Source organism: Mytilus trossulus, chromosome 3 (assembly GCF_036588685.1).
Source record: "Mytilus trossulus isolate FHL-02 chromosome 3, PNRI_Mtr1.1.1.hap1, whole genome shotgun sequence".
In the NCBI taxonomy this organism is placed as follows: domain Eukaryota; kingdom Metazoa; phylum Mollusca; class Bivalvia; order Mytilida; family Mytilidae; genus Mytilus; species Mytilus trossulus.
Genome location: NC_086375.1, coordinates 71,539,775 through 71,601,342, shown reverse-complemented (window position 1 = coordinate 71,601,342; position 61,568 = coordinate 71,539,775). Strand labels below are relative to the sequence as shown.

Sequence of the window (61,568 nt, the reverse complement as noted above, 5' to 3'; positions counted from 1 at the left end):
TTGAAATAATTAGAGTTCTCCAAGATTAAGAGCAGCAGGATAAAGTCAAGAAATTGAATTCACGGTGTTTTTGTACTATTGTTTGTCTGTGAGTGTTTTTTCTTTTTTCTTTGGCCATGTTTTGTCAGTTTTCGACTTATGGGGTTTAATGCCCCTCTGGTATCTTTCGACTCTCTTCGATATGCTTATTTTAATTGTAATTAAATAAAACGGCAAACAAGCCAAGGAATAACACTCTAAAAACAGCTCATCGGAGTAAAGGCCTTACCTGAATTCAAACTTTTTTCATGAATTACACGGACATTTAAAGAAGCAAGTTTTTTTAAACATCATCATTGCGATATAAATGATAATCCTAGTTCAGATATCAAATCAATTATTTAGTCCAGACTGTATGACAGCGAGATCACAACAATCGGAAAAATTCCACACAAACTAGTCATGTGATCATGACAAGTGTTTACTGTCGATCATAGATAGCTTTTCTACCTTTGTTTAGAGATGTGCAATCAGCAGGAAAAAACTTTCCTTTCCAGACAAGGTTAATTTGACATTTGTCCTATAGGTGCACAAATGTAACAGTTGTTTTGTGTCCCCTATTTTTAGATTGATATACGGCCAAAGCGCATTTTGCAATGACAATTTATTTTTAATTTAATGTCCATTGGTGCTTGATAAAAATGATATTGTACACAAACATTTTACTAACACTCTACTCCAAGGCACAGCATTGTTGCATGTCCGAAGTTTAGCATTCAGATTCGCAATATTATTATAGGATTTGTGGTTTAAGAATTATCCCGTGTTCTTGAAACACTTAGGACCAATACTGACTCGAGATTTGCTAAACCTTCCATGTACGAACATATGTATTCCAGCCAAGGGTCAGAACATCGTTATATCGTTCCTACATTACAAAAACCATTTGTGGTCTGACCTACTGATTAGATAACCGAAACTTTCTCAATTTCTAAAAGAATAAAAGGCGGTTCTCACATTCAACATGTCAAAGTTGTTTTCCTATTTTACAAACTTTTTGTAGGTAAGGTCGCAGTTGGATATGAATGACTTCGGATAGCTGATTTAAGACATGTTTACATTTTTCTCATATTATAAAAAGCCATTTAGAAGTGTTATATCTTTTAATAGTGAAGGCAAACAGTCTTGATATGGGCTGAGCAGCTGCATGGGACATTTCTATCTTCCAAATGTCAACGCTACTAACAATTCTTTTTCCGATCAGAATGAAAACAATATATGGCGCCTTTTTTTCGTCAAAAGTAAACAATACGTTTGCAAAAATTATCACATTTAACTTACTTATTATTCTGCTATGTGATTTCAAAGACGCGCACGATACAAAATTGCAACAGTGGAAACCCTTACATTTATCATATGCCTTTGAAACTAATTATGTATTGACAAGAGCTCATCTGAATTCAAAATTCCAGTATATTTAATATATTTTTACAGGAATTAAATGGTCAATATTTGATAATTCGAACAGTTCTCATTTCGATAATAGTTTTTAGTTTTCTCAAACAAAATTTATTGAATAAATGAATGGTAAAATATCATTGATATGTAAAACTACCGATATAAATTACATTCTCAACAAAGCTCTTTTGTGTACCACACTTGATAGGTTATTCAGCCTAGTAAAATAATTTTTACATTTGAAGTGTTTGGGAAAACTGATTCAATCCACCCTTTTCTACATTTGATAACGTCTATACCAAGTCATTTATCATTTGTTTTTGCTATTTGATAAAGGACCTCCCGTTTTTAATTTTCATCGGATTTCAGTATTTTTGTGATTTTACTTTTTATAAGAAGGAGATGGACGATATCTAAATGAAATGGTTATATACCTCCATTACGAAAGCCGAGAAGGATCATTCAAAATTCAAAATTCAAAATTCAAAATTTAAAATTCAAAATTCAAAATTCAAAACACAAAACAAAATATTTTGCGAAAACATAACACGTGTTTCTAGTATGAAGAACTGTCATCACCTTTTAGAGGGGGCAAGGGGTTAAATTGTTATTCTGTTATGGGGCATTTTAATTCTTTGTTATCTGTTATTCTGAAAATATATTTACTGTTAGCTGTTATTGTCTAATTCTTTGTTAGATGATATCGGACTATTTTCTATTTTGTTATCTGTTATTGTGAGAATATATTTGCTGTTAACTGTTATTGAAAAATTGAATGTTACCATTTTGACAGCCAATCTTCCGTAGAAATTGAAGATAATTGAAAATTGTGATTTGAATGGATAATAGTTTCATTGGCACGCTTACCACATCTTCTTATAATGTTTATCGATTGGGGTCTTTCTACTGGTGATATCGGGTGGCCCTGTATTTGCAGGAGACTTTTAGTAACATACATCACATAGACATATAAAATCAATTGGACCCAGGACCATTCCAGTATATATTATTATTATCCTTTGTAATAAATTCCATTGTCTGTAAACATGTAGCATTTTTACACATTATAATTCACTTATTACTTGTACAATAACTTATAGTAATACAAAAAACAATATGCCCGTTTTTTATTCATCATGTTCATTTAATGCTAGAAATGTTTGTTTCTAATAGCCAAGAAAAACAACAACAAAAACGGACAAGATTATTGTTTTTATTGCAGATATGAACAGCCAGAATTTTTGTTTAAGGCAAAACACAGACTGTCTCTTTATATCAAATGGGTTTTACCTTAGTATCAAAATCTATCTAGAGCTTACTGACTGGGGATCATTATTCAGCTATATACCGGGCGTATGGGGTTAAACATTGCTTTCGTGGGTTAATAATATTGATGTGGGAAAAAAAAATTCACGAGAGTGTACTAATATAGTATTTCTTTCTGTTTAGTGAAATTGTGAAATAAAAGTCAATATATCCTTACTAAACCCTTTGTCGCTTTGATGGTGTCATGCTTTTCAACTCAGCCTAAGCAATGTGTTACTTACATTAATTTGATGCCTGCTGTATAGTCGGGTTGTTGTCGCTTTGACACATTATCTATTTTGAATTTTAAAATGACTTGAGTAACGCTTTTTCGACGCACGGGTCAACTCCATCGTGGCGAATCACATGACTTTGACATTATCAATAAAATATTACAGTAAATGCGAGCGAAAAATATCTTTATAAGTAAAGAATCGTCGATTAAAATTAAATGAACGGGAAATAGCAAAGTCCACAGACTAGTTTGATTAATCATTTTGACGTAACGCAAGATATTGCGTCCCAATTGGTAACGTCAAAATTTGACGTTTTACGTCGGTAATCGAGTATACTTTGTTCGTTTTGATTGTAATCATTTTTGATCGATATGGATACTTCAAAGTCTTGAATATGTATGAAATATTTGCTACTGGTAGATACGCAAGCAAATGAACTTTTCGGACTCCTGATTCGGCTTGTGTTGTATTTTTCTTTATATTTATTGTAACTTTTATTTTTTTGCTCTTTTCTTTTTAGTTTCTTTATCTCTTTACAATATTAATTCTCTCTGTCTCGGATATGAAATTCTTTTGTTCTGTTATAAATATTTTACCTATTTATTGACAAATTACCATATGTTTTTTATGATTTTAGAAAACTTTTCATTTTCTATTTGATTATAACTAACTTTATATATTGCAGTTCTTATCGTGGTTTCTATGATTCTTTCTATTTTCGAAATTTGTAATTTGGTTATTTTGTTTTGTCCTCTGAACTTAACACATAAAATCGAACCGTACTTGTTATTTAAAAACAATTAAATAGCGTTCATATATCATATGATAATACGAACTGCTTTCAAATTCGATGGCCTAGGAGGATGATTGGCCTAATGAGTTCATATAAAGTGATAAAAAGCATGGTAATTTTAAGATACGCTCGTGGCGAGATTTGTTCGACTCTGATCCTAATCGACAGTTATTGCAAATATTTTAACTTAAGGTCGCCTGATGTCCGGCTTTTCCTACCTTTGATGACATTTCTATAAAATACAAAAAAAGTAAAAACACAAAAATACTGAACTCCGTGGAAAATTCAAAAAGGAAAATTTCGCAAATGTCGCTTATACATGATGTGCTGTTTAACACCAAAACAAAGAACAAACTTTTAGAAATAAATTGAAAACACATATATGTATATTTTTACATGTTCAATATATGCATATATAAATATCTGTGGTTTTAATTTTACTTTTGAGCTCATTTTCTTTATTCTATATTTTGTCATTTGCATATCATTAAGAATTAATAATAATCATTGTAACAAATTGCTTGTAATTATACTGCTCGTTTAGGGCGTCCTTGATTGACAATAAAAATATTGTATTGTATTGTATTGTATGGCGTCCCGAATTGAAAACGTTCAAAACGTAGGAAAATTGCTCAGTGGACAAAATTTGTAGGAATAATTTATAAAAACAAAATTTTATATCATCTAATATTTTAAAAAGCTATAAATTTTGAAAACTTACCATTTTCAGAAACCTGACCATGGCGAGGATTATTCATTTTTGAGAAGAAAAAAAAATTTTACCCTTCGATCAACACTAAAAACAGCAATGGCTTCACAAATTATATTAGACGTTTATCATTCATGCGAATTTTCGCGGATTTTAAACTTTTTATTACCGCAAAAGTTATTTTGCGAATAATTTGTTACGTCTGACACGCATTTTTTTGACGTTTTTGGTAATATTTGTATCATTATTTGAAACTATTATGAACAGTTAAAGAATATTTTTAATATTTTTGGAAACAGTAATACCTGCCTAATCTATAGATATAAATTTCATATACCTGAACTAGTTAGTTTTCATAGAAGAGCTATTTATCAAATTGCTCTGTCGCATTTCACGGCATTGACGCAATAACGTGCTTAAGGATGTCTGCTTGTCATGTTTTGGAATTTTTGTCAGATTTTTCGGAATCCTCTGGTTTTATCCATTTAAATGCCTTAAAAAATTTTGCCCATGAACCCCCATTTTTCTTTTTATAAATCTTTTACATGTATAATTAAAAGCCATTTGTAAAAGTCTTATAAAATCTTATTTATTTTTTCATAGTATTTGAGGACTTTCACTGGTCAATGATAAAGCTATGAAAAGTCAAGAGAGAACATTTTCCCGCCAAATTTCTAATGGCTAATATCTCGCAAACAAACACATTGACCCCTATATTTTTTTTGCTTTTTTTATTCCTCAATTAATCCACTATCAATATATACTAGTTTTATAAAAAGTTATTTATTTTGAAACTGAGCAGCGAACATCCTTAACGTCTTTACACCCCAAAAAAGTGCAAACAAAAAAGGGACTCTAGGCCCCCCTCTGGATCCGCCACTGCAAGCACAAATTTATAGGAAAAAAAGGCTGTAACAGAAAGAAGATATCATGAGAAATGACCTTGCAATAACCTATTGAAACCAAGATAATTACAAAGCAGAAATATTGTAACGTGATCGAGGGGAGGAGCAACACCGACACAAACGGACGGACATAACCATACTATGACACGACAATACGACAATGTATCCTATTACAAATGTAGCTAGAAATGCCTGCTTTATAGTCGGGTAGTTGTCGCTTTGACACATAATCCATTTCTATTCTCAATGTTATGGTAATTCCCATGAACTAAATAATATATTATCTATTTACAAGACTTTTTTTTTAGTTTATTCACAAATTTACATTTCTTCAGATGCATTGACAACGTTAGTAGGTTAGCTTCAAAGTTTAAACATATAAACTTTAAAAACTAAGTCCTTCCGTATCTTTACTGATTAAAACAAGGCATAATGTATTGTATGGAGTGGAGTGTTGGAGTGGAGTATTGGAGTGGAGTGTTGGAGTGAACTTTTGGAGTGAGATTTTGGAGTGAAATTTTTGGAGTGAGATTTTGGAGTGAAATTTTTGGAGTGAGATTTTGGAGTGAAATTTGATGAAAAATTTTGTAGTGAATAATTTAAAAACAAACTATACTGAAATAGAAATAATAAAATGCATGCAGTGAAGTATTCGAATAATAATGTTTCGAATAATAATGTGAACGACCTCATATCAACAGTCCTTTATAAACAATTTCAAATTCTCCTGATCTACTGATGCATAACTAAGAGTTATATAATTATTTAGCATTGTGATTTCCCAATCTCTTAAGAATCTGGCAGAATCCTCATTAAGAGAATTTTACATGCTCGTGTATTAAGTTTAGTCCCCATTTCCATTCTTTATTATCCACCCCACCCACAGATTATCTAATAAGATGTAAGCCTCTCTGTCTCATATCTGAGGGTTGTTAACCCTGAAGATATGAGAGGTTTACATGTACATCGGATTAAAATGAAAGTAACAAAAAAAAGTTTATCTTTCTCTTGTTATAAAAACAGCAAAATGGGGAAAGTGTCATTATCTCATATTTTACAATAATCAACTTATCAGATTTGGTTATTTGTTAATAAAATAACATAACAAGTGATCTCTTCTCAACATATCAGCCAACAACATTTTGACTGTCGAACAAAACAAAAAGTTTGTTTTCTATTGTCCCTCTTTTTTCATAGCAGTTCAGAAGATAATGGGCAAAGTATCTGTTACTAGATGATGTAATCATATATCATGGTAGACTTTATTGAACAAATTTAGTTAATTGCAGACCCTGCCTCATTTTCAAGGCAATGTTTGACTACGGGAAACGAAATAAAAAAATTAAAATATGGCACCAACCATTTCATTATCTGGGGCTTTTTGGAAAATGTGTTTTAACTCCTCACTGGCCAAAAATAAATATTGATCCTATTATTTCCAACCCTTTTTTTTTACCAGGTAGTTCAGACAGAGCTGGCGGATAACCAAAAATATGACTAATAAGCAGGACGACGACACAGAAAATGGCGCAAGATAACTTTTAGTCATATGTCGACCCTGCTACAACCAGACACCCTGTAACTCTGTTTAAAACAAAGATCCTTAGATTTTTGTTAAACTGGGTTAACAAAAATATGTTAAAATTTGCACCACAATCATAAAATTTAAATTAACTGTCATTTGTTACTTTTCATACCACTGCACAATTTTCATGGTTTAAAACGAATGACAGTGTGAAAAAGTATAGCTTTTTTTTTGGGTTAGCAGCAAAAAAAGCTATATACTCTAAAATTTCACCAAAAAAAATCACTCCAAAATCTCACACCAAAAATTTCACTCCAAAATCTCACTCCAAAAATTTCACTCCAAAATCTCACTCCAACACTCAACTCCAATACTCCACTCCATAAAATACATTATGCCTTAAAACAATCAAGGAAAATTCTTGCAGTCATGAAAGTACCAAAGCTTCTAGTATCTTGACCAACTGACCTTTTACCTAACATCGTTACTTGTCTTAATTATTCTGACAGTTCGACTTTAACTGCAGATAATAAAACTAGTCATTTGTCAAATAAGCCTTGCGTCATTAATTTTCTATGTACACAAATAAACAGTAAAATATTTCTATATGAAAAAAAGTATTGGTTAATTATATATTGCAAAAAATGCTCCTGTTTCTTTTATTTAAACTTATCAAAGTAGTGTTGAGTGGAAACCGGTTTTCAAAGAGTCCTATTCATCCTATTTTTTTGGTAATAGTTGGCTACTTTTGTTTAGCCTTTTCCTAATTATTATTCATTACTTCAATTAATAAATTAGCATACATTTCTTAACATTATAATAAACTATGTAACATCTAAACCAGCAGCCATTCTGCACAGAGGTAAGTTGAGGCGCAGAGACCACGTGACAAAGAAACGGCGGAAATCGAAATCGGAATTTTTTATGAGAGAATTTTGAGTTTTGAATTATGAATTATGAATTTTGAATTTTGAATGATCCTTCTCGGCTTTCGTACTCCATACATGCAGGTTCCTGTAAATAATCAGTTAATCAATTATAATATAAATAATTTTTTATGTCTATATATTTAGATAGCGAATTTGAGATGAGACAGAACACAGATAGTTTGGCTTAAATTTTTTCACAACTTTTGATAACTACTACCGACTCAAACAGTTAAAGCTTAACATATTTTATATACAAATTGTATTCTATTTTTAATTCTTTATTTCAATATCAATCTTCGATTTAATTTCCTCATGATTTCAGTGTCAAGTCATTGTATCATCTATATATGTATACATACAAAAAAACAGATATTGGTTTTGATGTTTTACTTGTTATTCTCGTGGGATTTTGTCTGATGCTTGGTTCGTTTCTGTGTGTGTTACATTTCAGTGTTGTGTCGTTGTTCACCTCTTATATTTAATGCGTTTCCCTCGGTTTTAGTTTGTTACCCCGATTTTGTTTTTTGTCTATGGATTTATGAGTTTTGAACAGCGGTATACTACTGTTGACTTTATATATTGTTTTGATTGGGGTGGGATCACATAAATCGTTTGATATTTGATCCTCCAAATTTACTTTATTGAGCTTCTTCAATTCATTTACTTCGTAGAAAGCATTTAAAAGTGTGATTCATCAATGTTATAGGCATTATTTATTCTTTCCAAGAATATGAAATAAAATGTAAGAAATGTGCATTTCATCAGTATTTTGTTAATCTTTAACTTTTGTATATTAGATCCTCCAAATTGACATTCTTGAGCCTCTCCCATGTATTAACTTCGTCGAAAAATATTACAAACGTGTGGTTAATCAATGTTGTTGTATCATTGTTCTTTTTCGAGAAAATAGAATAAACCGTTCAATGTGTATTTCATCAGTTCTGAATAACGTTAGCTAAAACTATTGATACTTCTAACCTTTTTTCAAATACATTAATTAATATTTGCATAAAAATTATCAAGAGAATTTTGTCAAACTAAAACAGCTTATGTATAAGAAAACCCTTATTATAAACTATCCTGTTGTATTACAATTTGTGTTTCTTCTAAATCTAATAAAAATGATAGACCAACATAATATTATGTTGGTTTATTACAATATTTTCTGTATGAAACAGTAAACAGAGGGGGTAATCTCAGTGATTATAGTATAATTTAAATAAATTCCTCTACACTGTAAAATTACGTGAAATTCTCTCAAACATCACATTGGTTGTCCTATTCTAATAACTACTTCGCAACTGAATGACATGGGTTGGACCAGGTTAAATATAACAAAAACTTCCAGAACTTAAGTAGGCAGGACGAAGTTTTTTTTGGGTTCAATATGGTATGTGTAGAGTCTGACTTTATGTCAAACCATGAACGTGGCTTGAAATTGGTATATTGAATTTATATTTGAATGAGTGCGGCTTAGTTCGTAGTGAACTTTAAATTCTGAGATTCTACTATAATATTATGTTGTCATTTCAATGTTATATTTAACATTGCCATTAAAGTGCGAGGTTTGGCATGCCACAAAACCATGTTCAACCCACCATTTTATTCCTTTAAAAATGTCCTGTACCAAGTTAGGAAGATGGCGATTGTTATATAATTGTTCGTTTCTGTGTATGTTACATTTTAACGTTGCGTCGTTTGTTTTCTCTTATTTTTTAGTGTAAATTCACATTGCGATAAGACGTGTCACGGTACTTGTCTATCCCAAATTCATGTATTTGGTTATGATGTTATATTTGTTATTCTCTTGGGATTTTGTCTCATGCTTGGTCCGTTTCTGTGTGTGTTACATTTCAGTGTTGTGTCGTTGTTCTCCTCTTATATTAAATGCGTTTCCCTCGGTTTAAGTTTGTTACCCCGATTTTGTTTTTTGTCCATGGATTTATGAGTTTTGAACAGCGATATACTACTGTGCCTTAATAGATCTTCAACATTTATTAATCTGTCATTTTAACATGATTGAATAAATCTTGGACCATCATTATATATATACAAACTGTTCAGTAAAATTAGTACACTAATCGTCATTGGGATGTGTGTATTATCAATGTATTTTCAACTGATCGGGCAGAGCTTACGTTCAAATTTGCATGCGGACAGTGAGTGATAAGGATGATTGCCGTTATACTTATTTCTGATTTCTGATCACCTAATAATGCTACCTAAACATTATAGAATAACGACAAATGCAGATTTTGCAACTGATGTCATTCATGTCCACTAATTCCAACATGGGATCGTTTTTACATGTTTTTAAACTCATCTTTACAAAATTTCAACGGCTGTGTCTCGTGATATACGTTGAGAATACACATATAATTTTTACAATTTTTAACCAGATCAATAACATGACACTTCATAGATGAGTTTATCCCAAATCACCTGTCTATAGATGGACTGGCATATAATGAGCAAACGTGTTAAACTCCACCCAGTCTAATGAAACAAATAAAGGAGTTTTTCAGGTGAATGGTTTCAAACTATCGCAAACATATAATCGTCATAATCTATTCAAGTACAACCCTGATCCTGAACGTTGGATGATTTATGACTATACAATAGATAAAGGAATATTAGTGTCAATGACACAACTCTACATCCAAGTCACAATTTTTAAAAGTAAACCATTAAACGATCTTCAACACGGAGTCTAGGCTCACACTGAACAGCAAGCTATAAAGGGCCCAAAACATAACTTGTGTAAAACCATTTAAACAGGAAAAACCAACAGTCTAATCTATATAAAAATACATGACTATATCAGTAATGAGCCGTAAAAATATTTAATTATGATTCAATGTCTACTTTGATGTCTGTGTTGGTGATCAAGCAAATAGTACCTTAAACATGAGGCAGATGATCGGTTTATCAAGCAAACAAAACAAATCGTACAAAGATAACATCGTATATTTTTTTCTCATCTTTGCATAGAATAAAAGGGATTCTTGTCTCTAACGAATCGGTGAATAGAATGACAAGTGTGTTATTGTGTAAGTCCAGTTGAAGATAAATGAATGAAAAGGTTGGTTGTTATTAAATTGAAATTTAAAAAAAAGTACTTAAGTATTATTATGTGTACCAGTGGTTGAAGTCGGAAGCTCTATGAATTGAAGAACGTATATCCTTATTTACTTGTAAATCCGGACACACAAAGGATGTAACAAATATGTTTTGTACTAAATGATCAAGGACGAAAGTTCTATTCATAAATGACCTATATTAATTTGTATTGTTTAATTTGATTTCTAATTTGAGAATCATGATAATGAAGGTAGTATTCACACTTTATACGAATTTTTAATCTGTCCTTTACACGTCTATTTTAAGTGATTAAGAGGTTTATCAAAGAAAACGTCCGTGTTGTTTTGGTTTTTTTTTATACGAGAGTAGTTACATTTTTAAAAATAATAGAAAGGAAGGATAACGTGGAATTCAGTATCATCAATATATTTATTTTCAATAGTCAAAATTGTGAAATATGGTCTTTTTTGCTGATCGATGGCAACATTCTGCATCTTTTTGTCAAAAATATTGCTAAGAGAGGCTTAAAAATGTCAGACGAGTCCTTACATTTTAATCAAAAGTAGAAGTTCGATCCCTTTTAGCGATAATATTTTCGAAACCATTGACATATGTCTTTCAAATAATCAAACACCATACAACTGCTCCACGAAATGCATGAAATAAAAACGAAAAACACCACTCCTTGTTAAGCCCATTTAAAGTATGGATTTAAAGAAAAATGACTGAGAAACAGAAAACAGCCATTACAATATATAACATAACATTGATAATAATATATAAACCCTTGATACTACTCATCAGTTACCTTGTTTTAAAATAAACATTCGTATTTGAAAAAATCATCGAAGTCAACATGGTCAAAGTGAAAAACTACTTGTGACTGCGGAATTGTACATTCAAAATTAAAAAAATTTAAAGACACTACATCCTAAATACACATAATTAATGGTCTCAATCTTAATTAATCAACGGTTTTGCATGAACCAAGAGGACTAAAATCTTTATCATAGGTTTTTTTATTACTTGAATTCCTCTGAAACTCAAAAGATACATACAAAAGTAAGAATTGCTGACAGGCTTATAAAAGAGGGACAAAAGATACCAAAGGGACAGTCAAACTCCTAAATCTAAAACAAACTGACAACGCCATGGCTAAAAATGAAAAAGACAAACAGAAAAAACAATAGCACACATGACACAACATAGAAAACTAAAGAATAAACAACACGAGTCCCACCAAAAACTAGGGGTGATCCCAGGTGCTCCGGAAGGGTAAGCAGATCCTGCTCCACATGCGGCACCCGTCGTGTTGCTTATGTGATTACAAATCCGGTAAATAGTCTAATTCGGTAGGTCAAATTCATGAAAGGGAAGGGGATTGTAGTAAGGAACATATCCGATATCATTTGTGAAACGGTTATTCCATAACGGTCAACCAACTCGTGATGGCGTCCGTAAAATTTACGAAGGGATGATTTCAACTTCACCATTTGGAACTCTTGGTTTAATAGTTTCCTTGTGAGCAGTAACCATCTATCATAATGATAGGAAATGCAAGCACGGAAATATCGTATCAATTGGGAGATATATACCCCGAATGCAGGTGCTGCTGGAATGTTGCTACTTAGAAATGGAAAGTTCACAATTGGAAAGCTGAAATCATCTCTTTTGTCGTAAAGTTTTGTCTCCAACTGACCCTCATTGTCAACTTCTAGATGTAAGTCAAGATATGAAGCCGACTTAACTGTATCTGTAGTATCCTTTATCTCCAATTCGATGGGATAGATGCGTTCCACATAGTCTTATAAACGACTATCATCTTTTAAAACTTGGACGAAAGTTTGTTAGTGAGAGGTGCTGGTGTGTTTTCTGTTTTATATGGCATGTGAGAGAGCCACGTGTATTATGTGCCTAAAAGAAAAATGTTAACCGACGACAACAATGAAGAAAATGTGTAATTTGGAACTAAAAATAGACTGAACAATAGACACTTTTTGTCTATTTTGATATGAAAAACAAAACTTTGTTAACATCTTACTATTTCATAATCCCTTTTACCTCTAAACAACTAGCGATCAAATGAAAGGTTTTGCTTACTTTTAAACCAGGTTTAACCACACATTTCGGTTCACTTCTTCCACTCTTTGATAGCGTTTGAATTTGACAGAATTTATGGACTACCCCTTTTTGAATTTGTCGGGAAGTTCGGAATGTTTATAATACTTTTTTCTTCCCGCTTTGAGCCTCTCCCATCTTTTAAATTTGTACAATATTTAAGTGTGTGATTCATACATATAGTTGTATTATTCTTCCTTTCCTTGAAATACAAAAATAAATGTTTAAAATGTGTACTTCATACGTATTCTAAAAGGTAAGCTAACTTATCTAGTACTCTTGTTTTTCTAGTAACAAACACAATATTTTCCATCATCAAATATTTTAGTAAATTTAATTTTATTATTATATTCTAAAATTAGCAATACATGTAGAACTTAAGTAGAGGTGGTATAATTATGAATGGGAAAACTTTCCACTGAACTCATGAGGATGATGAGTTGGTGATATAAACAAATAAACATTGTATCGAGCTTGATGCAACTACTTATTGAAAAAAACGTGCCATGTGGCCTGAAATCTATTTCATATTGTCATTTTTTACTGGAATGATGATAACAAATATTGATAACAGCAAAAAACACCTTTCCTAGACTGCATAATTGTTTGGACTACATAATGACATATTCGCAGCAAAAGAAAATTAAATAGACTCAGAAATGCAAAAAGGTATAAAAAATACCCAAAATTTAAATAATTATCTTATCTTATTTATTTATTGGATACATAGTTGTGGTGTTATCTGATATTACAAAAAGAACCTATAAACAAACGCATCATTTTTATTTAGTCTAGAATGCTGAAAACAGACATCGATGATACATTTCAATTTTTTTGGAACTGAATCACCTTTGTAATCTATGTATTTAGGGGAAATTTCTTAAAAACTCTGAAACACTATTTTATCATTATAATCTACCATATGAGGAAAACAATTACATTAAAAACACCAAGCATATTGGTATCAGTCTAACTGTATGATAAAAGAGGGACGAAAGACACCAAATATGCATGTAAATAAACTAAATAGATAGATGCCAGTATTAAAATTTTATATTTACGCCAGACGCGCGTTTCGTCTACAAAAGACTCGTCAGTGACGCTCGAATAAAAGAATGTTCAAAAGGTCAAAATATAGTACGAGGTTGAAGAGCATTGAACACCATCATACACTTCAACAAACTTCATACACTATGCTACAAGAGATAGTTCTAAATATTTTGGGGAGGGGTGTATATAAATCTTTTTTTACCCGAACAAGAATTTATCGTTAATGATGATGTGATATTGATATTTGATTTTAGGAACGAAAATATGTTAAAATTATTTGAATAAGACCCCTACTTTATATTCACTAACATGTTGAATCGGAATTTGAACATTTCTTTTTCACAAGATAAACAGGCACATTCATTGTTTTCATTTCTAGACAAGTAGTTTTTGCTTTCTTTTACCACACTGACATGTGATTAACGGAAAACCAGCAAATTTTAATTGTTAAAGAATAGAAAGATGCTAATTGAATTGATCCTTCTCCACAGAAAAGCACAATAATTGCATAGCTCTTGCCCTGTTTTGTTACGGATTGCTTAGATCTGTACGTATGACAACACATTGTGTTTTAATTACAGATAAATTCAGATTTAAATCTAATCAATTTATGAAATAAAAGGTGTGTTCAGATTTTGTTTCTTATATTTTATATGACATACAATACATTTGTGTGAATAACAATGTGACTTTTTGAAAGATACATATTTTTTTATGGAATATGAATAGTTAAGAAGAGAAGAGAAGAGAATTAAGATTACAATACTGTATTAATCCAATTATGGACCCTTGCGGGTTTTAAATTTCATACAATGATATCAATAATTTCTTTATACACTTTTTTGAATTCTTTGACATTTTACTTAAAATGTCTAGGTCACTTTTTTAGATGGTAAATATAAATTAATTTTCATGTTCACATTTTTTTATCAGCTCGTCGAAGTTTGTTGTAAGTGTAAGACTTTAATATATGAAAAGCACCACTGAAGAAACATTTTTGTCGAAAACCAAATCCAGTGTAGTAAAACTGATACCATTAATATTATCCAAGTTGTATGGCGAAATATAGTGAAAGGTTTCATGAAAAACGTGTAATCGGATACTATATTGCAGATGAACTGAAATAAAAATGCAACAAAACAGTTTATCTAAAGCGACAGGGAAAGTTGGTTTAACAATAGGACGTTCCTTAACCGTTTCCAACCTTCACCAAAAGAGAGAACATGGACATCGTACTCGTTGCAAATCCTATCATGATGAATCAAAGACTCTTCATCAAGTACAGAGTACAAGGCATAAAAAGAAATCAAGCAGGTAAGCATGCATGTTTATACGGTTGGATATTTTTCACTTTTTTCATTATGCAGGTCTATATTTTTATATTATACGTTGTAAATAAACGTCCTCTTCATAAAATTAAGAAGATGAGATAATATTGCCAAAGAAACAACTTTCCATCTGAAACCAAATGAAAAGAATATAAAACAGTTTATCTAAAGCGACAGGGAAAGTTGGTTTAACAATAGGACGTTCTCTAACCGTTTCCAACCCTTCACCGAAAAAGAGTACATGGGCATCGTACTCGTTGCAAATCCGATCATGACAAATCAAAGACTTTTTAATGAAATATGAATAGTTAAGAAGAGAGAAGAGAATTAAGAATACAATATTTTATTAATCCAATTATGGACCCTTAATTGCGGGTTTTAAATTTCATTAAATGGTATCAATGATTTTTGTTATAATAATGAAATAATAATTTTTTTATACACTTTAATCTCTTTAAGATTTTACTTAAATCCACATGTTTTAAAAGTAATTAGACCCCTTGTTTGGTGGCAAAGAGGTACTGAAATATATAGACTCCAGAGCTGCCTCAGTGATCCTCATATAGGGAACCTCCCGTAGATCCTCCAATTCTAGAATCCCCTTATCCTGATAATAACTTAACCTTACTGATTATTTATTTATTCTATGTTGGCTTTACATTTTCATTTGGTGGAACTTTATAAAAATTCTTCTTTGAATAGAATAACTAATCGGAAATGTAACTCATTCGACTGACAGTTTAATTTCCTGTTTTCAATTTCAGAAGTTCAAAAGTTATGTATCCGGTAAGTTTTTATGTCCTTTCTTTGTATTTCAATTATAGAAATTTGTACTTTTTTATAAAGCTAACCAGGCATATTATAACGTTTATATCTGTAGATTTTTATAGGTTTCATAACTTGCAAGACTGGAGTATCGCTTGAACGTGCATCTGTCGTATTAAATTATAATCCTGGTACCTTTGATAACTATTTACACAAATGGGTCGAAGCTACTGCTGGTGTACGTTTCGTCACCGAGGGTATCACATACCAGCCCAGTAATCAGCATATCGGTGTTGACAAAAATATTAAGTATATGGTCATTTTAGTAAATTTCCTGTTGACAAAACAATACATTTTTCGTAAAACAAAGGATTTTCTTATCCCAAGAATAAATTACCTTGGCCGTATTTGGCACAACTTTTTGGAATTTTTTACCCTCAATGCTCTTTACTTTTTACTTATTTGGCTTTGTTACTATTTTCATCTGAGCGTCACTGATGAGTCTTATGAAGACGAAAAGCGTGTCTGGAGTAGAAAATCAAAACTCTGGTAGATTTGAGAACTATTATATCGACTCGAGTTAATCAATTTCAATTAAAAAAAAAGAGCCTTCTTGGTTATCTTCTATAAATGAAAAGATCTCATTGTGTACGTCGCTTCTCTTTTTTCCACAATAAAATTATCCCCATGCCTGTGTGTCCTATAGGTACTATGCATAGTCGAAAATAAAGGTGTACGCATATTGTTTCCGTCATCAGACAGACTTTTAAGCAAGACTTTCGTTTAGGACTCTTTAAAATTACACATAATTTTCAAAAGTACTATGGGACAGGACAATTACTCGTGTTGTTTTTGGTTGTTTTGCATACTATGATTATACATACACTATAAATGAAGTGTGTTTGCTATTTACTATCAATACCAAGTTTACTATCCGTGGCTGTCACTGATATGTTTTATAGAAAGTCTATATAATGACTATATCGCATAGGACAGTGAAATACAAATTATTTATAGTATTTGTATGTTCATAGTATAGAATTAACAGAAAGAAAAAACGTACTTTGGAGAAGGGGGGCTGAACAAATTGTCCTGTCACCTTGTGATGCCTTTCCTGAAATTTTCCAGTCATAAAATCTTTAACAAACTTCATCCTACAATAGTGATATATTTTTAACAACACTCTTAATGACCTCGATTTTGAGGGTGTGTTCTAGTTACTATTCAAATTAAATAACTAGAGTTGATATCAAGCGATATCCCATTCTCACAAGTTGTTAACCGATTTCGTTCATTGTCAACACTGTAAGTGTGTTGAATTAAAAATGCTGTGAGTTATTAATCTGGTCTTTAGCCCATTCCAGTATAGTCTTGTATGCCCTTTTCCGCTGTCAAACTTTCACCTCGGACAATTTCAAAAGACTTTTTGTACGCTTCAGAACGAAATAATTATAACAAAACGATGACTGCCAGTTGAAAATTGTTAGTGTTTTGTACAATATTGAGGAAATCACATACGTCCGTTGTCATGGACGAAATGTGCATCATCGTAACCTTTGAAAGTAACCAATGACTTTACGAATAACCAATGGGAATACTGTAATATCGTACATGATGTTTGATAAACCAATCAGATTAACGCATACATTCGTACCACTTTTTCGTACACACTCCGTGCAGTATGATACGATAAATATCTATTCGTGCAAGAAATAGATTAAAGGCCACAACCATATCATTAGCTTCGAGATATAGAAAAACATTACTTTTTTTTCTTTCATCAATCATTATATTTATGCAACTGAAATAGTGATATAATAATTCACTTTGAACAGCCACTTTGGTTCAGTTTTCTTAGCATTTCTAATGTATTTACTTGCAAGTGAATAAATCAAACTCATAAAATCAGTTTTCATGTAAACTTCAATTGAACTGCTTAGGCAGAGATGGATAACGTATGAAAAAGGCGTTTTCAGCTGTTAAAACCGATTATTAATAATGTGTTTAGAATCTATTATTTGAAATCAAACAGACCTATAAAATCCAATAGCAAGAGTGCGCTTTCTCTTTGTATTTATATGTTAATATCGGGTTATATGATTGTCGGCGGTCTTCATATGTCATCTCGATAGATAATTATAAGGCGTCTAGTCTTAAATTCACAAAAATTGCAACGAGTCCGTGCATCTTAAACTATTTTTTTAGACAATTTGTAATTTGGATATACATTTTTGTATGTTTTAAAACAAACAGGAGAATTTGACAGCTAATGCCCCTTTAAATGAAAATATGCAAAATGTCATTACCACGATTTAACACCAAAACAAAATATCAATATGCATACATTTTTTTGTAATTATCATGTCTGCTTTTCATCTAAACAACACTAGATTTTAAAGAGCGGGGAATAAACAAAAAACTAATTAGGAAGTGTGAATTAGTAATTATTTTATATCATATTCTATTCCATTTTTAGAAATATGAACACAAGAATAATAAGCATATGATATGCTGTTTTTTTTAAAGAATAGTCGAAGAAATTCAACAATTGTGTAGATTATGACTTTGATTTGTTAAATATTATTCTTGATTCTTTTTAATAACTTAAAAAACAGAACCCTCGTGAAATATGAATATTCCTGGGTGAACAAATCTTCATATCTCCCTCAGGCACGGAAAATGAATGTTTAATTCCACTGCTTAAGCTTTGTGTATACTATCTGAAATTTAGATATTAGTTTGCATGACGGAATATGTTCTTATCCGCTTTGTTTTTATTACTAATCACGAAATACATATTAATAAACAATACGGATAAACATTAATTAATAAATTTGTCTTTTTGTTTTAAAGTCTGAAAAAAATTGAACACGAAAATGATATTTGCTAAAGCTATTTCAAAAATAAGAATGTCAAAACGTTATTTACAACCGCGCGTAACGTTGCACGATTTAGTCCCGAAATTTCAGAGGGGAATCTGATACTCAGTGGTGAATATGAAGTTTTATTCGACGTCACCTTTGAAAGTTTCAACCAATCAATGTTGATTTCGCTATCAAAATCACCATGCAGTGGAATAATATTCTTTATTCTTTTTAATAATTTGAAGTTCTTTCTTTTTTAAAATATTCCGCTGCACACAATCCGACCTTTGGGCTTTACATCATTTAAGATATTGAAGGTGTAAAAAACTGTTTCCCAAAATATTACCTTTTTTGTAAATGTCTTTTTGGTTTTTTTAGGCTAAATGCATGTCAATTATGAAGCTGACAGCCATTGCTTATGGAGGTAAGTTTAGTCAAATGTTGAACATTGTAAGGCTTGTTTTAACAAATACACCAATAGCTTATGTTCTGTGGTTGTTGTTTGTTGAGAAGGTTCATAGGTGTTTTTCGTTTCTAGTTTTTATATAGAGACTAGCGTTTTCATTCCTTTTCAAATGGTTTTACACTAGTCATTTCTGGGACCCTTTATAGCTTGTTGATCGGTGTGAGCCTGTACATTGACCTATAATGGTTTACTTTTAGAAATTGTGACTTGGATAAAGTTTTGTCTCATTCACACTCAAACCACATCTGTGTAGATATCAATCGTCAAATATGAAGAATAAAAATATTTCAATATTTCAAGGCAATATAGAATAATTGCGTGAATATCACCAAGTATTTAGATGGGAAATATTTAGCCTACAGAGCATTGATATGTGAATAAAACATTCATGTTAACACATGGCGCACAATTTCGTCGCTAAGATCTATAGTGTTGAAAATAGATCTTTGTAATAAACAGTTTAAATATCTAGTCGAAAGTATATTTGTTAATTAAAAATTGAAAAAAAACACATTTCGTTCCGAAAATGTGCCAGGAAACAGCAAAACTGTCGACGCACTTATTTTCGCGACGGATTTATGATACCCCATTCATAGAGCTGTACTAAATTCCAGTCACCATATTGTTCTTTCGTCTGCCAGCTCACTCAGCAGCGCAGCAGTGATTATTTGTAACGTATGATCAATTGTCAGGAAGTAATAATATTGAGAAATTAATAAGACAAAATGAAAATAGAAGATTACAATGGTTTAATACTACTATTTAAATATCCAATATATAAAAATATAACAAAAGTGAAAATATGTACCTAAACCTGTATATTCAGGTATTATTGCCAAAGAAAATGAGCAAGAGATGAAAAGGGTTCCGAGTATATCCGAATTGAACGAGTTTAGCAAGAAAATGAAAAGATCAAGTAAAACGGTAAGATTTATGTTTGTTTGCTATCAATCTATTTATGACCTTTGAACAGTGGTATCCTACTGTTGCCTTTATCTATGCGTATAACCAAATACTAGTTGCAAAGCTTCGTTTGTAAAATGTGTTTAAATATCGATTACTAGTAAGTAGTAAAAATTTTGAAAATAGAAAACAAAATTAGTTAATAAAACATGCAAAGGCAACTATATCAACTACATCTTTAAATGTTTGTCATCAAGTTTACTGAAATAAATAATAATTGTTTTATTATAGAAACAAAATGAAAAGCTAAATAAAAGGAAAAACAATACATGTAAAGCATTTAAGAGTGAAAGTTTGTGAATGTCCCTCTGGTATCTTTTACTTCTCTGTTTCGAAACATGACATATTCTGTTTTTTTAAATTCATATTCTTTAACATCGAGTTTTACTTTTTTTCTTCAGATTCACCCTCAATCATCTGAGCCACAACTGTAAGTATATTATTTACTGTCAATGTACAGTGCTTAGATATAACTGCTTTTTTTTTTATTCTAAATGCTTTCAACGAAAATGAAATATTTTGACCTGACGCTCATGAAATGTAATAACTCTACGTACTACTGATTTATATAGATCAGTCTTGAATTTTCCTCGGAGTTCAGTATTTTTGTGATTTTACTTTTTCCAAGTACTCCGTAGAGTGTTATAACCAAGAGCCCAGACAACCAACAGGTCTTCAATGTAGCGGGAAACTCCCGCACCCGGAGGCGTCCTTCAGCTGGCCTCTAAACAAAAATGTATACTAGTTCAGTGATATTGGTCGTCCTAATAAACTCCGAATTATACACAAGAAACTGAAATTAAAATCATACAAGATTAACAAAGGTCAGAGGCTACTGACTTGGGACAGGCGCAAAATTGCAGCAGAGTTAAACATGTTTTTTTATATCTCCCCCTCCACCTATACATCTAGCCAATGTAGAAAAAACAAACGCACAACAATACGCACAGTAAAACTCATTTCAAAAGACGTCCGAGTCCGATATCAGAATATAAAACAAAAGAAATTAAAGAATATGACAATAATACATAAATAACAGACTACTAGCAGTTACTGACATGTCATCTCCAGACCTCAATTAAACTGATTGAAAGATTATGTCTTCATCATATGAATGTCAGACCCAAACCCTCCTCTTAGGGCTTTAGTATTATACCATGATGAAGTATATGAGAAGAACATAACCCATGTCATGTCAACTGGTTTCAGAATAAATGTGGCTTATTCCGATACAAAGACCCTATAAGTGAATAAATATTAAAGCCAAAATATGCAATCTTTAATGACCTGAAAACAGTATAGTAACTATATCCCTTCTTAATATGTCTGTAAAAAGGTTTTGTTAGCTTTTGAGGTGAATACTAAAGAATATTACCATAAAAGAATGGATAATACATGAGCGTATAAAATATCTGCATGTTGGGTTAGATTTACGAATGATTGCCTTATACCGATGATAAAATTTAGCAAATGTTTTGACTAGTTTGTGATATTAAAAACCCTGGTGTTATAATTTTTCAGTAAGACATAAATGTTTTACTGAATTTTGCAAATTGTGTTAGATGTTCCGAATCCTTGGTTTTTTTTACCATACGACACAAGGTAAAATATTTTGCCCCATAACACCCATTTATCTTTTTATATACATGTATAAGACTTAATAGCTCATAAAAGGTCATTTGTCAAAATTTAAGTATTTGTTTTTCAGATCCAAATTATACCAATGCAAATATAAGGTAAAAGTCCGAGTCAGCCCTTTCCAGCCGTATTTCAAAAATCAAATATATCGAAAAGGAGCCCCATGACTTTTATCTTTAGCTTAAAATGCTTCTTAACTATTGCATTCCGACTTAAAGTATCAATTATAAATTCTAGGTTTTTTTTTAATTTTCACCAGTACATCCTTAAGAATGTTTTGAATGTCTCTTAAACAACTGCTGTACTAAATCTCAACAAAAGTAATTACCTTTATTACAGACATCTAAGAGACACTTTATGTTACAATTTTTTTAAATAGCAACAAAGAATCAGCAGCTTTGGTAATATCAAAATAGTTACTAAATCGGTAAACTCACTTTAATCTTTTTTATTTATTATTCCAGGGAATTTCCAGATTTAAGAACATTTGACGACAATAAAGGATTTTTGTGTGACCAAGAACAAGCGTTTCAAGAGAAACGAAAAAAGGAAATACGTAGTTCATTAGATAAACTACTGAAAACAGAGTTAAATATAGATAGTGTAAGCATATCTGTAGCATTGATGATGGCTTGTAGTATAAAAAATTATTCAACTGTGTAAAACTCATGTCTGCCCCTACTACATCACATGTTTCACCTTTATCTGGAACGCGCAAGTCTGATTATTTGAGAGTCAATTTGTATAAGATTATACACAGTTTGGAGGGGGGGCTATTTGACAAGTATTTACCTAAAAATAGTCAAATCAATCTTAGGTCAACTTTGTCTGAGAGAGTTGGAACCTTAGTTTCTTATGATTTGATTTGATTAACGGACAATTTTTACAATAGGAAATCTTTCAATCACAGTAATCACATACATGTTCCCTTATCTTACAGGTTCCACATATAGCCCTGATGGGGTCAGGTGGAGGATATAGAGCTATGGTAGCCATGTCCGGGATAATGAATGCCCTGTATGATACAAACATTCTTGATTGTATCTTGTATACTGCAGCGCTGTCTGGTTCGTCGTGGTAAGCATTAATTCAAACATAAATATAGTGGTCTAAAATTATGGATGATTTGCATTTTCTCTGTAAAGAATTGCAATAAAGACCAAAATGCTATAGTTTCAATATGTTAAAAAATGAAAATTAACAATAGCTCTTACGATGAATGTTTTATATAGATGATGTATAATATTCCGTTTGGTACTCATTTTCCCTTTTAAGATTATTAAAGTTTTATTGTTTTATATTTGATTAAATTATTTGAGATGGCGGTTTATGAATCAATAAAGCAAATAGTTATTGAAACTAATAGATTCATGTCAATAACTCAAACGCAAAATTAATTTTAAAATCATTTATATATTAAAAAAAAAAATCATTTATATGTTTTACCCTAATGACATTTGAACGCAGTTCATGGTATATGTCTTTCACTCCATGAAGAGATATGTTTTAAAAGTCTAGCAAAGGAGATAAAAAGACAAAAGACAAACAATTAAGGTAAACTCGAGTTCCAGCTGTCGATAAAATAACACACACATACACACACATACAAATATATTTTTCATACTTTCGTGCCATTGTTCATTATCTTTCATCAGCAGAGGTGGCTTTTTTCAGACATATAAACATATATTCATTCCGTAGGTATATTGCAACACTGTACTCTGATCCTGATTGGCCAAATATTAATCCAAAGAAAATTCAAGAGAAGATGAAGACTGCTATTAGTGTAAATCCTACAAACATTCCCGCAATACTATTCCATGGTCTGAAACTGTTTTCAAAGAAACTGAAAGGAAAAGAATGGAACCTAACAACAGATGTATTTGCACCGACTTTGGGAAAGGTGCTGATACCAAAGGTATTATTAATAATAATAATAATAATAATAATAATAATAATAATAATAATAATAATAATAATAATAATAATAATAATAATAATAATAATAATAATAATAATAATAATAATAATAATAATAGTATTAATAGTATTAATAATAATAATAATAATAATAATAATAATAATAATAATAATAATAATAATAATAATAATAATAATAATAATAATAATAATAATAATAAAAATAATAATAATAATAATAATAATAATAATAATAATAATAATAACCTCAAAATAGATAAACAAATATCATTGATTGTAATCTTTTAAAAACATAGCTGTATCAAATATGTAACCAGTGCTTTTTGATAATTTGTATCGATTTGCTTTCTTGTATAATGGTTTCACGAATTGTAATCAGAATTGTTCACTTTCTGGACTTCTTTTATAGAGGTTAAAATGTAAATGGAGCGATCAGGCAGACAAATTGTCAGAAGGAAAAGTTCCATTACCACTGTTAGCAGCTATTCATGCCAAAGACCAACAGAGTGCACAAACATTTCATGGTGTGTGTTCAAATGATAATCGATATCTTTATATATATTTTTTTATATTCCTTTAAATGTTCGGTTGGTAATCAGTAAAGAAAATCTGCGCTGTTACGACGGCTTCAAACCTCAAAAGTCTATGTGTTCAAGTTTTGCAAATCTTTCTTGAAAGAAAATATGACGAATTATTTACAATCGTCCCATATTATAACCAGCAAAGGTTGTATACTCAGCAATGGTTTTTTCTAAATGTTTCTCCATGAATTTTAATTCAATGAACATATGTTTACTTGATCGTATTAGAAAATCTAGAAAAAAACATTTTGTATTGGTTATTTTTTTATGTAGACTTGATCACCGATACTAACTACGGTACGCTATTTTGTTTTAGACACAATTGTGTGTAATATTTAGATTATACAAGTAAACAGCATGAGTCTATCCAAAATTCCATGATTCATACACGAAAATACAATAGTAGCATTTAAGCTCTGCAATAACATCAGGGTAAACATGATGAAAACCAAAACATAATATGTTATACCATTTATCAAACAGAATGGGTAGAATTTTCTCCTTACGAAGTGATCATTCCAAAGTATGGAGCAGCAATAAACATGAGAAATTTTGGTAGCGAATTTGATAAAGGAGTTCTAACAAAACAGAACAAAGAGATCCCTCTTTATGGAATAATGGGTGAGTAAGATTCGAACAGTTTCAAATTATTTTTATTCTATCAAACTATAAACTTAACAAAAAGCTGGTCTTACAATTGTTTCTTGTTTGTCGTTAAGAGGTCAAATGCTAAAGAAAGACTTTACCATAGATATCATGTTTTCATACAAAATCTGAAGTTAAAAAAAAATATACTTGTGTAAAAACACAGCTTAGGTAAAGAAGATTTACATTTGAATGTCTAATAGAAAAGATTTCTTAAAATAATAGGTACATGTAATTACACAAGGAACTGATAATTTATATATTGTTCACAGTAAATAATGGGTAATAGAAAAATACCGAAAAAAAAAATGACATATAGATTATCTTTGAAAAAGTCAGAAATTTGACCAATAATTAGTCCCCATCATTCAACATCAAACGAATTTGTGGTAAGATTTCATCAACAGTCCAGAAAAGGATTGAACTCGCGAAATGAAAAATCATAGGAATCGACAGATTGTGGTACCGTGAATAAATATGTAGGTCCCTTAAGTACGACGGAGGCGCTAAAATGCGATGGTCCCTCTAAAGTGCGATGGTCTGCTCTAAAGTGCGGTGGTTTGATACGCTGAAGTGCGATGGTTTGTTCTATTAAGTCACTGTACGGCTGCAACAACGAGCAAACCCAATACCGCATAGTCAGCTATAAAAGGCTCCGAAATGACAATGTGAAACAATTCAAACGAGAATACTAACGACCTTATGTACGTACATGTACAACAAATGAAAGATAACAAATATGTACCACATAAACAAACGACAACCACTGGATTACAGGTTCCTGACTTGAGACAGGCGCAGTGATACAGAATGTTGGGTAGGGACAAACACATTCGCAGGATCCCAACCCTCCCCTAACCTGGGACAGTGGTATAACAGTACAACATAAGAACGAAATACCAAAATAAGTTTAAATAAGCATATTTGTAAAACGATCATATTTAGTAAGTAATTTTAAAATTTACTAATTACAAAATCAACATGTTCACTAAAAACAAATAACATTCAATGGTAGTATATCAATGTTGAATTGATATCCTTTCAATTAACATACGCTTATAATAGGAATGTTAAGTTTACCTGTATCGTATCTTAGTTTTTGGGCTCGGTAAACAACATCACCAGAAAAAATGGGATGCATGTTTTATTTTGACCTTTTAGTTGTGTCTTTTGTCTGATATCCCTTGTTTATTGCCTGGTTCATTTCTCAATACTTTTAGGTATATGTGGAAGTGCTTATACGCAGAATCTTGAAGAGATGGAACACAAAGGTAGGCAATCTAGTATGTTCAAATCAGTAAATGAGTACAGTGCGTGTAAGGTCTACTCTACTGCAAAGATAACGCATGCATTATATTTCTATCATTACAGTTTAACCGTCCCTTTTGCATACTAGTATATACTAGTAATCTACATGTATGACAAACAACAAGGATCATCATCGCATGCCATATGTTCACATTGATACAAAAGTAAATAAGTGTCAAGGGTGCAATCCATAGTTTTTTCTATGACGTCATATATTTTAAGGGACAATGCCTAGGTGACCCTTGGTGGTGAAATGGTTTATAAAGATACTTGTATAAAACTAGCTATTACTGGAATCAGAATTGACTCTAGTTTATAATTAATGAAAAATATAGTGTACTTTTTATGAAATAAATATTTCTATCCAGAGAAGATTGGGAATAAATTGCCTAATATGAACATGAAAAACCAGAACCCACTGGGCCAGGTCATGTGCATCCCCATGTAGACCTGATACAGGCACATTTCTAATAATCAAAATACTTTTTGCAAACTGTTTTACTATACCTGAATCTTGGCATTGCACAATGTCATGTTTTTCTCGGATTATTTATGACGTCTTTACACGCAATCAATCGAATTTTGGATGTGTACGGATGGATAATTTAGACTTAGATGAATGTTGTTTTTATATTAGTTGTAAGCGGCTTTGAACTAGCTGTCAGTTAATTGCGAGACCTCTCAGATCTGTAACTAGTGTCTTATTTGTTGTTAGGATGTACCCGTCCATGTCCACTTGTATTTTTGTCCATCTGATGAGTTAAGCCTTTTTCAACTGACTTTATAGGTCTTTCTTATGTTGTACTGTTATACCACTGTCCCAGGTTAGCGGAGGTTTGGGATCCCAGCCACATTCTGTATGTATGTGCCTGTCCCAAGCCAGGAGCCTGTAATTCAGTGGTTGTCGATTGTATTATGTGTTATATATTTGTATTTCGTTCAATTTTTGTACATAAATTAGGTCGTTAGTTTTCTCGTTTGAATTGTTTTACACTGTCATTTCGGAGTCTTTATATAGCTGGCTATGCAGTATGGGCTTTGCTCATTGTGGAAGACCGTACGATGACCTATAGTTGTTAATTTCTGTGTCATTTTTGGTCTCTTGTGGAGAGTTGTCTCATTGACAATCATACCACATCTTGGTTTTTTTCATATTTATCATTCAACCTGTTTCACCAATTATATAAATGAACGGGATTCCGTCCACTTTATACAAACTGTTAATAGCACCTCAATCGCTTTTTCAAAACATAATTAGCTGTAAATAATACTCAGATAACTCAAGGGGTGAACTCAGAATACAAACACCATTTCATAGAAGACTCTTGGTACATTCGATTGATGTACACTTAATTTGTATATATTTTATATATATTTGTATATATTTTATATATTTTTGTATATATTTTATATATATTTGTATATATTTTATATATATTTGTATATATTTTATATATATTTTATATATATTTGTATATATTTTATATATATTTGTATATATTTTATATATATTTGTATATATTTTATATATATTTGTATATATTTTATATATAATTGTATATTTGTATGTCGAACTAGCTTAAGAACGTCTGTAGTCAATGGCAACACTTGAAAATCACAGTCGCCTACTAATCTTTCATATTGTTAACAATTTCTGAAAAAAACCAGACATAATAGCTAAACATATCGGATATTGGGGTACAGCAGTCAGTGTGTGAACAAATTTGATTTGTTGACTTTCAATTTCAATCTTAGGGCTAGCTGATATTTCCTCTTGAATTGCTTGTTTGTTGCAGGTTCCTGTTTCTTTATGAAAAAAAAGAATAAGTTAAAATCCAAAAAGCAGAATGTTGCTACCCAAATCAAAATGAGAGACCAACTGGATACACAAGGATCTGAAGGTTTTGATGAATTGGACGGTCCCTGCAGAAATCATAATGATACCGACATCGATTCATACCAGCCTGACAACTCCATCAAATCATCAGATTATGATGGTCAAGAAGGTAAAGAAACAAATGTGTTTCTACTTTCTGACAGTAACGATTCATCAGATGAAGAAGACGAAGATTATTGGATACATCAATCAGTTCAATCAGAACTAAGTATGGAGGAAAAGGAAGAACTGGAAGACTTGTTCAACACAGCATGTCAGATTCAAGAAGAAGAGAGCGATCCAAAACTAATTGAAAAGATTAGAAGTGAGAGTGTTTTCGATGAAGATGAGGTAACAGAGAAAAATGAGGAACGATATCAAATGCAGAACGATTCAGTAAATACGGCCGATGAAATTGATGGGTATTTTGTTGACACATATATGAAGCAACCTCTGAAGGAATTGTAAGTATTAAGTGGTTTTCTTTATGCTTGATCAAACTCAGTTTGACGCTGTTGTTTTCCATTTTTGTTAAAGATATGTCACTTTGTTTATTTACCTTTTCAATGTACAACAATCAGTAAATAGCAAATAAACTGTATAACCATACTAGGCTTTGCGTTATGTCTCCAGGGTTTGCTGGGTAGTTAATTTATGGAATATTCATCTTCCAAAAGAGTCCATATTTGTATCAGGACCGGAGTCTTTCACAGGAGGCTCAATTTAGGTTAATTCATTGAGACTGCTGTTCCCTTATCTAACTTTGCTATTATTTGCCTTAAAAGTTTAAAACATAATTACAATGAATAACCTATGCATCTTGAAAATGACTCTTAATTCCATATCATAAACTCTTTTTTTTTTATTTAAAAGGTTTAATGACCACAAAAGTTATGTTAAATTATCGTTATTGTCAGGTCAAATATTTTACCTTTATCCGGGATTCCACCATTTGTCATGTTGTCATCTCGTCATTATGTCATTCCACAACACATATTCAGCTGGCTTTTAGTGTGTGAGTCTACTATGATGACTTATCGAAAAAACGAGTTATGGACTTTGAAAAGTTCAGGAAAATCACAATTATGCAGACTTTTTTTTCTTTTTAAAGACCTTCAAATATCAGGCTGATTTTTTTTTACTTTGATGAGTTACCGACCAACTTTACATTTGGTTTTCACTCTGTTGACTCTTTGCCGAAATTATGGGCTGCTTTCCAACAAATCTGATTTAGTATGATTTGATATATCAATATTAAATGAAGAAAGTTATTTATGTTGTTTCTATCAGTATCTTACATCTTGAAATATGTCTTCCTATATTATGAAGTGTGTATTAATATGCAAACTAGGCATAAACTTAAAATAAACAAATGATCAATATATACGGTTATTAAATACGATGACCCTTTAAGGAAAGAGAACAATATTATAGAGAAATAATCTATGAAAGAAATAAAATCTTTAGTTTCCGAACTTTTACATCGATCAAAAACTTATTTTCTATGATTAATATTTGTGTTGTTTTATTTGCGTAGGTTCTTAAAGAGTAGACGTCATAGAGCAGCGGAAATTAATAACTTTTTGCGAAAAATTTCTTTTGATGAAACTGACAGTTGGTATCCGTTAAGAGATAGAATACGTAAGTATGATAACCTATTAAGTGTTTTTACAAATTTTCCGTTTAATAGAGAATGTATAAACAAAGAGTGTAAAGAATGCTTCAATTTGATGAAAGTGTGAAGTAAGATTAAATATTGCATTGGTTGTAGATGATGTAACAGGAATTCCAGACAAAGGAAGATAACTCCAATGAGTTTTAAAGATGACTTTAGCAATGATATCATTTATAATTTTAGAATACATATTAGATTCCTGCACTTTACAAAAGTTATGTAATTTTCGTTTCAAGTGTAACATCATTTTGTGCCTTGAATATCTGAGAATATATCACATCAATAAATATCTGGAAATGTTCAAGGACAGGATGTATAGAATGTTATGACCAATGCACTATATTTGTGTATCAAATAAGGTATAGTGATAAGTCTTGGAAGATTTAGATATCAAGTCAGTCTCATAAGGTTTTGATTGCATTTCATGCAATCTTTATCTAAAAATAATATTTGAAATAGTGAATTACATCATCACGGTACTTCTGTTGAACAAAAACATGGCGGAGTAATTTCAATGTTAAGTATACACTGATATGTTTAAGGAAATCCTGCATTTAAACCAATCTATACAACAGAAATGAATTTCGTCTACAAAAGACTCATCTGTGATGGTCGAATCACAAACGTTTAAAATGTCAAATACAGTACGAAGTTGAAGACCTTCGAAGATCCAAATATCAAAAGATTTTTTTCATATACATCTAAGCAATTTTGACCGATTATTTGTGGAAGTTCAGCAATAATTCGGGATGACCTGACATATTTCTTGAGGTTTTAAATGATATATGGATTTCCTGAATTTGAACTGATATGAATGTCTTGAATCATTTCTGGAGCTCCTCAAATACAACAATTTTTACTAAATTCGCGACTCTTCAATGACTCTGTTATAAAGTTGATATGCACTTTTGAGTTTTATTGTTTTAGCTTTATTTGAGAACTACTTGAAGAATGACCTTGAGAAGTTATGTTTAATCGATGCTGGTTTAGCGTTTAACTCTCCGTATCCACTTCTCTTCCAACCCGGTAGAGACGTAGACCTCATCTTGTCGTTTGATTTTACAGACAGAAAAAAAGATTCCAATGACCCTTTCAAGGTAAAAGTGTGAATTGTATACATTTTACAAGAATTTATGATATATATATATACACCGAAAGCTCTATATTCTAACCTTATTCTTACATATGGATAAATATCTCGAAATTTGAAAATCCAAATCAATCTGCATTTTGGTAAATTGAAATAAAGATTCATCTCGAATCATTGATACAAATGTCAATAACGGACTCTTTTAAACATTATGAGTCAACTTGCATAATTTGTCTACAATATATAACTGCGATATCTGCAAAATGCATTGAGATTAACTAATACAAAACAAATATGTATTTCTATTGTAGACAATACTAAAAGCGGAAGCTTGGGCAAGAAAACATGATATCAAATTTCCACACATCAATGTTGAAAAGTATAAAGGAAACAAAGTACAAGAACTGTACATTTTTGAAGATGAAAAAGATCCTAAATGTCCTATTATCATGCATTTTGTACTGGTGAACAATGAATTCCGCACGTTTAAAAGTCCAAGTGAGTAGTTCGTTTTCTTTCTGACAATTGACATATTTAATACCAAGACAGGTCTACCTGATTTCTAAAATGTAATTTACATTCATAACGTATCCCTCAATGTACCGTTCATTGACTATTGACTAGAAACTAGAAAAGTGTAGAGACTTACAAATCACCGGCATCAGTCAATAATGGTTTTTGTACCTATTTCTTGAATTTAAACTATGATATAGATCAAAAATGCATTAAGGATTTTAAATTTATGAGTTAAGACGTTATTTTTCTATTACCTTATCATGTAACCTCGAGACAATATCGAGGACAAGATATGAATTTGTAACAATTGGGGAACTGTGCTCTGGTTGTTAGAGTAGTCAAATACACATAACGTCCTTCCCCAACGGTAATGCATCAACATTTGACAATTATACAATTCAAGTGGTAATGATCTGGTCTGTCCAGAAATGTAGAGATAAAATTTGCCTATTAAAAGTCTAATTGACATAACAAAAAACTGATTGGAAAGTAGCTGATTTGAAACAAGCATTTGTTATGCGTCTTTTGATTGATTTCATATCGGTATGTTTAACATTAATGAACATAAATTTATTACTTTTTAGGAGTAGAACGAAGTGACATTGAAAAGGAATTTGCTAATTTCACAATTTTTGATGATCAGTCAACATTCCACTGCACCAACTTCCAGTACAGCGCGGAAAATTTTGAAAGATTGTCACAACTTTCCGAGTTCATAGTTCTTAATAATATTGAAGATATAAAGGCTTGTATCTCAAAATGCATCAATAACAAACAAGAACGGAAACCGACTGGCCGGCAAAGACATAAGACGGCGCCTTTGTAATATTATTCTACTATTGTGTAATCGGATATCCGCAAAAATCTCTTTGAGCTTCTGTTTTTTTATTGACAGATTATTTTGATCTTTATTTATTCTATTTATGTAAAAGATTTTTCACATTGTATGCTTTAGCTACTTTTTTTTTTCTTTATATTATTCATCAATATTAGATATTTCCGTCTTTATAAACTTCGTATAAAAAATGGGTTTGAAGGTGGGTTTGGTTTGTTCTCTCATAAAAACTAGTAATTAAGATTCTAATTTTGTTCTAGATATTCCCGTATGGCGATAATTATATATTCACACTTATTTTCAGTTTCAAATTGTGTCCACACTCATTTCGAAGTGAACTGTTTATCATGTCAATAAGTTTGAAATATTTGACTATCCCTCCTTCCTTTGTATATTTCGTTGCTTGATATCTTTATACATTTTATTATTAGTTGTTTGTGTATTGAGTCTTTGTATAATTTTAATCACATGTAAATTAAATTGTTGAATGTTTTCGACCAAATAAATATGAATTATTACATTATTTTAATCGATCCAAATAAATTTTAATAAATATGTAGTACTTCGTTATCAATCATTTGGTAATAAAAGAGGACAAATGTGTTCAAACCAATGTACAACTGTGTTGATATTCCGATTATGATTAAAGTAAGAAATATTTTCAAAGTTATGCCATTTATCGTGATTCAAAATACATCAGGGAAAAAAAATAAAAAAAGCAATTCAAAACGTTGCATATATTTTTTAGTAAATTTAGTTACACTTAACCACTATTAAAGCATATATACGCTAATAATGCTATACGTTTATCAATATTGGCCATAATAAAAGTAGAATGCGTTTGCATCTCATACAAACTAAGTTTTCCCGTTTAAATGGTTTGACACTAGAGTAATTTTGGGGCCATGTATAGCTTGTTGTTCGGTGTGAGCCAAGGTTCCGTGTTGAAGACCGTACATTGACCTATAATGGTTTACGTTTTTTATTGTTATTTGGATGGAGAGTTGTCTCATTGGCACTTACACCACATCTTCATATATCTATGTCATAGAAAATAATGCATGCAAGTTTTTCTGTGAGCATATACGTTTGGGGGTAGTGAATGATTTCAAATAGCTTGGCCTTGAACCTCACTGAAGAGAAATTAATTGTTAAATTGCGCATTTTGATACAATTAAAATTGCACCGTTCACTTCATATCAGTAATTTAAAGAAAATATGTGTTTTTGAAATAGGAAACTTTGTATCTATCATATCATTGCAAATAAAATCATAGTAATATCTTATTAAAACACAAATTGAACAATAAAATTGAGAATGGAAATTGGGGATGTGTCAAAGAGACAACAACCCGACCATAGAACAGACAAGAGCAGAAGGTGAACAATAGGTCTGCATTGCAGCGAGAAATTCCTGCACCCGGAAGCGTCCTTCAGATAAGCAAATATATACTAGTTCATAGATAATACTAAACTCCAAATTATACACAAGAAACTAAAATTAAAAATCATACAAGACTAACAAAGGCCAGAGGCTCCTGACTTGGTGCAGGTGCAAAAATGCAGCGGGGTAAAACATGTTTTTTAGATCTCAAACCTCCCCCTATACCTCTAGCCAATGTAGAAAAGTCAATGCATAACAATACGCACAGTAAAATTTAGTTCAAGAAAAGTCCGCGTCTGATGTCAAAAGAGGTAACAAAAGAAAATAAACAAAATGACAATAATACATAAATAACAAAAGACTACTAGCAGTTACTGACATGCCAGCTCCGGACCTCAATTAAACTTATTGAAGGATTATGTCTTCATCATAGGAACATCAGGTACAATCCCTCCCGTTAGGTATTAAGAGGCAATTTTCAATGACCTGAGAACATTATCGTAACGCTATCCCTTCTTAATAAGTATGTTTACATGTTTTGTTAGTTTCTAAGGTGAATACTGACATTTTTGTGCTTTGTAAAAAAAATAATACCATTAAAGATTTGATGTGAAATACCTGACCGTATAAGAAGTTTCCATGTTGAGTTATATTTACGAATGATGTCCTTGTTCCGATGATAACATTTAGTAAATGACTACTTTACCCCTATTTTTGACATTTTACCTATTATGCCTGTTTGGTGTGTTCACATCTCGTTCTCAATTTTCGTCGGAGTTTAGTATTTTTGTGATTTTACTTTTTCATATAATGAAGATGGAAATGACAGACATGCCTGGACACAATTTTCATGTTTTAAGAATAAAGCATCTACCATCATATAGGCAATAGACTTACTGCCTTGTCGTTAATGCCTGAGATGATTTAAGCTTAATGCCACTTTTCATTTATTGATAAATTCATGATTATTAATGATTCTGTAGGGATTGTTATTGGCGTTGGATTAGCTGTGAGTAACTGCGAATTCTCCGATATTTTTTTTTTATCTTGTGTCCTTTTTTACCTGTTTACATACCCTGCCGCGTCAGGTTTGGTTCTTATTGTAAGAAGTTATTTCTGCTTTTATCGACATGATTAATTATTCAACTTTTTCACCTGATTATCATAGTTTGTTCTTATGTTGTACTGTTACAAGGGATTGACGCCAACAAACTAGTTTAACCACACCTCATTATATATATATATACCTGTCCCAAGTCAGAAGTCTATCATTCAATGGTTGTCATTTGTTGATGTTTGTCATATTTGTTTTTCGTTCATTTTTTGTACATAAATCAGGATGTGAGTTTTCTCGTTTGGTCCTTGATAAAAAACCGTGCAATGACTTAAAGTTCTTTACTGATATGTCATTTCGTGTCTGGTCGAGAGTTGAATCATTGGCATTCATTCCATACCTTATCATTCTTATATAGAAAATATTATTCTTTACCATGAGCTCCATGTCCAAAAAAAATATAAAAAACACAATTAGTCATTTCCATAAACATTTTAAAGTTGGCAAAGTTAACAAAAACGTCAGTCATAAGAAAATGATAAAATTATGGAAAACATTCAATCATGCATTTGACAGTCGTCGCATCGGCAATCATACCACATCTTCTTTTTTATATTTGATACCTATAACACAATTAAATACATTATAGTACTAACAGCTGGACCGAAGTCATAGAAGATGAATCATATGGCAGAAAATAATCAATGGTAGCTCAACATAAAACAAATGTGAAACCATCATTCTTCAAAGTAAATGTAAACATGGTAAATGAATAACGTTGAAAATATATAATAAATCTAAATGCAACACACAAAAACAAAAAATGAAAAGCGAAAATCACGGAGACACTAAGTAGTGTGCCGGTGTTCAAATCTCGAATATTGAATAACAAGAGACAAATCAAGGTAATGTATTAAGTTCCAGTATATGGGTTAGTCTGGATTTTTTGGTAGGTAACTACAGGTGTTAAAAAAAACTAACTAACGAATGATAAGAAAATCTTGGAGACGTTTAATATCCCACAGGTAATAATTGTGTTGTATTGTATTTATTGATAAGGACAATAGATATATGAACAACAAAAAATTATATTAACGGTGTAATTGAGAGTAGAGTATCAAAAGAAAATTTATTCATTTGTTTACCTTTGATAATATCTGTAGGGATGAAAACATAAAAATCCAGAATTTTTTGATTTTCTGAGATTCAACACTCTTTTATTCTCATATAATCATTAAATATTGGATAAAACAGGTCTTCTGATCGGCTGAAAGTCTTTTGTCTACCAGCTCATGAAAATGGAGGAAAATCTCATATTTGGCATTAAAATTAGAAAGAGCATATCACAGGACACATGTGTACTAAGTTTCAAGTTTTTCTAACTTCAATTTCAACAAATACAACCTTGACCAACAGCTTTAACCTAAATCAGGACAAACGGACGAACACACAGTTGGACGTATAAACGGACGAATAGGGAATAAAAATAATAGACATTTCTAAACTACACAAGAATAGGTCTTGTCAGAATTTAGAATTTTCAAGGTTCACAATAGTGTTAATACAACCATTAATGCACAAAGGACAAGACACATATTCCAAGATAATAAATTGAAACTTCATCAATTGCATTGCAAACTGTAATTGGAATGTATATCATTTTCAAAAAAGGAGGCTACCAGGATGTCAACGAGGCTATGTCTGAGGAAGCCTATGCGTCTAGAAAATAGGCTATAATAATGATTTTATGAAACCTATAATGATGTTTTGGGAAAGCCTGGTATGTGGATATGAGGGAGCCTATAATGATGCTATGAGAAAGCCTGGTATGTGGCTATGAGGAAACCATCAATGATGCTATGAGGAAGCCTATTATAATGCTATGGGAAGGCCTGGTTGTGGCTATGAGGATGGCATTAAGTGTTGATGTTGAATTAATTTGTATGAAATTTTACTGTTTATCCCCAGTAATTTTAGTGTTATGAGAGTTTTTTCAAAAAACAGTAAATGCACATAACACAGATGGTAACAGCTGAGTGTCTTAAAACAATGTTTTTCTTAAAGTATCTTTATTATTGTAGACATAACATATTTCCTCAAATATATATTATTAATCTTAAAAATATATTGTTCTCAATAGATTGGAAATAAACTAACATGTATACACTTTTCCAATAGATATGCATAACAAAATTTATAATCCATTCATTTCTAAAATGTCTTAATCAATTTAATCAAGAAATTAATATAAATGAAAGATCATGAAAGTAAAAAGTATAATAAAAAAACCAAACTCCAAGGTGCTTTCAAAAACGGAAAGTTTATAAAACCTGACAAAAGACAAAAAAAAAGAATCTATGACTATTTAAACCTACAATAAATTCATAAATAGTATCCTACAACCACACAAACTTGTTTTCATACAATCGTCTGTTCAAAAACCTAAAATAAAACACTTCAGCAATTTTGCCAGTTATACATTTGTAACACATCTTGATTATTATTTTGTGCAATGTCCTCAAGTGCGATTAAGTACAATTATTGGGAATATAAAGAAGTTATTTCAAACACTTCTTTAATTATTCATGCAGCCTCTTCCCTTTGGCAGCATCATTTTTGTCCTTAACATTGCGTAAATTAAACAAAGCCTCTGTTAATTGAGTTTTGATTTTAATCCTACTCCCTGGTGTAGAACCGTGAACACATTCATGTAATAAGTGCTGTAGGTCCCAGTCATCTTTTGCATAGTTTGGCATGTCATGTAGAAGTCCTCCCATTAAACCAAGAGATGGCTCATTTGCATATTCTGAAAGAATATTTCTGCATGCTGCAAAGTAGTTGTGATCAGAGTTAGCATGTGAACACAAATCATCAGGAGAAAATGTTAAACAGTTCCGTCCATTACAGTCATCAAACGAACTTTGGTGAAGTTCATCCCAGTCTTTTTTTGGTTTCGCTGTAAAAGTAAGAAAGAGTACTTATTAAAATGATACTTAATCTATCCGCTATGATATGTTCATTATCAGCTTTTCTGTTCTATGTCATACATTTATACAAGTTTATGAGATCAAAATTATGTGCAACATTTTACCATTTCCAGATATGTGTTTGTATGAAATTCTTCTATAAAATAATGTTTGTTTTTGGTAATTTTCTTTAAACAAAACTGTTTAAAGAAGGATTTGATAAACAAGTCTTTTTTTATTGAGCACTTAAAGAAACAATTTTTTATTCAATTGTTTTCAACATTGTGATAATATATATTTAATTGGTGATTAAATAACAAATTTATATCACCCATAGCATTAAGCTTTGGGCACTGAAGCTTAATGAACCTTTTTTTCGTTAAGTATATGAATGGTTGATTCTGTTGTAAATGACAAAATTGTTCATTAATGAAAACCATCCCAAGAATAAATGTAAACATTCTAAATTCCCAAAAAATGTTACAACTATATGTGCACATTCTATATTTGTACAAACATGTTGCAAATAGAAAGATATATATATTAAACTTAGATTAGTAGGAATTTAGCTTATAAACAGTGTACTGTGAAGGAATCAAGGTTATTAAGTTCTGGTAGAGCAGATCATGTCCACTATTTTTTTCTGTGAATTCTAGCAGTCCATTCCTATGTGATAAAAGCATGCCTGGTTAAAGACAAATTTAAATGATTGACTTCATAAAAATTTTTAATTTTTTTTGTAAATCTATTAAGAGAGGTAAAACTATCAAAGGAACATTCAAACTCATAATTCAAAAACAAACTGAAAATACAATTACAGAAACAGAAAAAAAAATACAAACAGTACAAAGCATATAAATATTGCATCAAGAAAGATGTCATATTTTTGAATAGTCACAATTCTTGCTTCACAGGTGACACCTATTGTGTTACTAATGTTGGCAATGCTTATTAGCTGATAAGTGTCAAAGTTACAGCAAGTAATTGGAATGAGGGTGTCCATATGCAAACGAGATAATAGGTCTAAGCAATGTTTATTTCTAAGGAATGTTATAAATTATGAAAATTTGTCTAGTTCTTGTCACAAGTTTCAGAAGAAAAAATGTTAAAAAATGTAGATTGAAACTACATGAATATCTGACAATTAATTGAGGACAGACTCAGGTATTAAGAAGATATGGAAACATCCCATCTATAGCAAAAAATCACATCTCAGTTGATATGAGAATCATCTTTTTTGATACTGTAATTGATGAGGAAATTGGAGAGTATTAATCTATATAAATAAATTAACTACATACTTCTGGCAATAGCCTCTCTGTCAACAACAATAATGTCTTCCAAATCTATAACTGTGACTTTTCCTGAGCTATCAACAACCAAATTTTCCAGGCTTAAATCTGTCCAGTACAAAACAAATTGGTTTCCTTCATTATTTAACTTCTCAGCTATCTTCATTATCTGATAGGCAATATCAGCCTAAAATTATGACAAAGTATGGATTAGAACAATGAAATGTAGCCTTCTTTACTAATGTTTTTACATTGAAAGAAGATTTAAAGTAGTTTTATAAATGTGTTAACAATGGCATACAACTTTTTTATATGGACAAAATTTGAGGTGGATTTAGAACTGTATATGTAAATAGTATAATATGTTGCCACTTGACGTTGCAGAATTAGACAATGTGAAGTTATTTGAATTTCTGCTCATTTTCAATAGGCAAACATTTTAGTCATCTATTACCGGGATTAAGCACCTATATTTAAGAATTAAGACCACTTTTTTTTTTAAAATACAACCTAAACTTTTCACTTACAAATATTGACCATTAATTTGTTTGTTTGTTATAAATGAAAGTTTATTAAATTTAATTTTCTAACAAAACTAAATTTCTCATCTAAAAGGCTAGAAATTACTCACACAGAATAAAAATAATTATCTTTATATATCACATAATTGATGTGCAGACATTAAATATGGAGATGTAAAGATATAAAGATGATAATATATGATTATTTTCAAGGCATTCATCCATTAAAGTTATTAGCAACTTTCGAACTTAATGCCTAACGTCATAAGATGGTTAAAAATTCAAACATGCCATACCTGGGCACTGCACTTATGTTATTGTTAATTTACCCTTTTTTGAAAAGTTTCTGAAAAGAAGTTATGTAGCGGTTCTCCTTCATGACTGACAGCTATATATCTTCCACATGCACCATGGTACTTTGGAAATGGCCATCCTTCTTCTGCTGGGAATGTCTACAAATAAAACAATGTAATATATGCCAATGTAAATACATAAATGGGATGTTTAATTCATTATTTCATTTAAAAACCTCCAAAATACAAAAAAAAAAATTTAGTGTAGACCTCACTCATACATTTTTCACATTAAATTTACACAAATCATCATCTCAAATTAAAGGTTACACATATTAATATTTTTTTGCATGATTTTAATATTATTTAAAGGTAAAATCAAGCAGGAAACAAAATAACTAAAAAGCCATGTCATTGAGTATTCTGTATATGCTGTTTAACTTGATATCATTCATTGATTTGAAGACAATTTATTTCCTTAATCTTTTCTTTGGTAAGGTTCAAAATTACCAAAAGAATATATCTATATAGATTGTATTGAAAAAGAATTTCCTAAACAGGTAATGCAGACTACTGTACACAAAAAAGGATACATATTTATACAAAATGGGTATTTTATGGGTGTTTTTGGTCATTTCTTACAATAACATGGATGTTTCAAAATATTTCAATGTATGTTTTACAATTAACAATAATTCATCATTGAAAATTATGATCGATTATAGAAAATAAACTATATTATATCCATTTTTTGTTATAATAGATAATTGGTACTTGTAATTTTCCCTTTGTGTTATTGTGTCCATGATTATTGTACATTACCTGAAGCATTAATGGTTCTGCATTTATTAGAGATGTAGCATATATCTGTAATTTATCCCTGGTATATAACATGTTACTGGTAGGTGTTAATTTCTCTTTGTAGTATTTCAGTACTCTGTCTATCAGACTGTATGTTGGACAGGAGAACATGTGATTAATTTTCTCTAAATGTTTTGGTAGTAATCCTTGTCTTCTGATTTCATCTCCAGTGTTTGTGATATGTAAAACCCTGGCAACATCACAACCTTTGGGTCTGTTAGCATCCTTACATATCTTTTCATCAATATTCTCAAATTCTTTATTATGCCCTAATTTCTTTATGATGATTTGTTCTTGGTTATCCAAATGTTGAGCTGTATGTACATTTTTAATGTTAACAATATCTAGCAGTCTAATTTTTGACCATCCAGTAAAACGAATCTGGTCATTTTTCAAGGCAACACAAATGCTATGTCCAAAGCATGCAGGGCATTTGTCTGTTTCCAGAAATGTGTCTGTATTCAAATGGTTTGTGGTTAATGACAATATTAGACTTCCATAAACGTAAACAGATGCAAACATCATAAAAACCATAAAACATTTGATTTTTAATGGAAGTCTTTTAATTTTATTAGCAGTGTCAGAAACAACCATCTTTACATTAGAAAATGAAGATTGACCGTTCCCAAACTTACGATTTCTCAAACTATTGGGCAACATGACTCATTAATAGGTATCAAAACTGATTCAATGTTCAATAATCAAGTGCTTTTAATTAGTCCATACTGTGTTCACAATTTGGTTAAGCTCTCCTCCAAGACTATACCATCATGTAAACTTAATGGTATAATCATCCCTTTTCCATTGTTTTTTTTGGATGCCTAAAATGTAAAGAAGAAAATTGTTTCTTAAGATTTTTACCTTCAAGGCTTCATTCAAACAAATACCCCCTCTGTATCTCCTTCAAACACAAATCTACAGTAGAAATTAATTAAAGACTGATATGGAAACAAAATCTTCCATTGAAACTTAAGATACATCATTTATCATGTTTATATATACTATGTGTAAGTAGAGATATTACATGTATTAATTTCAAAGAAATTAACTCATAAAATATTTATTAAATTTTAAAATGATTACATATCGTCATCTACATGTATACATTATATTATATATATATAGCACTGTGCTCCCCCAGACTGTTCTCAGCATGGCTTTCAGCATTTACATATATATATTTTAAGGGTTGCTCTATTCAACAGAACACTCAACAAGGAACTAATTGAATCTGGAATAATTATTTAAATATTATGGAATATGAAATGAATTTGTGTATGTTGTTCTAAGCTTTTGTAAAAAAAATATAATACAAATAACCATGATGAATTTTATGAAGTTATTAACAGAGATGCTGATCTAACCTGATACAAAAATTGAGTATTGCTAACCCTCGGTTGGACGTCATTAAAAATATATAATTACTGTTCAACTAATCCTTAGACATGCATCATGCACGGCTAACCCTCTTAGTTTGACACAATTGGGATGACCTATTCGTGCATCAAACATAAAGATCAGACATTTTTAAACATCCTGTACACTTAAAAATGTAATGAAATTGACAAAAAGAAAATTTTTAGGGTAAAAAGTGAGCGTGGTCTGTGTCAGAATCATTGAAGATATATAGATACAAGGTACAATTAACGCATAATTTATGCATCATGTTGCAATCATATCAATTCATGCGAGAGGAAAACAACAATGTAGCTATTTAACATGTTTAATGGACTCAGTCAGAATTTTGCTAATCAAATTATAAAATATTTTTCTTTTTCAGTTTCAAATTTCTTGCCAACAGATTTCATCAGGTCATAGGACATGTAGGAGATGGAAATATCACTGAACTGTACCTTTTGGATCAGTTCTGATAGTACCAGGTGTCATTTGATAAACTACCCAGTCTTGATCAGGCAATAGCAAAATACATGTACATGTATATAGTTGTTTGGAAGCAAAGGCAGAGATTAAAGATGGCATTTTAGATGGCAAAACATTGTTATGACACTTGATCAAAGTTTGATGAAGCTATTTTGATTCAGCCAAATACCAATTCTCAGTGTGACAGAGTATTTTCAATTATAAAAAAATGTACATTGTACACTGAATTCTGATCAGAACTTGACAGTTGTGCCTTGTTATCAAGTAAATGTAATTATACTGGTCGAGCATGCCGATGAGAGCGGACGTGAAAATTTTTGCAGGGACAATCCTTCAACATCATTGAAATTGTTTTGTCAAATTGATTTCATGGATAAATATTGTTATCCTTACATCGTATATTTTATGATTTGAATTATATTTTTTTGTTGAGAAAGATTTCTGCAGATATTTTCAGGTTTGTTTGAGACATGTTGTCAGATGGGATCCATAAGTAGTTTCCATGTGGGAAACTATCAGACCAATCTGTTTGATGTCTGAGGGTTTTAGCTGTTCCCCTAATGGATCGGTAGTTTCTTTCCGAGATCCTTTCTCATAGGATTTTCGGCTTTCCTCTACCAGGAATACAGCTGGGCATTTAGCTGTATCGGTTTGGATTCCAAGTATGTCCTCTCCGGTTTCCCGTTCGTTGTCTAGGCATTTGTGCGGCATCCGGGGTGACCTTATCCTTTATTTTGTATATAATGTTTTTTTTATATATTATGCATTTTTTTTATTTTTTTTTATATTTTGAGGATGAGCGAGTCAGGTGAGTTGGTGTGTTCGTATGCTTTATTACATTGTACTTGTTGTTTTGGGGAAGGTTAACTTTCTGGTAGTAAGACCCGTCACGGCCAGGCTGGGAGACTGGATAGGCAAATGCTCACATTAAATCTGTACCGATACAGTGTGTTAAATGTCTTCCTTTACACCATAACCCATGGTGGTGCTCCTACTAAAGGAGGAAGATACAGAACATACATTAACATACATACATACTGGCAGTTGTTTTGAATATATACAGAATATATGTACATGTATGTGCCTAGTGATGTTGCTTTAAAAGCAACAGTTGAATTCAATAAAAGTTTAAAGAAGACTTGCTTATAAAATTCATATGAAAAAGTCCACATCTACATTACGCGTTTTCACACGCTTTTTGACATGTCATGTCATGACATGATTTCTCATTGTCAGAGGTTGAATTGTATGTATATGGTTGAAATGCCCATTTTTTTAACCTTTAAAATACATTAATGACATAACAAATAGCCAATAGTCACATTGATGTTATAATATTGTCTCAATCATAATGCTGGTTAAGCTTATCAAACCAAGAGTTTCCATATAACCTTTTTGTGCACTCCATGTGATACATGTAGACTGAAGTACAAGAAATATCTGTTCATGCAAGAAATAGATATAAACAGCCCACAACCATAATGAAAAATGTTTTATTATATGTCTGATTGCAGTTACTTTGTAAAATTGTATAAATGCAACAGCATGCATAATTGCATAGACATTGAACATGGTAGAGAATTATGAAATAGAAATAAAACTTTCTTTGACGATTTTTTCAGTGATATCGTATCGCTGTTCAGAAATACCTTTATAAAGCCTAATTGTATCAAGGTTGTGTTTCGACAAAACACAGTATGTGTACAGTGAATGGATTGTGAGATGAAATGTCCAGGAAGCAATTTGTTTTCTTTTTTAGGTGATGTTTGTAAAGGGGAAAGAAGCTAAGTTTTAAATGTTGTCTTAAATGTAATCTGATGTTTATTTCCTCCTTATTAATAGGAGCACGTGGGAGCTTCTTGTGAACCAGATATAATTAAAGCACAGAATATTGGCTCTCTATATCACCAAACGAGTTTATATCACCACCAAAATACACTGTATACTACAAAAATAGTAAAGACGGATATGGAGAAGTACTGCTAGCAGTATCAAATAAATACATATCATCGCAAGTAAATGAATTAGACACAGATTGTGAAATAATTTGGGCAGAAATAACATCCCCAAACAGTAAAACACTATACTTAGGTGCGTACTATATATTTATAGACCACCTTCAGACAAAGGGGTATCATTAGTAAACATGGGTATCTCTCTTAAAATTGCATGCAAGAAAACAAATGCAAACATCTGGCTAAGTGGTGACTTCAATAGTTAGGCCACATAAACTGGGAAAAGCACTTGCTACTACCAAACAAACCTGATCCAGCATTACACCAACTCAGTCCGTCTTAAAAATCGTACAACTCGGACCGCCAAAGGCGCCAATAAGTCAACTCGGACCCACCGTGATTCTAGCATTTTTTACGCCTTAATCATGCAATCGTCAACAGAATATTTCACACAGTCAGTATTGATCAATGTGAAAATATGGCAGCTAGTTAATTGTCGTGTTTCTGAAGTTTACAGATTGTCACCGGCTTTGTAAACAATCAACAAAAAGCATGGATATCGGAGGTTAGGACCGTGAAAAAGATATAGTTTATTTCGATGCCCGGAGCGATGTTTATACGTTTGTTGACTCTCTTTGTCACGTTAATAACTAGACCCATGCCGTTGTTTCGCTCTCATCTACCGGAACACGCAATGGCGAAGTATTTTTTTTTAAATTTCCATACTGGCAAGTGAACTTTGAGAAGGATTTCCAAATATGATCCTTCCCAAAAAAAATTTAAGTCAGCGTTTACTGTTGCCAATTGCCATTTGAAAATAACATTCATATTTTTTTTATGGCACCAGATTCTTCATAAATTCATCTTCTTTCCGAGAAAAAATAATAATCGGGAAACACTTCCAAAATTTTTTTTAATAATAAAAATATTAGTTGATGTCTAAAAATTGGTTTCATTTAACTTGAGGTATATTGTCTTAGGATACCTTACCTCAATTTTATTTTAACAGGGTTGTAACTACATCGAGGCAAATCCTCCTCCTGTAAGAACATTTCAAAACAAAATGCTTGTCTCCATATAAAGTTGTGTTCACGGCGAGTGCCTTGCAAGAAGCAAGTTCTGCTTTCCCTCAGACATAGCCCTGATTTTTCATGCAGGATCAATGTTTCTTATTTACAAATGTATATGTCTTTTGTTCATAGAATAAGATTGCCTTTATGTATTCTGAGCATGTTGCATTCCTTTTGTAATCTAGTAATTGTGTTATGAACTTGATCATGAGTTATAAAAGATTCATTTCTGCATGCCAACTAGGTTGATGATTATTCTGATTACCGGTAACTTGATGATACATAATGACTTGACTATACATGACTTTGTCACAATGATTACTTATAATAAACAAATCATTTAAAAATTGTATGTTCGAATATCATAAATATAGTGAAAATGAACCCCTTGTTTTAATGAAATTGAAAACATGATCATCTTGCTTCAATACTCCCGAGAAAATGAATACTGAATATGTTCTCTTAGTTTACAAAAATAAATAACCGACAACAAAACAAATCCCCTCCCCCCCCAGAATATCATATGGTCGTCCCCTTACACTTGATCATGCTACTTTGCTCTCTACTCGAGTGGCAAATTGATTGTAAATATGTTTATTCAGAGTAAAAATCATGGTAGGCCGATTAGTAGTTCCGGGCATAACATAGTACAGGGACAGTCCGAAAAGTATAAATAAATGATATATATTGATTTTATATTGGAAATTTTGAAAACATGGAAATAACGGGGAGGGACATAGTGTGCCACTCACGCCGCAATTGACTTAGAGCTGGATTTAACGGTTGACCTTACATACCGGTAGACGGTCCGAGTTGGCTACGGGCCGAGTTAACAATATTCAAATAAACATTTACATGACCAAGATCGTCAGACCGTCAAAAGTTACGTCCCTTTGAAGTTTTTTGTTTTCATTCTATTTTCTGTTTTTTTTTTACCATGGCTTCTCAAATGGAGATCGATACGCCTTCTACAAGCATGAATAGTGTGATGGCTAGCACAACTGCATCAGGAAGTGTTTCAGTGTCGTTTCACCCACTTGTCATAATGAATATTTCTGAACATTGGACGAGAGTACGAGCCCAAGAAGGAAAACCTACTCAGGGTAACATAATTACCATAGTCCAAATAATTATGCCGTTTTAGTACGGCTTTTGATAAAAAAAAAAATTGGACGCCTTCGTCGTAGGAAGGCGTAACAGCAAAATCAAAAATAGACTTTCTAGACGGCATAATTATTTGGACTAACATTACCATAGATAATACAAGTTGTTGTGCATATAGCAGAAGCAGAATCAAATTTAACCCCATTTTTGCAATAGAAAAACAAGTATTTGAAGGCATTTTAACTCTACTTTACTTTAAAGTTTAAGGAACAGTGCAATTTCGTTGCATAATTTGGGCAGCTTTGAAATTTTATCTTTTATAAACCTTGGTAATTTTTTGTTTTTTTTTAGATATACAGAATTTTAAAATATATGTTACCAATCAGTTTATAAACATATTCTTTTTTTCTAATTTGAAATTTGTCATGTGTATCTGGGTCTATACTAAGGGGCTTGGAAATGTAAACCATTATACCAATCAGGGTAACAGACTACACAAAATTCGTCGTATGAATACTGTGAATTCTGTACATGCTGGATCGATCTTGTAAAATTTTGTTGAATTCCGTTTCTGAGGGCTGGGTTTTTTTCATGGATTTTTTTACGTTTCTTCATCACTGAAATGCATTCAAGCAATTGTGCATAACTTTCATAACAATAGTCTGTCTTGTCACATGATTTTCTTTTTGTGCATTTTGGAAAGGAGTAGGACACAACAAGTCATAAGTTTGTTATATTTTGTCGGATAATATACAATGTACAATTACATGTAGATGTAAAAATAAATGGGTCTGGTAAAGCTAAGTTGTTTACCAGACCAAATGTTTTGTAACAATAAAATTCTTTTGAGTGTAGTCTGGGGTAATAATACTCAACATCATGGTTGTTATAAAGAGAATAAATATATAGTGATAACGTTAATGATTGGTTTATTGTTGCAATTGCCATCCTGTCAGTTATTTTGCTAATTTATGCTAAAATTAATTTTTGATGTGTTACTGTTTTTAAGTTCTTGGAGCAGTTATTGGTAAACAGAAAGGAAGAATAATAGAAGTGATGAACTCATTTGAGTTGCTATTTGATAGAATAGAAGATGAGATAGTTATAAATATGGAATACTACAACACTAAGGAAGAGCAATGTATGTATTCAAGACATGTAATAGAAATTAAAGACGGCTATATTGTGGCAATGTACACAAGGTCATGACCTCATGTTAATAAAAAGTTCACAGATCATACATATATGCTTCATATTTTATTTATTTTTGTATGGGAAACATCTGTTGACATGCATTGATTCAGATTTACAACATACATGTACAATGATGTAAATGTACATATACAATTTAACAATTTTAATTATTATCTCTATTTGCTAAGGCCATGGAAAATTAATTGTTGGTTTCCCCTAACATTGGAAAATTTTATAGACCCGGTAGGCAGGCTTTTTTTTTTAATATATATTAATTTTTTTTACAGAAAAATTCAATGACCTGGCGGTAAACAAATGACCCGGTTGGGTTAGGGGAAACCATCATTTATTTTTCCATGGCCTAAGATGTAAAACCTTAATTTTAAACAGTGTTCAAGTTTATATTCAAAATAAACCAAAAGTATCTATGAAACAAATTATTTCAGAGGAATAACCATAAGATGATAAGTTTTGTAACTCTTTTTGTTTCAGTTAAACAAGTATTTAGTGACATGGATTTTCTTGGTTGGTATACAACAGGAGAGCAACCTACCCAGGCTGATATACGTGTACATAAACAGGTAAAATATACCTCCATTCTGTCATTCAATGATGTGTCAGTACAAGATATCACTTGAAAAATTTACACCATTGAAAGCTTCATCGTTCCACCTAATGTCTCACCATACCTATATTTAAAGAAATGTTTAAAATTTTATCATCATTAATCAGTTCAACTCAGTCACTTCTCAATCTTTACAACTGATTGGACAAGCTTGGTCAGCTCCTCTTTACCTGATATCTATGATGTTGGTTTACTGATAGATGGCTCAACGACATAACTTAGTTACTACATATGTAATTTCAATGACAGAAACCAATCCAATGCTGAGCAGTTTATATTCTTGCTTGTGTAATTACATTATAACTGCATCAGCATACTCTCCAAAACCCATTTAGGAAGTACACTAACCAAAATAGTCATGACAGTCAACAATGCAAAAAAGTCTTACCAAAACCAAAATGGTGGCCTTCCTTTCCAACTTTTCTTCATTTTGCAATGAGATATTTAATCCCTCACCAAACACATTCCGGCACCGAGTCAGGGTCATTTAACAACACCCATTTATATATAGCTAGTATTTTATGAACCTTTAGCTACAATGTACATGTAAGACTGTCTGAATATTTGCTGCCTGTAATTATACATGTATAAACATGATAAGATATGAGTTTCCTATCACCATGATCACTTCATTAGAAAATCATCTTACTCTGTAAGCTTCATACATATATAAATGTACTTTAAACTATAGCTATCACACACTGTTTGCAGCATCATAACATTTGCAATAATATGAATTAAGCATGTTTCAAAATTATTTTCTTGTTTCAATATACCGGTTATGTCTGTTGATAGCAAAGCAAAACCATCAGTGGTAACACCTACATTGTATCTTTAACCACGCTGTTAAATGATGTCTGGTAAAAGTATTTTTTGTAATTTGTTTCTGTACTATAAAGGTACATGTCATGACATGTAGTGTGTTACAGATCAGTGGAATATATTTTAATTAAATATATTCAATTTATACAAAAATGTTGTCATAACCAGCATTATTGATATAGTCTTGGATCCAAAAATTTCTCTGTATTTTGAAATTTTATTACAGATTGTCCAAATAAACGAAAGCCCATTGTTTGTAAAGATGAATCCATTGGCAAGAAAAACAGATGTGAGTATCAAGCAATTCATACTACATTAACTGTATGGTTGCATTGGTTTTTTTCTTCAAATAAGTCAATTATAAACAGTCAACCCTCATAATCTGGAAACCCATGGGACAGTGATGAAATTTATGAGTCATTTGAATGTTAACCCAAGAGCCCTAAAGAGGAGTTTACACAACAACAAATAGGTAATAGAACATTTGTAAAAAGACAATTCAAATTTGGCTTTGAAAGAAATACAGTACGTACAAAGGAGCATGTTTATTAATGCACATTACATTAAAAGATGGGATTATATTCAATTGAACATGGAATATGACAAATGTAGGATGAAAACACATGTTCAAGTGACTAGTGACCTTGTAACTTATCTAATATGACCACCACCATTGAATTTTTAATAAACTGTGATGAATAGTTCAGCGTACCAATTTCTATGACAATTTTCATGGCATCCATGACAGCATATAACACTACAGTATTACCAATCTAGTGTATATTTATTTGTTTCAGGTGATGCCAATTTCTATATATGAATCTGTCATCGACTTAGTGAACAATGAGGTAAATATATTTATAGTTTTGGTTTGTGCACTTTGATCTTAAGGACGCTTAATATGGCAACAGAATATGCATGCTCGAAAATTCTTTCTGTGATTGGACAAAATGCTGTCATGGTAGATGATTTGGTTGTGTTTGAAAAAACGTCTCGAAAATTATATCGTGATGGAAAGCAAGTGAAAACTATATATATTTGAACTAGATGTTACAAAGATTTATATTTTTATTAAAATAATTGATTCTCCATTGGCTCTTTGCAACCATGACAGTTGTTTATTCGGGACAATTATATAATTTTGAATGTAAACTTTGTTGTATGAACATACATGCCTTTTAGAATGCACCTAAGCATGTTAGATTTCCGCAGGGTTTTGATGAATGTAGACAGATATAATACTATACATTATAGCAATACACATGTATATGAAAGCCTGAAATGACAAAGGCAACTTAAAAAAAAAAAGTAAACTTAAAGGCTTTATTTATGTACAAAATGATAAACTGAAAACAGATATGATATACAGCATCATATAACAACCACTGAATTACAGGCTCCGGTGTATATGGGTAGCCCTACAAAATTGTACAGCTAAGGAGCCTTATACATGTTATATGAGATGCACCACTGTATGCAAAATCTTATTGACAAATTAAATTAACTTCAAAAGCCTGAACAATATATAATACTTCTTGTTAGTCAGAGTGTATACAATATGCTGTTAAGTCAATAAGTGGTTACACTTAAGAAAGTTTGAAAATAAGAAGGCAAGTTCAATCTTGATGCTGATCATTTTCAGTTGTGAAGTTTCATTTGTGTTCTAGATTTTTAAAACTATTAATTGCTACATGTAATCAATTCACAGTTCTGATAGTCATTCATACACAATTTGCAGATCTAACTGTGATACATTAGTTATTGAACCTTCCTTTTTGAATTGAAGAAGCATGTTTTGAGAAAACATTGCCTCCGGACGTTAAACAATCAACAATTGACCAATCACATTAACTACATGTACACACATTTTAAGTTCCATGAAATTCGACCCATTTAAAATTTTGATTTTTGTTTAGGTCTGTTATATCATGATTATAGACATACTGTGAATTCATTATTATTCGTTGGATACCAGTTTTCGTGGTTTTCGTGAGTACAGGTGAACCACAAATTCAAATTTCAACGAATTACATATTTTTTATAGGCTTGTTATGCAGATATTGGCAAAACCACGAAATCAAATATCCACGAAAATGCTGGTTTTCGTCAATCCACGAAAATTGATACCCACGAAAATAAATGAATCCACAGTAATTATTGAAATCTGTAACTACAAGAACACTTTGCAATAAATATTTAAAATCAAGGTTAACTCATTCATTGTTGTACAATATATATTTTTATGAAGATCATGGATAGTTTAGGTAGTATGTGATTGATTTCAATGTTTGTGTTGTTTTCAGGCAACCATGTTATTTGTGGAATTAAGCTATACCATAGCAACAGAAGAGGCAGAGAGAATAGGGGTTGATCATGTAGCAAGATTGTCATCCTCAGAAACATCTGATAGTTCAACAGGTTTGACTGTTATATTTTGATTTTGTTCTGTAGAGAAAAGTTAAAGACATGACATCAGATAAGCTACTACTTGGTTACAATATGTTTGTCTCTTATTTTATTCATTTTTTTTTTTGACAGACCTGGTATCCTTTTTATTTAAGTTATAGAACTAACATAAGATATATAAAAGAACAAACTATAAATCAGTACCTGGCATAGTAAAATTGTAATTTTGAAATAATGATAGATAATAGATAAAAGCAAACAAAACAATAATAATAATTTTTTATTAAAGTAAAAAATGCTTGTAGTTACTGAATACAAGCTCAATGAAGTCAACCTGCCTGTGTCATCCTTTGCTTTAATAAGTGATCGTCTTAGGATATTTTAAACAGCATCAACAGTACAGGAAAACATGATTGTGCATTGTTAGAACAAATTACAGAAATGTAATGCAGAAAAATAAAAGAATAATTTTAGTCTTGCTTTTAGCTATAATCATTGATAATTGATCAAATTGATCAAAATCATAGAAAATATTAGATGCAAAAGTTGTTGAACAACAGAGTTTTTAGAACCCATATATATCAATAATACTATTTGGCCATAAAGGGAGAATAAAGACTATTTGTGTTTTCTTTTTAGTTGCTGAACAGTTGGTTGCACAGCATAGTTCCATTAAGATGTTACACAGTCGAGTGAAGATCATCCTGGAATATATTAAAGCTGTAGAGTCAGGTATAACTTATACAGCCAATGTTTTTCTTGGCATATTACCATGAGCTGTTTGTGAAGGTTAACCTGAAATGTATGTTATATGGGAATCTGTGGTACAAAACATAAAGTAAAGTTGTTTCAGTAATTTGTGTTTGTTTTTCCCCAAGTGTAATTAATGTGTATAACCAACTATAAGTTCCTAGTACACAAACTATAGATGACATTAGCCAAAAGCTGGAATAGAAAGTTTAACACATACACTAGATAGCTTTGAACTTACAGCCTTTTGATTGTCCATTGTTGACAAGTATATACATGTACATCTCATGTAGAAAGTCAATATTATTCCATGTGGCTTTGAATCTTAAGTCACCAATATGTTCTGTCAATAGTGATGACTCTTTTTATGCCCAATTTATGGGCATTATGTTTTCTGGTCTGTTCTTCAATTCTTCAGTCCGTTCTTTTGTCTGTTCCGCTTTAGGTTAAAGTTTTAGGTCGAGGTAGTTTTTCTGAAGTTGAGGTCCAGTCAACTTGAAACTTAGAACACATGTTCCCTATGATATGATCTTTCTAATTTTGATGTCAAATTAGAGTTCTTACCCCATTTTCATGGTCCACTGAACATAGAAAATGTTAGTGCGGATGGGGCATCCATGTGCTATGGACACAGTAATACATTGTATTCTTGTTTTAAAATTCATTTTTGTAAAAATGTTATTATACCTTGAGAGTATGTTTATCAGTACAGCTTATCTGTTCTTGCTTAATTTTACTTTCTTTCTACAGAATGAGTTCTCAAGACATCTGTTAGGAATTTGAAGGTTTGAATATGTCAAAAATGAATGATTTCCCATCATGAATTTGAAAAGTTGAAAATAACCAAAACAAATTCTCAATTTGAAATACTTTTAAAAAAAACCTGTTTAATTTTCCCACTTATTTTAATACATGTTTACATAACGTTTTGAAATTATCTTCTATCAAAATTGGGAATTGTGTGAAGTTTCATTGTCCAATGATGAATTTGTTCATTATTTTAGGTGAAATTCCCAAAAATCATGACATTTTGAGAGAAGCATACAGTTTATGTTATAGACTACCAGTGTTAAATACTCCACAGTTTAAGGAAGACTTTTATAATGTAAGTAAACTTTAGATTAGCAAGAGAAATCAAATTGTTTTATTGAATCCGAAAAATATAATTTTCGGTTTGCGTATGAAATATCATCAATAAAAGTGTATGTACACTCATTGGTCAGAAGATTATTTTTATAGGCTGTAAAGAGTAATATAAAATTTAGAATGGAAATGGGGAATTTGTGAAAGAGAAAACAACCCAACTAAAACAGAAAACAGCCTGCTTTTGTATAATATTATAAATGTGGTATTTTTACATTTTCAGCAATGTAATGATGTATGTTTGATGGCTTACTTAGGAACACTTACAAAAGGATGTAACACAATGAATCAGGTATTGTTATTTATACCATACTAAAATTTAGTAACATGTATATCCAATTTATGAAAAGTCCAAGAGAAACAGATTATAGTGCATAGACTCATTTTCATGTATCTGCGTTTCATGCATATTTTAGGCTTAAGGCCATATACTGGTAATTAAGAATTGGACCGAGAACACAGTAATTTGAAGTGCAATTCCTATAGAAAAAAAAACACAAAAGGAAAAATATTGCACTTGCTGTATCCTATAAAGATTTTTACAATGAAGTGTACTAAACCTTCGGGACAAATTATATCAAAATTATAGAAAAGCTCTAAATCACAATGTGGACAATTTTATGTTTAGGTGGTCTGTTCTTCAGTTTGACATATTCAGACATTCTAATTTTTGTACGCACATGAAAATTTTGACAGGACAAATTATGGTACACAAATGTCTGGCATCACAGGACTTTTACAGGGGTGTGTTTTTTTCATATGTTGCACCGTATCTCAAAAACAATTTATGATTATTGCTTAAACTTTACACACTTCTTAGATATATTAATCTAAAGATCTGTATACATTTTGATGATTATTCAATATATTATTTTAGAGCAATTGAGTATTTTTGTAAAAAAAAAAAAAGAAGGGTTTTTTCACAAGTTGCGCTGTATCTCATAAACAATTCATGATTATTGCTTACAACTTAAAATGTTCCTTAGTTATATTACTCTCAAGATCTGTATACTTTTTGGTAATGATTCAAAATTTTATTTTAGAGTTATTAAGTTTTTTTGTAAAAAAAAAAAAGGAAAGGGGAGGTTTACATGTAGCCTATATCTCAGAAACTATTTATGTTTATTGCATAAAACTTCACACACAAGACAAAGGGAGTATCATGTGCTGATGGCACAGCTGTTTATTTGCCTTTTGAAACTGGACCAAATCACTACTTCATGCCCCTAATTTTTTTTACATGTAATTTCATTCCCCTACTTACTATTGTATGCATAAATATAAAGAAATATATTTGAAAAGTGTAGGGAAAAAAATTTGCAAGTTATACACTGTCCACACTTGGTACTCTATTTGTAGACAATGCAAATCAAAAGACAATAACTGTGTCCTTGGACCAATTCAGATGACCTCTCAAGAATGGTCATATCATTCAAATTAAACTAAACTTACTGCTCACAGATAAATATTATTTCAATACTACACTTTCATAAATGTTTATTACCAACAAAAAATACACTTTTTTCTTCTTCTAAACCATAGCTTATATATGTCTCTTTTTTAAAAGGTAAACAAATGGGCAAACACAAAGAAACTATTGATAACTTCATTTACCAAGTATCTTTAATCCAGTATTTGAAAACAAACAGACAAACAGATAGTTATCCTTGCTCCTAGGACAAACTTATTGTTCATCAAAAAGCAGGCGCGGATCCAGAGGGGAGGGGGGGGTTCCGTGGGTTGGAACCCCCCTTTTTTTTGGACGATCAATGCATTTGAATGGGGACATGTAATTGGAACCCCCCTTTTGTCCTGGGTTAGGAACCGCCCCCCCTTTTTGAAATGGCTGGATCCGCCCCTGAAAAGCAATAACTAGGTTTTATCAAAAAGGGGATGAATGTGATAATTTCCTTTAAGCATTGTTAAGAATTGTTACTTTCTATCTTCAGTTTGTGACCAAATTCAACATGATGCACAACAGACAAGGAACTGGACATCGGATGAGAGGAGTAATCTTTTAGATTTTTGTCAATGGTACGTTTTTCTTTTAATGTAATTAGATCAAGCTGTTTGTTTTCTCTGTTGTATTGTCCCATATTTTTTCATCACCAGTAATAGATTTTACAGAATCCCAGACAATTGAAAGCTTGTTGCCAGTGACAACTACTTTTTACAACAAACAAAATTTGAGACTGTTGTGTGCATGGGAGTCTTAGTTTTTGATTATCTTTATGTCAGTACTACTGCTAGTATACTAATTTATGCACAGTAATATTGTTTTAGAAAAGTATTGTTTATACATATTTTGGTTAACCTTGCTATATTCATATTTTTCCTCCAAGTATTTAGGTGTTTCATTTAATACACTTTAAGCTACATGTACATAAACTTCTCATCAGAATACTTTTATGTTATATTATTAGTATGTGTTTTCATTTTATATTTTCAGTATGTGTAGTATATATGTGTTTTATATAAACTGAAGAAAGACCATCAACATGATCAATGGAACTTTTATTCACAAACTTTGCAGAAAGTGAAAAATATTTAGAGACATGAATCTGACAGATTAATATTGTGATATAATTTGTAAGTTACTTACATCTGATTAATAAATTTGGTGCCTCAATTTGGAAGTGTATTTGTAAATATTTACTTATTTGTCATTGTATTAAAATCATTTCGTGTATTGCACTATCATGTGAACTGGTGTTTCCATGCAATTATAGTTATGAAATACATATGTGAATTTTGATAGAAATCAATGTGAGTGTCTTTACATGCAACTGAAGTTATGTTTTTAATTATTGATCTTTTTGTTTCTATTTGGCAAAAACATTTACAATTATCTTTCTCACTTGTCCATCTTGGCCAGCCAAAAGTTAAGGTAGTTTATAGATGGGACCTTGTTAGATTCTGGTATTACCTGATCTTGACCTTAAATTATAGTAATCAGATAGTCATGCTATTGGTTTTACACAGTGACTACATAGGTTCAGTGGCTTTTTGTGCAATTGCACACTATCTTGTGCACAATATTCCTTGTGGAAGCAGGTTTACAAGTTTTTGTTGTATCAAATACACTTGATTTTTTCATTGATTGTTGATTACATTTTTAAGTTTGCATGCTTTACAAAATTGTTTTGTGAAAATATCCAGTAGTTGAAAGAGGTTGTGGCCTGGACCAGCACCTGTGTCAATTACTAGCTTCATCTAAATAGCCCACTTCTGTCAGGGAAACTTTACTTACATACTGATCAAAACCTTTTAAAATCAGAGTTATCAGAGGCGGATTTAGAGGGGAGATCAGGGGCCCTGGACTCCCTCTTTTCTGGGAAAAATTTGGTTGATTATATAGGGAATCACTGAAGCATGACTGGAGCGGGGCCCCTCTTAGGCAGTCAGTGGGCCCCCACATATGAAAAGTTCTGGATCCGCCACTGGTTATAAGTGGATTGAAGAACTTGATTGAGAGCCAAATAATGTATTTTACTCCCATTTTTACAATGAGTTCGATCAGTCACCAAAAAGGGATAAAAATACATATTCAACAACTTAATATATCTGAAATTTGTTGCTGTTAAAAATCAGTTAAAGCTGATATTATCCTTCCAGCCAAAGGTAAATAGAACTACAAGCCAGAAGACTATCAACATTAAGACACTCTTTTCAAACTTTTGTTTTTGAACATAATTTTCCACTATCAATTACTAGCAAAAAGATTAACCAATAACGTCCTGAATGTGTACCAAGTCATGAAATATTTTAATTACGAAACCCGCAACTGTTGATAATAAAGTGTTCTTTCAACAAATAGGTCAATTAAACATCCCTATACGATTGTGCTTTTTTCCCAGTAAAAACAAGCAACTAGATATTAGAACTTAATCTTATTATATCAAAGTAACAACATGAACGATTAGCTCTAATGTAACTTGTTTAAAATAGTTAAAGTAATAAAGAACAATAGTTATTGAATATTAAAAAAAATCTGCATTTTAAGATAGTATGAATTAACAGCAAATGTTACAAACAGTACAAGGGTATCACCAAATAATATTTGTACTATTGACCTCTATAGCAATCATTAACATCCCATCAAATCAGATAAAATTGACAAGTAAGCTGTAGTCTGTACTACCCTCAATGCTGATTGAAAATAAAAATTTACTATAAATAAAGTCTTAAATATAACAATTGTCAAGGTATACTGATCAGTGAATTAGGTCATACATTATTTAGTTATACTCGTCCAATAAATGTCTCTGTACAGTCATCATGCTTCAAAACACAGAAATATATTTCATAAGAAAAACTATATGTTTTATTGTATATTCAAGAAGTTATATATATAATATGGATTCATTTATTTCTGTGGATACACATTTTTATGGGGAAAAAAATGTTTTTCATGGAATTGTTTTTTGTCCGACTTGCTTACTACCTGGTATAGAAAATTTGAATATTGCTGAACATTTTAAATTGTGGTACCCATACACATATAAACTCCACAAAAAAATAGTCAAATGTTTCACTTAGATGGAAAAAGATCAGATGTTCAAAAATTAATTATGACTTCAAACTTTTGTTTTTAAAATTTTTTTTCAAGGGAAGAAATCATTGCAGCAGAAGATTTATGATTTTGGTTTATTTAAAAATTCAAATGTGAAGAAAAAATTTTGACAAAAAATTCATGTTAAATATTAAAAAATAAATATAGTCTTTAGAGAAAACCTGAAATGTATATTACCAGTACTGTATGTTCTATTCAGGTTTTATTTATTTCTTTTTTAATACTTTGCTAAAGTACCAGTTCTGCAACGAAGCTGCAGGTTTTTAAAGTTAAGAGTTTAGCCAGAATGTTATGAAGGTTAACTTCACTTTTGTATACAAATAAAATATCCGTGAATAAAGTTCTAATAAAACCAACTTATTATACAACATATTCTCAAAAAATTATACATATTATGCTGTTAAGCTGTTTGTGACATTAAATATTACAATGCATGAAGGTATATAAGTATTAATCACATTTTCTTGTTTTCATAAAACAATGACACATTTACTCACACAAATATCACAGATATAAAAGACAGTAGCATAATGTATGTGCAAATATTCAACAGAAATGTTTATGTGTTAGTTTCTGTCCATCGATTTCAACATTGTTTTCATCAAGGAATCCTACAAGATATCACAACCGATTTGCTTTTTCAACAGTCATGTAATTTTATGGAGATTCCATGATTGAACACATATTTCACATTTTAGAAAAAAACAGTTAAGAATATTGTTTAAATACAATGCATCTACATATCGCCTAAATATGACATCACCATTTGTTGTGACAGTGATGACATCCACAACGTATAATATATCGATAAGTGGCATATACAAAATCGTCATCTTTACATTGTAATCTGACAGCTTTCATAATAGATAGTGACTGTCTACAACACTGACAGGTATATCTAAAAGGTGTATATAGAACTGGAGAAAAAGATATCTCGGGCTCGGTTTTGGATTTTCTACAATGTCCCTCACACCTTGACATTAAAACATTCTGAAACGAAAAATAATAAATAATAATACTCATGTAACAAAAGTATAATAGGCACTTCCACTGAAATAACATAAACATAAATTTACCAAAGCAATATTTTAGAGTTAGAGTATGATGTTTAAGCTGGACCCTTAAGGAGCTACCTTTTGGTTGTGAATGTTAAACGGATGGAGAAAAAGGTTACAGATATATATTTAGTATTTACTATTAGTACACCCCTACAGGTTAATCTAAACCCAAAGCCTTAAAAAATTCAAGGGCATATTTCTATGCATGAATAGCTAGGGCAAGCAACAAACTTTGTAAAAACAATTGAAGAAGTGTTGCAGATTTTGCAGATTGTGACAGCAAACTGCTAACAGATTTGTCAATGGAAGGCATCCTTCAACCCTAGAGCCAAAAAACGTATTTGAGTTTTCTATACAAGTGCAAATATTTGGATAGTTTTTGTTGATATTCCAGATGGTACCTTATTCAATTTCGGTAGCATTTCTATGGGAGGTACCCTTTCTGTGAAATAAATTTCTAGCTGTCCCAACTTTCAATGTTTGCATACACATTTAAAATAAGGAGATGTGGTACTAGTATATGATTGCCAATCAGATAACTATTGGCCAGAGTCCTAATGACTGATGCACGCAACTACAGGTTACCATGCAGTCTTCAACAATGAACAAAACCCATACCGTATAGTCTTTTATATAAAAAGGGCCCTGAAATGACCAAATGCGAAACAATTCAAACGGGTTAAATCAAGGGATGAATTAGAACAAAACCATAAATGAAAAAAACAAACATGAAAGACAGAAACCGATGACAGCCACGGGATTATATGCATCAGACTTTGGTCAGACCAAAAGATGTTGAGATTGTTCAATCCGCCACATAATCTGGAACTGTGGTGAAAAAGCAAAACTAAACTAAAAATCATATGGGAATGGATTTACTTGTCAGAACAGCACGAGGCAAAAAAAAGATAAGAAAGGAGGAATACAAACAACACATTAAAGTAACGATATGAGTACTACATCCAGTTACTGAAAGCTAGCTTAAACCCATTATATCTTATAAATACAGTCATGTTCTCCAAGACAAAATCAGCAATCAGTATACATCCAACGGATTTGGTGTAAAAACCTTACATTTTTTTTACTAAAACTGTGGAAGAATTGTCAAAGTATGGTATGGTATATAATCTTTTATAGAACATTCAAAATTTAAGATGGTTTGAAGTTTGTTTTGCACTACCGTGTATTGTACAATCATCTGCTGAATGTAGTGTCTTACGTAACTTCCTTATCCTAGAATTGGAACAATCGGGATACAATTCCTATTACATGATTATCATAAGAACAATAATAAAACTTGAAATCAAAATCAAATGATTCTTCATTAGAATAGTATCAATGGGCGTTGGAATGACGTTTCTGAATTAAACTAATGGTGTTTCTCCATGTGATCTACATGTTTGTACCTTACATTACGTGTGCCTTTAGTCTAAATTTGAATAGTAATGTTCTCTTAATTCAGAAGGCTTAATTACACAGAATATCACATTCAAGAGGAAAAATCCTCTTCGTTTATTAAAAGCTGTAGGAATCATTCATAGACAGACTAATTCACTTATGTCTAATAAACCGAGAACAGCATTTATTAAACACATTAATTTACAGCAGGCCATGTGTGCATCCGTCTTACTAACGTTAAAAAGGTTAATATAAGTGACGTCACAAGAACTGCGATCTACAATATGGCGAATCAGAATCTCCTTTCTTTAAATCAATGTAACCTGATTTTGGCGCCAATTGACCGTTTTACTACCTGGAAAAGCATCTGTTTGGCATACAAGTATATAATAAAAGTTTCGACTGTGGTTTATTTAGATTTTTGATTCCGTTATATCTCAACAAAGTAAAGGCGTGAAACAAAATATTAAGTGCATGTTTACCTTATGTTGTTTTTGATGAGGAGGAACAAGTTAGAGTTTGACACAAAGAAGATATTAACATGACTTTTACGATACTTCAGATTTATACAAATGTGTTAGCTATGACGTGTATGAAGATTATGAAGGCTATATATCAAAGTCAAATAAAAAATATCACA

The 61,568-nt window shown here is 31.3% G+C and overlaps 3 protein-coding genes across 3 annotated transcripts; 2 read left to right on the top strand and 1 right to left on the bottom strand.

Moving 5' to 3' along the window:
* The first annotated feature begins 13,187 nt into the window (after positions 1-13,187).
* Positions 13,188-33,143, top strand: LOC134712303 (cytosolic phospholipase A2-like). Its single transcript, XM_063573716.1, has 17 exons — positions 13,188-13,294; positions 15,202-15,402; positions 16,181-16,202; positions 19,424-19,469; positions 20,338-20,435; positions 20,876-20,904; positions 22,577-22,715; positions 23,053-23,189; positions 23,814-24,030; positions 24,463-24,577; positions 25,118-25,255; positions 26,500-26,550; positions 28,384-28,927; positions 30,001-30,104; positions 31,066-31,235; positions 31,540-31,726; positions 32,329-33,143. Exons 2-17 carry the CDS (start codon positions 15,218-15,220, stop codon positions 32,568-32,570), a joined length of 2,424 nt encoding a protein of 807 aa, XP_063429786.1. The 5' UTR covers positions 13,188-13,294; positions 15,202-15,217; the 3' UTR covers positions 32,571-33,143.
* A 4,357-nt stretch (positions 33,144-37,500) lies between these two features.
* LOC134712302 (divergent protein kinase domain 2A-like) lies at positions 37,501-44,618 on the bottom strand. The gene is made up of 5 exons (XM_063573715.1): positions 44,480-44,618; positions 40,911-41,770; positions 40,125-40,247; positions 39,284-39,461; positions 37,501-37,972 (listed from the first exon to the last, which is right to left on the bottom strand). The coding sequence occupies exons 2-5, from the start codon at positions 41,607-41,609 to the stop codon at positions 37,596-37,598; spliced, it is 1,377 nt and encodes a 458-aa protein (XP_063429785.1). The 5' UTR covers positions 41,610-41,770; positions 44,480-44,618; the 3' UTR covers positions 37,501-37,595.
* A 2,084-nt stretch (positions 44,619-46,702) lies between these two features.
* LOC134712301 (COP9 signalosome complex subunit 6-like) lies at positions 46,703-56,528 on the top strand. The gene is made up of 11 exons (XM_063573714.1): positions 46,703-46,958; positions 47,969-48,100; positions 48,646-48,734; positions 49,827-49,889; positions 50,398-50,448; positions 51,904-52,018; positions 52,646-52,738; positions 53,761-53,861; positions 54,123-54,191; positions 55,849-55,933; positions 56,349-56,528. The coding sequence occupies exons 1-10, from the start codon at positions 46,793-46,795 to the stop codon at positions 55,918-55,920; spliced, it is 951 nt and encodes a 316-aa protein (XP_063429784.1). The 5' UTR covers positions 46,703-46,792; the 3' UTR covers positions 55,921-55,933; positions 56,349-56,528.
* The last annotated feature ends 5,040 nt before the right edge of the window (positions 56,529-61,568 follow it).

Bases quoted from the DNA above. Each gene is read 5' to 3' on its own strand.
- LOC134712301 (XM_063573714.1), top strand. From the start codon at position 46,793: ATGGCTTCTCAAATGGAGATCGATACGCCTTCTACAAGCATGAATAGT. The intron at 46,959-47,968 runs GTAACATAATTA...ACTGTTTTTAAG, and splicing joins AGAAGGAAAACCTACTCAGG to TTCTTGGAGCAGTTATTGGT. The intron at 53,862-54,122 runs GTAAGTAAACTT...TTACATTTTCAG, and splicing joins TTAAGGAAGACTTTTATAAT to CAATGTAATGATGTATGTTT.
- LOC134712303 (XM_063573716.1), top strand. From the start codon at position 15,218: ATGCAACAAAACAGTTTATCTAAAGCGACAGGGAAAGTTGGTTTAACA. The intron at 20,436-20,875 runs GTAAGATTTATG...TTTTTTCTTCAG, and splicing joins TGAAAAGATCAAGTAAAACG to ATTCACCCTCAATCATCTGA. The intron at 24,031-24,462 runs GTATTATTAATA...CTTCTTTTATAG, and splicing joins GAAAGGTGCTGATACCAAAG to AGGTTAAAATGTAAATGGAG.
- LOC134712302 (XM_063573715.1), bottom strand. From the start codon at position 41,609: ATGTTGCCCAATAGTTTGAGAAATCGTAAGTTTGGGAACGGTCAATCT. The intron at 39,462-40,124 runs GTAAATTAACAA...TCATAATTTTAG, and splicing joins CAGAAACTTTTCAAAAAAGG to GCTGATATTGCCTATCAGAT. The intron at 37,973-39,283 runs GTATGTAGTTAA...TTACTTTTACAG, and splicing joins CAGAGAGGCTATTGCCAGAA to CGAAACCAAAAAAAGACTGG.